Source organism: Podarcis liolepis, assembly GCF_965112155.1.
Source record: "Podarcis liolepis genome assembly, chromosome: 6".
NCBI lineage: Eukaryota > Metazoa > Chordata > Lepidosauria > Squamata > Lacertidae > Podarcis > Podarcis liolepis.
Window position 1 is genome coordinate 19,545,977 of NC_139559.1, and position 71,903 is coordinate 19,617,879.

Consider the following 71,903-nt stretch of genomic DNA (forward strand, 5'->3'; position numbering starts at 1 on the left):
GCTGAATAAATGCCCAATTCCCTGAGTGTTTTTGCAGCCAGGTCCCATATCTATCCCATGGTATCTGCGAGTCTTATTTCCAGGTAAGTAGGCTTACTACTATAGCCTTACAACATAATTACTAATCTCTAGGAAGCGAGCATTGCTGACTTTCATTCATTCATTGGCTAATTCGTTGCTTGGTCTGCTTATGGCTTAATCACTGCACTCCATGGGAAATGGATACTGAATACAAGACATGAGAAAGCCCTTCCTAAGTTGCAAAGTCCCCATTTGCATCTCTGTTTCTAGGGAAATTCATATAAAATGGCTTTCTCATTCAATGTAAACGCAAGAAATTGATTTTCAAACAAAACCAAGCATTGTACACTAATTTGTTATATATACACAGGTTAGTGTATATTAAGATACACTGCTTTTAATAACAGTACAGTCGTACCTTGGAAGTCGAACAGCTTAGTTCCCAAATGTTTTGGCTCTCGAACGTCGCAAACCCAGAAGTGACTGTTCCGGTTTGTGAACTATTTGGTCTGACCGGGGCTTCTGCAGCTTCCGATTGGCTGCAGGAGCTTCCTGCAGCCAATCAGAAGCTGCGCTTTGGTTTTCAAACGTTTTGGAAGTCAAAAGGACTTCTGGAACAGATTCTTTTGACTTCTAAGATATGACTGTACTTGGAATCTGCAGTGCATTCCAAATGCAATAATAGTAAGCTGGGCCAGTATTACCACCTTCATACTACAAATTGAGGGACAGTAACTTGACTAAGACAACCTAACATGTTCACATTGGGATTTGAACTAAGCATTTCACAATGTAAATCTGATCGTATACAATGCCAGATGCTTGCAAACAATTGAAATGAACAGTGCACCCAGTGAAAATGTTTCTGTCCAACCAAGCTTTTTGTTGATTAATATTCTACGGCCTTTTCAATGTGTTTGTGGGAAGGGGTGTTATTGTTTTGTTTTTATTCTAACTATTTATTTCTCCTTTTATCCTGTATTTTTATCTTGTAAACTGCCCAGAGATCTTCGAATGAAGGACAGAATAATAAATAAGTACATAAGTCCAACACACAATACACCATACAGCCTTGCATTGCTGTATCTTACCTTCTTCCCTAGCCACTCCTGCAAGAGTGGTTCCCATCATAGTGGGATGCAGCAATGGATTTGTCAATGGAATGCATGGATAGCCTCTTCCCCTCCCCCTCCACTCAATCACACACTGACTTACTCTCCAAACAACTACCTAGGTGCAAAATGCTCTTGGAATGATCTCTCCGCCTTTGTGCAATAGCAGCTCGCATGTTTTTATAGCTGCCAACACAAACCCATTTAAGACAAGCCCATGCAGCCCAAACAATTACTTTATTCTTCTTTTCCCTATGTTTAATTGCTCTGTGCTCGCTTACTCCCTGAAGCTATTGACATCATTTCAGTTTATTTCCTCGGTCCAGATTTTGACAGATTGCAATGAGTTTTTGAATGCCGAGATAGATGCACGGGTACATAGTCGGAAAGGGGGGGGAGGGATTTTAGACAGAGACAACAACAATTAACAACAACATAACATAATAATGAGAATAATAGCAAAAACTGGCTGCTAATTAGCTACTGGGTGCTGGTTGAAGGTGCTGGTTTTGGAAATATAAAGTGGTATAAACATCTCTTCACTCTGGCCTTTGACACATAAGAGGTAAATTTTTAGGGCACATCCTATTTTTGTGACTGTAAGTTGTTTTAAACTATTTCCAATGTTGCATTTTAAATGGTTGCACCTTAGGGCGAAGGGCAGGCAAAACTGATAGTGTTAGTAGTAGGACTAGTAGTAATAACACAGGTTAGGACCAGGATACAGTACCTGAAATATTGTTGCACCTCTTATATACCCTAATTGATCACTTCACTCTGCAGGTGAGGTTCATGCATCACGGGGGGTTGGGCTAGATGACCCTCAGGGGTCCCTTCCAACTCTCCAATTCTATGATTCTATGCGGCGCCATCTCATTAGGCGATCAGGTGCATGCGGTGCAGGAATCGGGCCATAGTGCTGTGGAATGAGCTCTCCTTACCGGAAAAATAAGAAATCAAGATAACAAACTTTTTTATAAAAGAATGGAAATGGTTTATTGAATATTTACAAATAAACTGTTAACAGATAAGAACATTGGCAGGATTGTTGTAATAGCCTGCAGTTTGATAAGAGTATATATTTAAAGTAGATGAATAAATGAGTCAGTTAAGTTAATTTGGAATATGCAGAAAATATAAAAAATAAATTTAAGGAACCGCAGAAAGAGGGGGAAGGAAGTCGAGTTTTGAAATGGTAAAATGATTGTAAAATTATTGAAATGTATAAAATTGAAAATCATAAATAAAATAATAATAATTAAAAAAGGAATGAGCTCTCCTTGAATATTAGATATGTGCCGTCTCTACAAGCCCTCTAAGTAGATAATCTGTATCTATAACTGGAATTGGTTTTTAGGACGTTTTTCTTTTTTTGCTTTCTGCTCTCTGCCCTGGACAGGTGGGGCAGGAGATATAAACAAACAAATAAATGTTTCATTGTTCTTTGAATGTTTTCCCCCCTGGAAGCATGGAAATGAACACTAAACTTGCCCAATGCACCATTGTATTTCTGGAACTGGCTTTTATGCCGTGTGGAAGCTCAAACATAACGCAGACATTAACAGTTAGGGGGAAGTTGTGGAAACGGAATAAACCGCTGTGTGCAACACAGGTCCCCGTGCTCTCTGGGTGCTGTCAGACTCCAAAACCCATCAGCCTCAGCCAACATGGACAGTGGTAAGGGATGATGGGAATTGTAGTCCCAAACATCTGGGGAGCCACCACGTTGGGCAAGGCTGATCAAAATATTTACTGCAACTTCCAAGACACGAGTACAGAGTAAAAAGGTAAAGGTACCCCTGACTGTTAGGTCCAGTCACGGACGACTCTGGGGTTGCTGTGCTCATCTCGCTCTATAGGCTGAGGGAGCCGGTGTTTGTCCACAGACAGCTTCCGGGTCATGTGGCCAGCATGACTAAGTCACTTCTGGCAAAACCAGAGCAACACACGGAAACGCCGTTTACCTTCCCGCCGGAGTGGTACCTATTTATCTACTTGCACTTTGACTTGCTTTTGAACTGCTAGGTTGGCAGGAGCAGGGACCGAGCAACGGGAGCTCACCCTGCCGTGGGGATTCGAACCACTGACCTTCTGATCAGCAAGCCCTAGGCTCTGTGGTTTAGACCACAGCACTACCTGCATCCCTTCCAAGACACGAGTACAGAGTAGCTGCTGCTAAAGCCCAAGGGGAAATGTTTGGGTGACGCCTTCCCACAGCAAGTGTATCTTTGCTTCCATAGGGGCCAATTCCCAGGGACCAAGGTCCTTTCGTCCCCTGCAATAAAATGTTTGAGGGGGCTGGGGCCCCACAAAGTTGTTGGGCATTGTCATTCAAATGCTTTACATGTGCCATGTCTTGTGATTGATTATGCCAGACGGGGCTTGCCAGCCCTCCACTCAATATTTTATTCAAGTTGGCATCCTTGAAGGCCACTAAAGAGGTAAGAAGGTCTTCTTTTTGGCTTATCGGAACAGCGCCTACTGATTTGAACAGTCTTTTCTGCGCTACTCTAGACTGACAACATTTTGCATGGGGGACGTCTCCCTGCGGTTTTGGGATGCTGTACCTGTGAAGCTCATTCTGCTTGCCTGAAGTCTTAACGCTCTCAAATTCCTTGCCCTTGACTTGAGATTTCCCCCTAGGATTTTTAATGACTTCAAAAGAATTGGCAGTGAGCTCATGCTGCCATCTAGTGACCTAACAAAAGAAAAAGAAAAGCATTTCCCTCCAAAACATGAACACTTCCATACCTGGCATTTATTATCATTTTGTTATTTATCAGATTTGTATTCCACCCTTCATCCGAGGAACACAGGGGCTGTTTACAATATAAAGCACAGTCATGGCTTCCCTGAAAGAACTGTACAGTGGTACCTCAGGTTAAGTACTTAATTCGTTCTGGAGGTCCGTTCTTAACCTGAAACTGTTCTTAACCTGAAGCATCACTTTAGCTAATGGGGCCTCCAGCTGCCGCTGCGCCATCAGAGCACAATTTCTGTTCTCATCCTGAAGCAAAGTTCTTAACCTGAGGTACTATTTCTGGGTTAGTGGAGTCTGTAACCTGAAGCGTATGTAACCTGAAGCGTATGTAACCCGAGGTACCACTGTAGTTTGTTCTGGGTATAACTCCCAGCACTCTTTAACAAACTGCAGTTCCCACAGTTCTTTGGGGGAAGAAGAAAGGTTTGTTATGAAGAAAGGCTGCAGCTTTTGCAACTTTTTAGTTTAGAGGAAAGGCAAGTAAGAGGCAAACGTAATAGAAGTTTGTAGCATGGCATGGAGAAAGTTTTTCTCCCTCTCACATAACACTAGAACTCACAGGCATCCAATGTTGGAAGATTCAGGACAGGCAATTGGAAGTACTTCTTCATGCAGTCACACCCTCCGAAATTTTCCCAATGAAACTAGGGTCATCGCATTCCCTAATGATAATTTTACTATTTATACCCCACACATCTTACTGGGTTGCCCCAGCCACTCTGGGCAGCTCCCAACATATATCAAAACATAATGAAACATTAAACTTTTTTTAAAAATCCCTGTACTACTACTACTAATAATAATAATAATAAATAACAATAAATTTTATTTATATCCCGCCCTCCCCAGCCGAAGCCGGGCTCAGGGCGTCTAACAACAATAAAATAGTGCAACATTCTAAAAACATTTCGTTATTAAAATTAATTAAAATCAAATTGATGGCAACCATTAAGCTAAAGTTCTGTGAAGATTCCCAAAGAAGGGAGTCAGGCTGTGCCCTGACCAAAGGCTTGGTGGAACAGCTCTGTCTTGCAGGCCCTGCGGAAAGATGTCAAGTCCCGCAGGGCCCTAGTCTCTTGTGACAGAGTGTTCCACTCTAGTTGAGGCCAGCCTAACCTCTCTGTGTATACAAGATTGTGTATACACAGTCTTGTACACAATCTGTGTATAAAAGATTGCCTTCAAATGGTTCAGGGGTCAGATATCGCCATACCCTCCATCATTTCTCCAATGAAAGTAGGGACAGCCTATGGAAAAGTGGGACATTCCAGCATCACATCAGAAACTGGGATGGCTTCTCTAAATCAGGGATGTCCCTAGAAAATAGGGACACTTGGAGGGTCTGCACGGTGCATAGTTAAACTGTGGAACTCACAAGAAGCAGTCATGGCCAACAACTTAGATACTGTAGTGCTTCTGCCTTCACAGCTGCAGGGATTAATGCTTCTGAATACCAGCTGCTGGAGGCCACCAGAAGGGAGTGTCTGGTCAGTCACTGTGGGAACAGGATGATGGACTAGATGGGCCATTGGACTGATCCAGTAGGCTCTTATGTTCATCTCACTGAGCCTGCCTCTCGTCCTCTCTACATTTTGAATGCCTGGTAAGGGCTTAGAAATCAGTTAACTCTTCAGGGCTCCTATGACAGGAGATCTAGGAGCTACTGTGACCGGCTGAAGAGAGATAAAACTGTAGAAAAGTGCTTGTGTGGTAAGTGAACATTCACTAGCACTGATTTCCAGCTTTCAAATTCAGTTTGGTTAGCAAAATTCTAATCTAGTTTAATCTGTCCATGCATTCTCTTCATAAGGTCATTTACATTTTAGCGTAAAAATGTTGACATTCTTGTCTTGTTGCAAACATAACCGAGGATCTTAGCCACAAGATGGAGCTGTTGCAGAGCTTAATTTATTTTTATACCAGCATTCACTCTTAGGCGGAAAAGACTTATCTTTTCTCTTGTACGTTTCATTTTAGGGGAGGGGGGGTGAGAATCAATTTTATCTCACCCATCAACACATTCCCAGTGCAGCTATAATTGCCAAATGTCTCCTTGCTTGCACATTAAACCGAAAAGAGCTTCTCAGTGGTAGCATCCGAGTTGTGAAAAACTCTGAAGAGACTTCTCTGTCTTCCTTTTCATGCTAGGTGAAGTATGTGTGTGTGTGTGTCTGTACATACAGTATATATGCATGCCTCTAAAAGGCTGGAATGTGTGTGCTGTGAGGCTGCTATTGTACTGACTGGCTTTATTGGTGTTTGTCTTTATGCTTCATTTATGATGCAATAATAATAATAATAATAATAATAATAATAATAATAATAATAATAATAATAATAGTAATTTATTATTTATACCCCGCCCATCTGGCTGGGTTTCCCCAGCCACTCTGGGCGGCTTCCAATAAACCACTAAAATACAATAACCTATTAAACATTAAAAGCTTCCCTAAACAGGGCTGCCTTTGCATCGCATGTTAAATTTTAAAAATGTAAGCCACTCAAATAATCCTGGTTATAAAGCAGCACAGGGGATGCGGGTGGTGCTGTGGGTTAAACCACAGAGCCTAGGACTTGCTGATCAGAAGGTCAGAGGTTCGAATCCCCGCGACGGGGTGAGCTCCCGTTGCTCGGTCCCTGCTCCTGCCAACCTAGCATTTCAAAAGCACGTCAAAGTGCAAGTAGATAAATAGGTACCGCTCCAGCGGGAAGGTAAACGGTGTTTCCGTGCGCTGCTCTGGTTCACCAGAAGCGGCTTAGTCATGCTGGCCACATGACCCGGAAGCTGTACGTCAGCTCCCTTGGCCAGTAAAGCGAGATGAGCACCGCAACCCCAGAGTTGTCCGCAACTGGACCTAATGGTCAGGGGTCCCTTTACCTTTATAAAGCAGCACAGAAGTACAGATCCCCCCCCCAATAATCTGTAGCCGTATATAGTTGGACCAATGTTCCACCTCACCCAATATTCTCTACTCTGGCTGACAACAGCTTTTCAAGTATTTGGAGAGACCCCCTGGATCTAGTTCCACTACTGAGACCCTAAAATATGGTGTTGTGGATTTATTAGTATGGAATGAATTTTGTGTGATTGGTTCAACGGCACGAGACACATCATATGGGGACTTCCGGCGAGGCAAAATGGCGGGCGCCATGGCAGTGGGCAGCTCCTGAAGCCAGCCAGAGCCATCTGCACTACCAGGCTGATTCCAGGTTGCTGGGACTGCCGCCGCCACTGCCGAGAGGGTACCGGGGACGCCCGGCGCGTCAACTGGGGGAACCTCTGACCCACGACCCAAATGGAGCCGGAAGCGAGAGCGCCTGGCCATCTGGCTGACTTTCCAGCAGCGCTCCAGGGCCAAGAAAACCCTGGAGCTGATGCAGGGAGAAGGAAGAGAGGAGAAGGAGGAGGAGAAGAAAGTGAGAGGAAGAGGAAGGAGAAAACAGAGGGGAGCCCTGACCTTGCTGCGCCGCTGCTGCCGAGGAGGAGAGGTAGAAGAGCACCAGGAGGGCAAGGACACGTGCCTGAGCCTACTCCACAGCAGCTAGCGCTCCAAGAGAGCAGGCTGGGGCCCACTGGAAGTCTGTGTGACAGAGGAGACCACAGAAGAGAAGATATTCCTTCTTATTTTTTTATTTTTATTTTTTTAAAAAACTTTAAAAAAAAATAACTCCCCCCCTCTCTCTTTTTTTAAAGTGTCCTTGGATTCTTTGGGGAAAATCTGGTAACCTTACCCTAAAAGGCTGAAATGCAGGGAAATGAAACTGAGACCCCCTGGGAAAATATGAAGAACAGAGGATCTGACAAACGGGTTATTAAAAACGCGTGAGGTAAACGGTGGAAGTCTTTTTTAAAAAACAAACAAACACAACAACACTTTATTTAAGGTAAATAAGGACAAGATGAAATTATACAATTGAATATAAATATAGATGGGAAACGGCTATGTATTGTGAGTACTTATCTACTTTTAAAATTTTTTACCTATGATCTTTTTCTTTTACTTCTTTATTTTTTCTTTGTTCTTTTTTCTGACATCTTATCTTTCATTTCACTCCTTTATTGTGAATAGCATATTAGAGGTATAAATAACTGTAAATATGAAAATTCCTTCCAGTAGCACCTTAAAGACCAAGTAAGTTAGTTCTTGGTATGAGCTTTCGTGTGCATGCACACTTCTTCAGATACACAGATACTCATACCAAGAACTAACTTAGTTGGTCTTTAAGGTGCTACTGGAAGGAATTTTTTTTATTTTGACTATGGCAGACCAACACAGCTACCTATCTGTAACTGTAAATATGAAGACCAACTAAGTTAGTTCTTGGTATGAGCTTTCGTGTGCATGCACACTTCTTCAGATACATCTGAAGAATCTGAAGAAGTGTGCATGCACACGAAAGCTCATACCAAGAACTAACTTAGTTGGTCTTTAAGGTGCTACTGGAAGGAATTTTTTTATTTTGACTATGGCAGACCAACACGGCTACCTATCTGTAACTGTAAATATGAAAAGAGACGAAATAGTCTCTCTTTTTTTTTTTACTTCGTTATATGTATCTTCTTTTTCTTTTGTATTTTTTGTTGTTGTAAACATGTGTGTTTTCTAATTTGTACTTAATAAAAATCTATTTTTTTAAAAAAGAAAAGAAACTGAGACCCCCTGTCTGTGAAGCAGACGCTGTCTACTGTGTAACCTCTACAGACACAATATCTTTCTTGGGATCAGAATTTGGCTAACCCAGAAATTTCTGTGGACCTCAACTGAAGCAAGATACAGAATGGCCCCAGGAGTAATCCATCCAAGAATACTCTTTAATCGGGAGATTTTTACCTTTCCCGGTCAGCCTGCTGCTGAAAGGGCCATCAATCAGTGGTAGATTGCATGCAGAAGGTTTTAAGTGTAAACCCTCGCATTTCCTGGTAGGGAAGGGACAGACCCCTGCTTGAAAACCTGGAAAGATGCTGCCAGACCACCATTTTATCTAATTATTTAATTAAATCAGCAGCTCAGAATAAGAAGAGCAAACTTAGCAAGGCCACTGTGTGCTAGGAGTTCAGGCAGAGCTGAAATGAATTTGTACTTCAACATTCTCCCTTGCATCCTCTAGATGTTCTCTGGATGTATGAATATTTGGAGAATATTCTCCAAATGTTTTAGTTTTTAGTATCTAGCACCAAGCAGGGCATAAATATTGTTCAGCTTAAAAGGCAGACATGAAGTAAGGTACTTAGGTTGAGTAAAACCAGCTTCTGGGCAACTACCATATTTTTCGCCCTATAGGACGCACTTTCCCCCCTCCAAAAATGAAGGGAAAATGTGTGTGCGTCCTATGGGGCGAATGCAGGCTTTCGCTGAAGCCTGGAGAGCGAGAGGGGTCGGTGCGCACCGACCCCTCTCGCTCTCCAGGCTTCACGCAGCTCTCCGCAAGTCGTGGCGGGGGGGGGCTGCGCGAAGTCGCGCAGCTCTCCCACGGCTTGTGGAGAGCTGCCTGTTCTGGGGGCTGGGGTCGGAGGAAGCTCGGGCTTCCCCCGCCCCAGCCCCGCGCCTGGAGGGGAAATAAATTGTTTTTTCTTTATTCCCCCCCCCCCCCAAAAAAACCTAGATGCGTCCTATGGGCCGGTGCGCCCTATGGGCCAAAAAATACGGTAGCTTGTTGGGTACCACTAAAAAAAAAAGATAAAATTTGAAAGCATTTCTCTGCAACTTGAATTATGGAGATTCACACTGTTAGTTGCTATGGGACTTGCTATGGGACTTAATTAAAGACTTTGCCCAGTAAATCCAAGAAAAACAGAGAGAATATTAGCCAACCATTTGCTCAATAGACTCATCTTTCTCTAATTATTCAACTTATCTGTTTTCAGAAATAGGTTAATGATTACAGTCAGGTCAGTCTGATATGCACAGCTGCGTTCAGAGTGTCTGGATGTGAAGCAGGTTTCCATGTGTCCAGAGGAATGAAAAGGTCTCTTGGACTGGGTGCACACCATACCTTTAAAACACATGACTTCCCCCAAAGAATCCTGGGAACTGTAGTTTCTTAAGGGTGCTGGGAATTGTAGTTCTGTGGGAGGTAAACACACAGCTCTCAGGATTCTGTGGGGTAAACAATGTGCTTTAAACGTATGATGTGTACGCAGCCTAGTGTTTTAAGACTACATAAGCAGCAAGATTTCACGTTAAAAAAGCAGGCTTTGGAAAAGAAGATCCACCCAACTGTTTTCTGCATGTTCAAATATTTGGCAAATACTCCACAGTTGTTTTTAAATTTGTATTTGACACCTAGTGGTCTTTGGTTTCTGCATTTGTTATGCAGCCATTTATTCATTCATTCCTCAGGGTATAGGGCGGTATATAAATTCAAATCATCATCATCATCATCATCATTCATTCATTCATTTAACCATTTTTTTAAAACAAATGCTGCAAAAATGATATATAGGACTACAGAGTTCTCTCTGTAGGGCTGACTAACGGTCCCTTTATAAGTCCCTGACCACAGCCTGCACCCTAGCTCCCCTTAGGGAGCACAGGCCTTTCTCAAGCAGAAGCAAGTGAAGTGGGGGAGACCTCCTTAGGGTCCCTTCCGGAAACGAGGGTTATGTGCTCCCACTCCTTTTCTACATTTCCAAGCCTGGCATGCTGCAACTTGGAAATTACTCCAGATTGGCTTTTACCTTCTCTATTTAATAATGCATCCCGGCAGAGCTGCTTCTTCAGACGCACTGTTCCGTGGCCTGCACAAAAGAAAGCAACAAGGCTTCCCGTGTTCCACAATAGGCAGCCAAAAGAAATTGCTTTGGATGTGCTGCTGTTCTTTTCTGTCTTTTTATTGGGGTCCAGGTACTTTTACTGTCTCATCACGATCTAAAACAACCAAAGATTCTTGCGGCACTTAAAAAAAAAAAGGTACAATATTAATTGGGGCATGTTTTGTTGACTTTGACAGATTGTTCTACCCGGACACTGAGGTCCAGTGCCAAGGGCCTTCTGGCGGTTCCCTCACTGTGAGAAGCCAAGTTACGGGGAACCAGGCAGAGGGCCTTCTCGGTAGTGGCGCCTTCCCTGTGGAACGCCCTCCCACCAGATGTCAAAGAGAACAACAACTACCAGACTTTTAGAAGACACCTGAAGGCAGCCCTGTTTAGGGAAGCTTTTAATGTTTGATATATTATAGTATTTTAATATTTTTTGGAAGCCGCCCAGAGTGGCTGGGGAAGCCCAGCCAGATGGGCGGGGTACAAATAATAAATTATTATTATTATTATTATTATTATTATTATTATTATTATTATTTGGTAAATTTTGCTGCTAGAGACTAACATGGCTTGCCCTCTAGAAATCACTACAGTCTATGCCAGGGGTGGGGAACCTGTGACTCTAGAGTTGTTGTTGTTGGACAACAACTCCCATCACCCCCAGCTCTTGTGGCTGATGATCAGGGATTATGGGAGTTGTAGTCCAACAACAGCAGGTCCTCACTCCTAGTCTAGGTGATCATTTTTGTCCAGTTGTCACAAAAGCAGTGCCATTGGCCATACATTCTGATATCACACTGAGGTTGGCTGAGCAACTCTTTTTCACATCCTGTGCTAAAGTTGGCTATTGGGCAAAGAATCCAAAATCCACAGCAGGGTAATATCAACCAAAATAGTACAAAATCTGGCTCATACTTTTAATTAATATTTTGTGCAGTTTCATGTAAGCTGCTTAAAGACTTTTGCCAATTAAGAGGTATATAAATCTTGACAAATAAAAGGAAGATGAAGTTCCCTCCAAAGAATGGATAAGCAAGGCGATGGACGATGCAGAATTGGCAAAGTTAGCAGCCAGAACAGAAGAATCTAACAAGGAGAGCTTTGTGGAAGAAGCCTTTTTTGGACTATTTAAAGAAATATTATGGTTTGATGAACTCACAAGCAGTGTTTGAAATATAAGCAACAGAAGGAATTAGAGCATACAGTATTGTTGTGTTGATATATGAAATAGAGGGTATTGTGCAGCAAAGGGGGGGGGGGAATTAAAACACCCTGAAAAATGGGACGGGAAGTTGAGAAAATATAATTATATATTGAAGTATATGTCAATTTTTTGAAAATTTCAATAAGAAATTATTACCCAAAAATTGTCAAATAAATAAACTAGTAAGATTTCGACTTCTCTGGCACCCACTGGTTATCCACTTCACATTCACACTTGTATGTTCCATCGCTTCCCTCTGGTTGCTTGTGACATAATGAATGAGCAGTGTGTCATTTGGGCCTAGTCTTGTAAGATACAAATATTGGCAAATAAAGCAAGGCTTCAGGACAGTTGCATCAGTGCAACGTCATGCCTATAATACTATGCTAGTGTTGCTAACCAATCCATGACATGGTCATGGCATAACATTATGAGTCGGTGCTACTATGGTTACAATGGTTATCCTCACTAGATGTGCCATAATAGCGATAGACAAAGGCATTCTTTACGTCCCATGTACACTTACGCTTAGGATCAAACTCAAGTAAGATACGTTTCCAAGTAAATATGCATAGGACCAGGGTATAAAAAGCACAGGAACAAATGGATAATAGGGGACATTGTCAAAATAGAATGACGTCAACCCAGCTTTCTTCTCTTTCCAGAACTGGTCTACCAGATGCCTCCAGAAAGACCAGAAGAAGGGCATAAAGACCACAATATTCCTCAATTATTATTATTTTGTCCCCAAAAGTATATTGTGGCTCAGTGGTAGAGCACCTGCTTTTTGTGCAGAAGGGCTCCGGGTTCAATCCTCAGCATCTTCAGGTAGGGTGAGGAGACCCATCTGAAGTCCTGGACAGCTGAAGTATTGTTGAAAATAATGAGCTAGATCATAGATCAATGGTCCAACTCCCTACAAGGCAGCTTCCTATGTTCCCATGTCTCTGAACTTGAAGGTTTGCTAACAGCTTTGCTCTCCTAGCACACTTATTTGGGAATCAGTCCAGCTCCCAGGAGCTCAAGAGACCCTGCTTCTTGAGACCATCGCCAGACCTTGCCTCATGGGTGGGCCGGCGCTGCCATTACTTCTGAACGAGGCAACCTGGGCTTCATTTATCTATACAAGTTATTTTGTTTTTAAAGACCACCTTTTGAGGGCAAAAGCTGCCTTGATTTATATGTCGCTTTCCCAAGGCTGGTGCCAAAGCAACTTCTACAACAGCCATTCAACGATTATTTAAATGCAACCTCACGATGTTCTGGATTTTTCTGACCCATTTGCAATCTCCCTTTCTTTGCAGCAAGCTGTGTGTGTGTTTGAGTGTTTGTGCACACCTGTAACTCAGTACTGCAAAACACTTCATGCATCTGGTGAAGTGAGCTGTAGCCTACGAAAGCTGACGCCCTAATAAACTTCCATTATCCTTTTATGATGCCACCAACAAACACTCTGCTTTTGCTGCAACAGCCAGGAGCGAAAGAACACACCCTTCTGAAAAATACCTGAACATTTACGTAATTTAAACACCCTATATTGTTGTTGTTTAGTCGTTTAGTCGTGTCCGACTCTTCGTGACCACATGGACCAGAGCACGCCAGGCACTCCTGTCTTCCACTGCCTCCCTCAGTTTGGTCAAACTCGTGCTGGTAGTTTCGAGAACACTGTCCAACCATCTTGTCCTCTGTCGTCCCCTTCTCCTTGTGCCCTCCATCTTTCCCAACATCAGGGTCTTTTCCAGGGAGTCTTCTCTTCTCATGAGGTGGCCAAAGTATTGGAGCCTCAGCTTCAGGCTCTGTCCTTCCAGTGAGCACTCAGGGCTGATTTCCTTCAGAATGGAGAGGTTTGATTTTCTTACAGTCCATGGGACTCTCAAGAACCATAATTCAAAAGCATCAATTCTTCGGCGATCAGCCTTCTTTATGCTCCAGCTCTCACTTCCATACATCAAACACCCTATACTAGCCGCCCAGAGTGGCTGGGGAAAGTGAGCCAGATGGGCGGGGTATAAATAATAACTTCTTCTTCTTCTTCTTCTTCTTCTTTGATGCTACAGAAGCAGCCCCCCCCCCCAATTTGCATTGCTCCGCCCTAAAGTCCAAGGCGCAGTTCGGGATTGCAGAGAGGGGGCGAAGCCCTTTTCCTTTAGCGCGCGGCGCCAAGGCTGCCACATGGGTTGCCCCGCCCCCTCCCCCTCCGTAACGCCGCCTGCAGGCGAGGCAGAAAAGCGAGCGACCAGCGAGGAAAAAGGGGCGTTCCCTCCAGCGCCTCCCTCAAGAGGAGTGGGCGGGGACCTGAACCCGCCGTCCCCCCCCCCGAGGCGGTCGCCCCTCCCTCCCACTCGCCAGCTCGGGCGCCATTGGCCGGCTGCGGCGCGCGGAGTTCCTCTGATTGGCCGGGCCCTCCTCCTCGGAGGGGCGTGGCCCGGGCCTGTAGGCCCGCCCCGTCCCTCCGTGCCCCCTCCCTCCTGCAGGGCGAGAAAGAGGCGGCGAGTCGCGCGCGGCGGCTGGCCTTTGGGCGGGTTGCCTCGCGATGCTGCTGCCGCCGCCGCCCTCGTCGCTTCTGCCGGGAGGCGCCCCGGGCGCTGGAGCGCGAGCCATGGCGGGGCCGGAGCTCCAGGACGAGGCCGGCCTCCGCGAGCAGCAGGACGAAGGCGGGGAGCGAGGCCGCGGCGGGGCCACGGCCGAGTGCGGCCGGGGCCGGGCGGCCGGGACCAGCAGGGCGGTGTCCGAGGCGGAGGCCCCTGCGTCAGCTGTCCAAGGGGACCCCGACGGCGCCTGTCCCCGCTGGGGAGCCCAGCACGCCGGAGCCCGCGAGCTGGCCGAGCTCTACTCCCCCGGTGAGGCCGGCGTGAGCGGGGCGTGGGGGGGGGGGAGAAGGGGTTCTTTCTCTCGCCTCTGGGTTAAAACGTGGCGCGGGTGGGACTCCGGGTCTGACGCAGGTCAAGGGTTCTGTTCACACGTGACGCCCGATATCTGTCTTCTGGCGCGCGCCTGGAACCTCTGAAGCCTTCCCCGCACACGCACGCACACACCTCGCCCCTAGTGGAAAGCGTGGCCTGGTTCGCACCTGCAAGGAACATCTCCTTTACTCGTCTACTCGGGATTGTTGCGCACTTGAGGAATGGCAGCCGGGCGTGTGAAGTGACTCCCCTGGAAAGGGAGTTCGTGGGAATATTCTGCTGCTAGAGAAGGGAAATCGGCACCATGCTCTGACCAACTTTTCTTTCTGCAAGTTGTGACTAGATTTTATTGCTTAGGTAATTGGGTAGGTTAGTTGGTTGAAAATAATAATAATTATAATCGGCCTAATCAGTTAATCTCTCATTACATATATTCTACTTGATGACTCCTTGGCTCCCTTTATTAACTAAACAAAAGGATTTATCGAATCAGTCCAACAAATATTGTTCTGCAGGTCCATCCTAGAAGTGGCAATACTTGCGGATGTGAAGTGGAAGAGAAGGTTTTGATGCCAGCTGGCATGTGGGCATGCATACTTGAAATTCAGAATATTGTTAATTAACTACTATTTCTTTCAATTGATGATTTTTTCAGTGTAGTGATTTTGTAGTAAAAGTAATTGGACTGTGAACTTGTCCTGTAAAGTCAACAAACACGTATGATGCAAGTATCCTTGCCAGCTGTGATTAGCTGCAAATCTCTGTTGAGTGGCAAATGTGTGGTTGTTGCCATGTAATGTGTGAGATGACTTTCTGGAGGCATAGAGCCAGGTATGTTGCAAAAGCTCACACTGGCAAACCTGACTATTTTTTACAGTTGAATAACTACTATAAAGTAGCCATGTCCTTAACATTCTCCACTGGGAGATTATTTCCCAGGAGATTTGCTAAAAGCCTGAGGCTGTGTATCTTAACAGAAGTGATGTTGGATGTGTTTATTCATAGTGGCTTTGGGTGGTTGGGGCAGGTAATATATTTTGTGGCAAGTTTAGGCTACAAGGCCAAAAAACTATTCTTATCTATCGTTTTACAGTGAGGACAGTGGCGTGATCTTACATATTCACATGTGCTTTAGTATTCCCACTGCATATGAATTTTAAGAAAAATCTGCATTTCATCCTAATAGTTATGATTATTCGTTTTATGAAATAGTGTGTTTGAGTAGTTGCCCATTTTCTGTTTTGGGGTTAGGATGCTATGCTCATATTAGAGTGATGACTTCAGATGGTCTTTTTCTCTCCATTCTGGCTGCCTCCTTACTTTTTTCCTGATGCTTTTCAAACTTCTTTCTTCTCCAAAAGTAGTGTTACAAAGGCCCCATGGTCATTTCAGTTTTTTCCTGAAATTAGTTACTATGTTGGTAGTATATACTGTATCATATGAAGGAGCGCTTTGAACCCTTTCTTCAGTCCTGTAATGGGGGGAACCTGTGGCCCTCCATATTTTGGACTACAATTCCCATTATCCTGGCAGTTAGACTTGCTGGTAGGGGCTGATGGGAGTGGAAGTCTGTCTGGAGGGTGCCCCTTTCAGCTCTAGCATTAGTTTACTATTTTAGGTGGTGTGAGGGTAAGCAAGCAAGCAGGTAATTCTTGTTTCCAGCTTTGGGTGTGGTGAACAGAAAAATGGGCATGCAATAAAGTTTCATTTTTTATAGTTTCTAAGTTCAGTTTCCGTACTGGGCATCTGGCTGAAACCCTACTTAAAATTTACCCAGCCGTGAGGGCAGGCCCTGACTGGTTGGCCTTTACCTTGAAACCCAGAGACTGATAAGTTTGGGTAGACCATTCTGTTGGCCCAGCCAGTGTGATTTGTTCAGATATTTGTTATCTCAGCCTCATAGGTAGCTGCTACATGGCGGGTAGAACATTTTGAGCTGGAGTGGGCAGCCCTCAGCCCCATTTTGTGAGAGGAGAAAGATGTAGTGAAATAGATGCAGTGACAGAAACCCACTGCAAGTGATTGGTTCAGGACTCTGTCAAGAATGATCTGCCCTTTCCCCAGTTGCCATCTGGGTGGAGAGGGTGAGAGAAAGGTGTCCGAAACAGAAATGGGAGTGGCAGGGAGAGAGGGTTGGGTGGCCCTGTTCACTGTTGGTATGCATCCCTAACAGAGGGCATTAGGGTCAAGGTGTTGCCAGAAATCCAGTGCATGCTAGTCATTTGAAATCCATTTTGTGACCCATCATAAATATTGTTTCCTTTTTTAGTAAGTGCCATGTGATAAGTGCCGGCTGGCAGCTGGAACAGGAATCTGGAGAAAAGTCAGAGACCTTCGCAGGATTTCCTACTTCCCTTGCCCTTCATAGAACACCATTTAAGAAATAATAAGCAGCAAGCTTGGGGAACATAAGAGAAAGAGCAAGGCTTACGGATCCTGTAGTCCCAAACATTTGTATATACTTGGGAATCTGTCGGACATCTCTAGGTCTGGTATCTTTAAAACTCGCTGGTAACTTAGATATCCATGGCATTCAGAAACTTGGGTCCTCCTCCTTCAGTTCAGCACAAGACATTTTGTCTTGGCCAGCCGAACACTATGAGAATCTAAGTCCCGCCTTCGTTCAGGAAACAGCACGTACTTCCTTCGGTAACTTTCCTGCCTCATGTGACTAAGGCTTATAAGTGTGCTTTTTAGGTCACTTTCTTGCTGTACTGAAAGACAAAACCCCACCCATCCCAGGCTCCAGTGAATGAAGCCTGCAGATGCCAGCCCTTAGTGGATGCAGTTGCAGTGCAAACTGATCTCCTTGATTTAATTCTGTTTTGTCAGCCTGTCATCTTGCCACTGCTGATAGGAGCTGGCATCTCTTCAGTGTATAAGAAAGTGTTTAAGGGTTTTTGTTTTTTTTTACCTGCTTGCAGTCTTAATTGCATTTGGAAAGGCTTAGGATTCTGTGTTGGGCTTTTTGAGACAAGCATGCAAATAAGCCTGTGAGTTACTAGTCCACCCCACTTAACCTGTCTGTGTTATTCATGGCACATCAGTGTGCCACAGAAGATCCAACTACTGAAATTTACAAAAGCTTCACTGTCTTAGTCACCAGCAGGTGACTTGGTACTCTGCTTGAGTGAGTGGCTATTTACAAGTCTGCTTTAGAGCAAGCTCCTGTTCATAGCAAAATCAACTGATTAACCCCACATTTAAGTCTCCTTCATGGGCGATTCCAAACATTTTAAAAGATGTTTGGGGAGTCTGAAATCCAGTCGTCTGAGGACGTGTCTGGCTATATTGATTTTGTTCCAGAAATCTAGCACACGCAAGAGCTGGCAGTGTCCCTATTTTGCAATTGTTGTAGGAACAGCAAATATGTTCAAGGTTACAGCACAAATAGGAACCCTTTGTGTTCCTAAAGGAGTTTGCTTCCTTAATCAGAACTTTTTAAGGTTTGGAAGAGGCTTAAAATAGGAATCGGCAGCTAAAGGCTCTCCACTTTAATCAGGTCCTGAGGGGGTACTGCCTGACCCACGTTTTGCCAATCCAGAGGAAAGACGTGTGTATTATGAAGGAGATAGCATCAGTGGTAATAGGACTTACCAGTCCTTCATGCCTTAACCCATTCACAGAACAGATGTCTCAGAAATCTAGTTACTGAACAAGCTTAAAGGGAAGCTGTTGGAAAAGCTTTTCCTACGTTTCTAGATCTGAAGCCCTGCACTTCCATTGTTTCTAACTACCGTTGTTGCCTAAAAAATAAAATGTTGGACTTGGCTCAACGGATTCTCGCTTCAGATTTCTTCTTAGCCATGTGTGACCCAGCACACATCCCAATCTGAATATCTGAAACTGGAAGAGTAGCAACCTATTAAAGTGCTTGGATATTAAATACCGCACTACTCATAATGTGTAAATGAAAATAGGCAACTTGTGTGAGTAATGCTGGAAATCTAAGCCTGCAATTATGATTTAGTCCATGTGCTTATTAGGGTGTGGTGGAGGGAACTTGAGTCAGTTCATTGTACTCTGGCAGTGGACTGTCTCATTGATACACATTTGATTTCCAGTGGCATTTCTTTTCTTTTTAAGGTGATTTCTGAAGAAGTTAAGAAAAGGCAGGTTCTTTGTTATGTTTGTACATGCGTGGCTTTAAAAGGGTGCAGGGTATCCTATTTTTTTTCTAGGAGTCTAATGATTGCTACCCAAGTTCTTGCCAAAATTGAATGTAGTACAAAAAGTTCACTGAATGTAAATCTGTGGATCACTGGTGCTCACCAGAGGATGGTGCAGAAAGTAGCCTAAATTGAGAAAAGAAACCAGAGTTTTTAAAGTTCGATGCAAGCCAAACTGGGTTAACTCTGTTGGTAGAGGATGGACTCTTAATCCCAGGGTTGTGGATTTGAGCACCACATTGGGCAAAAGATTCCTGTATTGCAGAGGGTTGGACTAAATGATCCTTTTGGTCCCCTTCCAGCTCTCCAGTTCTATGATTCTATGAAACAGGAAGCTTACATTCTCCAAGAGGGTGACTTAACTTGTCCCAAGAGCCATGATCACGAGCATGGCTTTGCAGGGGCTGTAAACCACATGTAAAGTGGACTGTATGGACATTATCTCTCTCATAACAATTAAGCTAGATCTATATGTGCTGTCATGGCACTGAGCATTTCACTCCTGCTTCACTCCACTGACAGTTGCTTCGAAAGAAAAATAACTGGGTACAGTGACATTGAATTACATCTGTTTTAAATGTCACTGGGATTATGTAGGTTGGCAGCAGACATGATTCCATGTTTCCTTCGTGCAACTTGCAGTTTTACTGTGAGTATATCATTCACTTTGCTCTGACTGACTTCTATGTGGCTATGTATCAGTGTAAATAACAGCATGGATGGCATTTGGATTTAATAGACATTTCTTCTTAGCTACTCTGGGTCTCTTCCACACTTTTTTAGCAACATAGATTTTCATGCTTGGTTTTTAATTTGCAGGTGATTTCAAAATGCTCTTAGTGCACCCGCCTGTTCAGAAACTTTGGGTCGTATAAGTTATTCCTACATCTCTGATGAAAGGCACATGTCAGTTTCAGCAATTTTCCCTCTCCCTACACCCCCCTAAAATTTCTTCTATAGGTTTCAAGGACACTTGAAGGTTTGGGAGGGGTGTGTGTGTGTGGATAAGGTGGTATCATTGGAAATTTGCTTCTCTCCACATTCTGCTGAGAGATGCCTTCCATCAGAAAAGGGAGACCAGGATACCACCCCTTATGGATGTGGAGTGACAGTTCATTTGCAGTTACAGATAGGTAGCCGTGTTGGTCTGCCATAGTCAAAATAAAAAAAATCCTTCCAGTAGCACCTTAAAGACCAACTAAGTTAGTTCTTGGTATGAGCTTTCGTGTGCATGCACACTTCTTCAGATACATGTATCAGATCTGTGTATCTGAAGAATCCGTGTATTCTTCAGATCCGTGTATCTGAAGAAGTGTGCATGCACACGAAAGCTCATACCAAGAACTAACTTAGTTGGTCTTTAAGGTGCTACTGGAAGGAATTTTTTTATTTAGTTCATTTGCAGTTACACTGTTACAGTAATGGGTAAAATAACTTCCAAATTTCACATGATGGAAAATTTTCTACCGCTGTTGCAGGATAATTGCAGGTGTCTTTGGCACATTGCCAGCAGACTTTTCCCTTCGCTCAACCTAAATCATTCAAGTGAATAAAATGTATTGCAGCATTTAGTAGCTGTGACCATTTTTGCTGCTTTCAGCAGAAAAACCCTAAACTGCTTTTGGGCTAAAACACCTTAGCAGGCAGGTTTAAATATAAGAGTGTGCACTATATGTGGATTGTGGATTTTCAGTTCTCCAGTTTCCTGTGCTATTTAGCATTTGTCAGGTGGCCTATGCCAGCTGAACAGTTTACCTGTTTGCCGCTGAGGTTGAAACAGTGAGCAGCTTGTCAACACTTCAAATCTGCCTGTTCCAGTATCTGAATGTTTATTGTCATCATCATTTTTTAAATCTGTATTTTGTATTTATTAAATTTGTTCAGAGAAGATGCTGTAATACTCTTGCTTTAGAATGTGTTCTGTGTTAGATGAACGTGGCTATTTGTGGGAAGTGTTTCAGTCCTCAAAGCAGGCACCACTGTCTCTTGTGTGTGAAAATTGGTGAGCAATTTAAGCCCTGTACTTTAAGGGAATCTGCTAATCTTGGTGGATGCAATGTGTGTTCACCAGACTTGCACACTGTATGACCCGCCAAGCAGCCATGAATTGTGGTTTGCCAGGTGCTTGACAAGCCTTTTCTCAGGCAGTTGGCAAAAAAGGGAGTTTTCTCAAGCTGCTGGTGGACTGTAGTTAACTTTGTGGATCCAAAAGCCTGGCATAAATCATGAATGCACTAAATGGATTAAATTCGTTTGCACAGTTAAAAAATCCTGAAGCTCCCCTTCAGGAGTCACAAAGCTGGCAGCTGTACAAATACAAATGATAATCATTGTTATTAAGGCTTGCTACCTGCCCTTCATTCTAAATTCCCAGGATGGGTTACAGTGGCTCAAATAACAGAATTTAAAACCACATAGAACCCAATCACAATTACAACAACAGTCATACATTTATTAGCAATTTCCAGGTAAATCACCAAAATACTTTACAGCTGTCAAAGGCCAGGGTGTGTCTTCAGCATATGACAAAAGGCAAATACCGTATTTTTTGCTCCATAAGACTCACTTTTTCCCTCCTAAAAAGTAAGGGGAAATGTGTGTGCGTCTTATGGAGCGAATGCAGGCTGCGCAGCTATCACAGAAGCCCGAACAGCAAGAAGGATCGCTGCTTTCACTGTGCAGCGATCCCTCTTGCTGTTCTGGCTTCTGAGATTCAGAATAGTTTTTTTCTTGTTTTCCTCCTCCAAAAACTAGGTGCGTCTTATGGTCTGGTGCGTCTTATAGAGCGAAAAATACGGTAATTATGCTGGATGCACCTCCATAAAGGAGGGATTTGCAGTTTTCAGGCTGCCACAGAGAAAGCTGTCTCCTGGGCCACCAGTTCTTGAAACCTTTACAGTGTGTTGCTATAGATGGTGATTCACTTTAAAATTCGTTGCTGCAATCTAAGTGGCGTTTTGCTATTTGTCACTGAAGGCTCCACAGCGCTATCAACACTTGCTGTCTACCTTAATCTAGGCCCTTTACAGTTAAGTTCATTTTTGGCCATACTGTATGGACAGATTTGGATTCCACGTGGATACATGCATATGGGGTGACTTCTCGGTCCACCAATTCTGCAAAATCCTCAGCTTTGACTTGAAATGGCAGGTTGTCTTCACAAGCAGCTTGCACATGGTTTCCCTTGGGAGATGCATGAAAGCGCCATGAAGTTTCCCACATGTTAATTGTTCCTTGTGGATTTGGGCATTAAGCTCTTCTATTTAGGGTGCAGTTGCTCCTCTTCAGAATGTGGGTATTAATTAACTTGGATGCCATAGTGGCTGACTTAGAATAATACCCATGTTGTGATCATACCCACGTCTGAAAACATGCTGTCGGTTTTGTATTCTGTCTTGTTCTACCTGTGACATCTATGGGTTTGTGCAAACTGCACTGACTTCATGCACTTTCTCTTGTATCACCTAAATCAGGCATAGGCAAACTCGGCCCTCCAGATGTTTTGGGACTACAACTCCCATCATCCCTAGCTAACAGAACCAGTGGTCAGGGATGATGAGAGTTGTAGTCCCAAAACATCTAGAGGGCTGAGTTTGCCTATGCCTGACCTAAAGCTACATTTCTGGGTTTGCTTGGTTCATTTGAGACAGGGCCAGTCTTTGTGTGGGTGTGGGCATGCTATGCATACTTCACTTAGGTACATTTCATCCTTCCCTGCTTCATGTGTTTGCTTTGCATAGTGGAGGAGGGAGCTTATCCTCACCATCAAGCAGAGAGAGGGCACTGTGAACTGTGTGCTCTATGCAAATTTATGTCCATCCATGCAGTTATCTTTCCCACTGCCTTATAGGTGGACCTTGGTATGTCTGAGCACTGATACGGATCACCTGGTTAATGCTAGATGTCTAATAATAGAAGCATGCCAGTTCCATACCACAAGTCAGGGTGTAGATGATGAACTGCAGTTAATTTTTCAATGGGAGTGGAAGCTTCTGATCGTATCTTTGTGGCCATGCTGGTTGGGGAACATTTTAGCTTGGAGGGAGGGCTAGGCTTGTTGTTAGCCATAGTTAGCTTTCTATCTGACTGCAGCCTCTAAATCGTGGGCTGTAATGGTTACATTTCAAATGATCTAGATAACCTTTTAGTTTCATTCAGATGACAACACACCCTACGGGATGTAATAGCTTTGCTTCTCAAACTTAGCACAGTATGTATAGTAAGCTCAGAGAATCATTTCTTGTGTTTGTGTTGGGGAGGTGAATAATGCAAGATTGTTGTTTAGTCGTGTCCGACTCTTTGTGACCCCATGGACCAGAGCACGCCAGGCACTCCTGTCTTCCACTGCCTCCTGCAGTTTGGTCAAACTCATGCTGGTAGCCTTGAGAACACTGTCCAACCATCTTGTCCTCTGTTGTCCCCTTCTCCTTGTGCCCTCAATCTTTCCCAACATCAGAGTCTTTTCCAGGGAGTCTTCTCTTCAATTTGGCACATTAAAGAGCATGAGTCTCTTAATCTCAGGGTCGTGGGTTCGAGCCCCACATCGGGCAAAAGATTCCTGCATTTCAGTCCTCGTGGTCCCTCCCAATTCTACAATTCTATGATTTCATGTGTGTCTCTGATGAGATGCAATATTTATTTGTACAAGAAATATTGGGTGGGATTCAGCCCTGTGCAAGGACTTCTGCTTGCACAATGGGGCTTTCCTCCCTCGCCTCTCCCTGTGGCCTCCAAGAATTGGTGGGGAGGGGAGTCAGAAGAGCTACTAGAACAGTGGAGGTGGGGGAAGAGAGGGGGCAATCATTCAATCTGGCAACCTGCAATTATTGGGTAGATGTAACATTTGTAATAGCACAATGTTGAATTGCACCCATTAATTTCTAAGCAATACACTTGCAGCGCTGCCCAGTCCTATACGCAAGGGTAATGCTACCACAAGTAAGACCCTTGGGCAGAGCCATAGCTATGGGGTAGAGGGGCTTGCTGGGGTTTTTTTTGCCCTAGGTGAAGCCTCCAGAGGGGCACCATTGAGGCTCCCAGCCTGTGTGTGTGTGCAAATGTGCATGGGGTGTGTGTGCCAAACTGGGTCTTTGACCCAGGCGAAATAAAGCCTGGTTTCGCCCCTTCCTTGGAATAATCTAGTGGCATTAATTTGTGCAATCTCTTTGCAACTTTCACAAGTGTGCAAAAGCTGATCGCAGCTGAGGAGCCCATTTCAATGCAAAATAATGGAGAGAGTATGCTGCGAAAGGAATGTTGCTTATACCATTTTGCTCCTGGTAGTAGCCTATAGCGGATACGTTTGCTATTTTGCTACTGCCAGTAGCTTCCTCTTACTACTCATAGACTACAATGAACCAGTGTTAGAAACTGAGATTTGAAAACTGGGAGCTAAACCTAGATTGTGGGCACAACAATGGAATGTCTAGGCACACTTTTTTTTATAACAAGAATACAAAGCTGAAAATGAAGGAACTGCAGCTAAAATTTTACGTTCATTTTTCACATAGTCTGTTCCTTCCCCTGTCCGCCCCACTCCCATAATATTCTTAAGAGGGTCTCTGCTCCAGTCTTCAGGGAGTAGCTGGAAGTGCAGAGGCAGAAAAAGGTCTTCCTTCCACTCTGCAGTTTTAATCTGAAATCGTAGGCACAGTACTGCGCCCAGAGCTGAGAAATTGCTTGCACTAATGAACTCCCCTGCCACAAAATGCGCATAGAACAATGGGAGTTTTGAACACTGCTAGGAACTTGCCCATCCACCTGTCACTGCTTGTGCTAGGCCATTGTGGGAAATGGGATGCTGGACCAGATAGACTTTTGAACTGATCCAGCAGTGTTTTTCTTATGTTCACTATTGTAGAATTTAAAAAATAAGCTGTGTGTGTGTTCACTGTTCAATCTACCTGTTAAATAAAAAAATGCTTTTTTTTTTTGTTAAACAGGGAAGAGACTGCAGGAATGGATTAGTGTCATCCTATGTTTTTCTCTGATGTCTTTCAACTTCTACCATCTTCTCTTCTGCTTGAGACTGGAACATGCCTTCTCAATTATTTTTGGGATATGTAAGTACGAACTGATTATATAATACAGTAGGCAAATTGCAGAAGTGCACAGTGGAAACAAAGATGCCATCATAAATGCTTATAGCTTAACCCTTAGCACCCTAATTAAGGGAAGCATGTTATTATCTGCAGCATCTATTCTATTCAGGTGTGCTGTAGAATAGGTGAGGGCTTAAACTGAGTAGAGCGACACACACAAGCCGATGCCTGTTGCCTTCACTTATGATCCTCACACACTGAACACAAAGTCTGAAGTAGGATTCTAAGTGTGTTCAGCTGAACATACTTACAATATTCCCTGTGACTGAGAACCTTGATAATGCAATGTTCCCATTCACACGGAGGTTTCTAAGCTTGTTCAGTTGGGTAAATTCATCAGAATTTCATGCTAAGTGCGCAGAGGCTCAAAGTTTCTTCCTGTGGGGATGGGGATGTTGGGGACAAGGATAATATGTGTGTTCCTGCCTCCTCTCTATACTCATAAATCTTGGGCTCTTGAAGGTGGCTTATAAGTTGAGAGCAATAAGATTTGGTGTGGTGGATTTGGCTAAGTAAAATCTGCAAAAGAACTGGTTTTTGTAAACGTCTTCAAGTTGAGTACCCATATCCTTTGGGCTGTCTGGTAGAAGTGCTACCAGTCGGATGCCGTGAGGGGGTATATTTTCGTTGTATTACGAAACTGCATTTGGCTTCTCAGAAATGACAAACCAAGTACTCACCTGGTATATAGCTGAGCTTCCTGCATTTTTTCACTTGTTGCTCCTGCTTGCACAAGTCAGCTTGGCAAATAGGAGCTGTGTAATACGCAGCCTACCTTCGGGTTAACTGAGAAATCCGAAACAGAAAATGTTCCCTTAGCCATATTAATGCCACTTCAGTCATTTGAAATGCTGGTTTCATTGGAACCTTCCATTGTGAGAGTGGCTGCTGTGTGCTGACCCCAGCAAAAGAGGATTCAAGGTGACTTCACTGACTTCTGTTGAAGATGCTGTGTTGGTTGGGCTAGCAACATTTAAAGTTCTGCCCTGACTTGTGCTGTCCAGTAACTTACTACCATACCAGCACCTGGCCCAAGAAACCCTGAGGTTTGGCTAGCCCTTCCCGAGCATAGGCCTACCCTGTGGAATGTGTTGCCTATAAGCAGTTCAGTAGGAGCCACTATCACTTGCTTTTAGATGTCTTCTAAGAGCTAGGGACGCGGGTGGCGCTGTGGGTTAAACCACAGAGCCTAGGGCTTGCTGATCAGAAGGTCGGCGGTTCGAATCCCCGTGATGGGGTGAGCTCCCGTTGCTCGGTCCCTGCTCCTGCCAACCTAGCAGTTCGAAAGCACGTCAAAGTGCAAGTAGATAAATAGGTGCCACTCCAGCAGGAAGGTAAACGGCGTTTCCGTGCGCTGCTTTGGTTCGTGCTGCTGGCCACATGACCCGGAAGCTGTATGCCGGCTCCCTCGGCCAGTAATGTGAGATGAGCGCCGCAACCCCAGAGTCGGCCATGACTGGACCTAATGGTCGGTGTCCCTTTACCTTTACCTTTAAGAGCTAATACTCAGACAGGCCTTTCAAACCTGAGATGCTTTGCCAACTAGCTTTACTGATGTGTTTGACGTGTTTACAGCTGTTTTTATTGTAATACTGTGCTGTTAGGTTGTATACTGCCTTGTGATATTTTACATGAAAGTGTGGTTTATAAATACTTAAATGAATACAAAGATATCATTCTGACACCTGATACATTTGCAATAACTTTATTTGACTGGCTCCTCGGCACTTGAGTGTAAATTGTCAATATTTCCTGTTCAGGGAAATGGTTAATGAGTGGTACTTAAGGGCTCCTGTGTAGAGAGATTGAACTGTGGTTCTTAGAAGTTCTGTATCTGAGCTCTGCGTTGCAGGCCAGACAGTTCTTCCACCTTGGCTTAGTTTGGAGTATCAGGGATGTATACTTTGGTGTTGTCATTCATAAAATGTATTTGTTGACTTTCAGAGAAATATTGCTGCAATTAATGCTGCGTATGGTGGTGTGCTTTATGAGAGTGCTTGTGTGAAACCCATTCATCTTAATACAGGTCACCCAGGAGCAGCATTTTGTGGCTTGTTCTCTCTGGCTTTGGGATCTGGTTCTGGTTTGGGATTCTGTTAATGTCCTGTGTCTAAATGCAAATAGCAGCTGTGGGGGAAACTGGAGCAGCCTCAAATGTGGGGAAGCTTCACAAAAACAACCTCTCTGGAGCTGCTACTTTCACAGAGCAGCTTCAGAGAGTTAGATTTGGCAGGGACTATGACAGAGAGAAACTTCTGTTCCACCCACCCACCATCTAGAGGCTGCTTAAATTTCCTTGCAGCTGCTGATGCATTCTTTTTTAAAAATATGTTTATTGCCTTCACATATAAATTGTTCTTTTTTTTGCATTTTATTACAATTTAACCCAATCATTTGCAGTTTTCCCTTCTGGTCATTTTACATATCTGCTGAAGATAATTTTTTAAAATTCTGATTCAGTGGATTTCTTACCTGTCCAGGACGGGTTACAATAATAAAATAAACAATTATAAAACAAAATGATTGCAAACATAAAACAAGAAACTGCTTTATGCTTTATGCAGCTCATGAAGTGGCCACTGGTCGATGAAAACTCAAGTGATAATAAATTTGTTTTGCTGAAATATATTAATCAAGGATGGTGTTAAATGAAGTTATACTCAGAGTAGATCCATAAAAATTACCGTATTTGCGTGAATCTAATGCACCATTGAATCTAATGTGCATCTCAATTCCAGGGGTGTCCAAACTGTTTTCAAAGGGGCCAGATTTGATGAAGTGAACCTTTTTTTTAATTGAAGTTGAGCTTTTTATTGGATTTTACCCCAGGAAATAAACTGCCACCGACTGGCGGACCAGATTAGGCCCCCGAAACGGACTTTGGACATGCATGCCTTAAAACCATTTGCTGGTGCCATCAAATCTAATACGCACCCTAATTTTTGCGACACGATTTGACCCCAAAAGGTGTGCATTACATTTGAATAAATGCGGTAATAAACATGACTAATTTCAGTGAGTCTTCTCTGAGTAAAGCTTCCTTGAATATCATCCTTGGTTTCAGCAATGCCACTCATGGCTGCTCTTGAGTGGAAGGGTTTTTATAGCTTGTTTGGGGATGAATATGTATCAGTGCATTCAATGGGCATTGAGCAGCTGAGCAAGTGCCGCCACCACCACCACCTCTTTCTTTTCAGGGGAATTCTTTTTTTAAAAAAAAAAACAAAACAAAACTTGGCTCAGTCTTGCTTGTAGAAATATATATGAAAGATTCACCTGCTGCTTTTAGTTCGTTCATGTTAATTGATAGCAGGTACTTCTCACATCTATGGTGATAAGATCCCTAATCTGTTGTCAGTTCAGCTACTAATTGATAAGGTTGACAACTTAACTGATAATATTATTTAGATAGTAGTGAATTATTAAAATAGTGGAGTTGTGATTCAGTGTAAGCAGAGCTTCCTGGCAGCTACTGGCACTCCCTTTTTTTTAATGTTATCTGTGGTCTAGATCTAAAAAAGCAGCCAGTTGCTTACACTTGAGGAATTCCTCCAATGTCATGTGACAAGCTGAATTTCTATTTGCCAGGAGCCTTTAAACAGGGCTACTAAACAGCACAGCTGTGTGTTCTGTAGGCTTACATTCATTTACTCAGAGGGCGCTCCATAAACTATTGAGCAAATTAAAACTGCATTACGAGGTTAGTAGTTGTTCAGGACATTAGGCACCCGTTGTTAAATTAAACAGCAATAAAGGGGTTGTTGCTGCTGTTGTAGTACTGTGCTGTTGATGGAAGCCCAAGAATACTGGATTCTTGCATGAATCAAACATAGGCGTCCTGACTTGTAGGTTCTAGTCCTTAGGACTTGTTCATTCCCTTTCTAGCAACTGATATCTAACCTGCACATCTCAAAACCTCTTCCACTGAGTAGCTGTGATATTGCCACAGAGCTTTGTTGTCTTGCATTAACAGGCTGTAGAGAAGTAGATGTGGAATTATAGCCTGCAGCAGAGAGGCTCGTTGACAAGATTGTGTGCAAGAGCAACCTAATGTTTCTTCCAATTCTTATTTTGGTATCAAATGGGGAGCGCTTTTAATGCCTGTTGTTTTAAGCCCTGTGGCTTTGACTGGAAAAGAGGAACTTAGTGCAAATGTGTGCACGCTAGATTACACTTCAGTCTTATGATCTAAGGTACTGTATGTACCTTAGCAAGGCAGCTACCCCCCCCCCCGCCCCTTTAGCAAAGTTCAAGAACTGGGCCCTTGATCCGTGGGTTGTTTTGCAATAACATGCCGGCAATTTTCCAACAAGGCTGAATATGATGGGGTGAAATTTCATGCACTTTAAACTGACATTTGTCCTAATGTCAGAAATGAATTTACAGGAGGATAATAAGCAAGCTGTTGGCTTTTTAGTGAAACATGATTTAGATTTTGAAACAGATGCTTCACAGTGGTGTTGCTCCTATCACAGTTTTGCAGGGGTAGAGCTGTCTTGCTCCTCAGATAAGCTCAGGCACTAGGAATCCAAACACATGTACAGGTATGAGAATGCAAGTGTTTGATTCTCCCCATTTCACTACACTTTGTATCTGGATGAGATGTGGGCGCTGGGAGGCTGTGCACTTGCTTCTCCTTTCTCTTTTAAAAAAGCAAATAGTTTCTTGTCTGTATTTTGCTCATTGACTAGAGAAACACCGCAGATCATAGAGCTGATTTCACCAACTTGGCAACCTCCAGATATTTTGAACTAGAACTCCCATCAGCCCCAATTAGCAGAAATGAGTGATTAACTGCAGTTGTTTATTTATTTTGTAAAATTTATATACCGCTTGATTGTAAAGAAAACCTCTTAAGCAGTTTCAGAAAAGAAACTGGGAACTGTAGTTCAAAACACCTGGTGGGTGTCAGGTTTAAAATATAAAACAAAGCCAGTAATTTAAAAGCACACACTGCAGTCACTTGGCTAAAATTGCATGTCAGAATTGCAGTCCCAAAACATCTGCAGGGCACCAGGTGGGCTAACATTGCCCTAAAACATACAATAAAACTGTAACATTAACAATATTAAGAGGCAGAAGCTAAAAGCATAACACCAACCTATGTCGTTATGGAACTTAAGGTGTCTGGGGGAAATGGTAATGTAGGTGCCAGGTGTTGGGTTTTCTGTAACCAAGAATCGCCACCACCGAAATACAGTGGTGCCTCGCAAGACGAAAAGAATCCGTTCTGTGATTCTCTTCGTCTAGCGGTTTTTTCGTCTTGCGAAGCAAGCCCATTGATGGATTAGCGCTATTAGCGGCTTTTAGCGGCTTATTGGATCAGCTGATAAGCGGCTTAGCGGCTTAGAAAAAGGGGGGGGAACCCGCAGGAACTCGCAAGACATTTTCGTCTTGCGAAGCAAGTCCATAGGAGATTCGTTTTGCGAAGCACCTCCAAAACGGAAAACTCTTTCGTCTAGCGAGTTTTCCGTCTTGCGAGGCATTCGTCTTGCGGGGCACCACTGTAGCTGCCTTTATTGTTGCGTAGTGTGCTTCTGATGAGAAGGCACTTGGAGATCTGCTGAAGCTCTTATCTAAAGTCAGGCAAGCTGTTACTCAAGTGGTTCTGTCAATTTGAAAATATTTACTAGGATACTTGGGAACTTGAGTGCCAAGCAATGGATGTCAAGTGTTGCGAGTTTCAACTACTTTGAAACACCTGACCCTTGGGCATCTCCCCTCTTCTCAAGCAAGATGTCTTTTGAATGGTTTAATCAAGCATTTTAGGAGAGGACGTATTCCACTCAATATAGCTACCTGGTTTTACCTTTGGTTGAAGCGAAATGGTTGGTTTCATTCTGTCCCCCCCCCCCCCCCGGTGCATTTGATGAAGCAGCTTCCTAGCCCAAAAAAGCCTTTGTCACAATATCATCATTGATGTGCCTCAATACTATTTCATTGCTTAACACAGCTGCCTCTGCAATATAACTCTGGACCAATACTCTTGGACAGGGGTAGGCAACCTAAGGCCCGGGGACGGATGCGGCCCAATCGCCTTCGCAATCTGGCCCACATACGGGAATCAGCATGTTTTTACATGAGTAGAATGTGTCCTTTTATTCTAAATGCACCTCAGGGTTATTTGTGGGGTATAGAAATTTGTTCATATAATAATAACATTTTTTTATTTATATCCCACCCTCCCCAGCCGAAGCTGGGCTCAGGGCGGCTAACAACAATAAAATAATACAACATTCGAAATTCATTTCATTATAAAATTAATTCAAATCAAATTGATGGCAACCATTGGGCTAGAGTTCTGTGAAGATTGCCAAAGGAGGGAGTCAGGCTGTGCCCTGGCCAAAGGCCTGGTGGAACAGCTCTGTCTTGCAGGCCCTGCGGAAAGATGTCAGGTCCCGCAGGGCCCTAGTCTCTTGTGACAGAGTGTTCCACCAGATCGGAGCCACAGCCCAAAAAGCCCTGGCTCTGGTTGATATATTTCCCCAAAATATAGTCCGGCCCCCCACAAGGTCTGAGGGACAGTGGACCGGCCCACGGCTGGAAAAGGTTGCTGCCCCCTGCTCTTGGAATATGTCTCCTGTATTTGGCTTCTATAACAGAAAAACCAAAAGGAGCCGTTGCTTGAGAAGGCTGTGGCACTCTGATACTGTTATCATGGTTGCTTTGGTAGGAAAACAAATTCTCATGAGTCCTGTTATCACTATTTTTAAAGAATAGGACCTGTTACTCTGTACTAGATGCATTTTTCCATTCCTGTACCTTTTTTCAGCCCTAGTCCTTTCTGACATTTCTTTGATATTTCAAACAAAAAGCACTAGGTGCTCACATGGATCCTTTTCGGATCTGATACTTGAGTATTACTTGCGTTCCTACACTTGGAAGTGTTTCTTGCATTGCAACTTGGCTTGCCTTTTTAACATTTCCCCCTGTGCTCCTTGAACAAGATGGTGAGGGTTTATTTGTTTATTTTTGTCAGCAGATACATTGGAATAATAATAAAAAAAACACACCAGGGGTGGTATCCAACAAATTAGTTCTGTTAATGCAAGAATTACCATATGCACAACATAACTTCTTCACCCTCTTTGTGTACCATTCCCAAATCTGCTCCAGAGGCTTGGCAGAACCCTCCGAATTAGGTGGATGTGAGGTGGGAGGAGGGGCAAGTTCTGTTGCTCAGCAGGAAATCCTTGCGCCAACAAAACTGCTTCATTTAATAATAATAATAATAATAATAATAATAATAATAATAATAATAATAATATACCCACCCATCTGGCTGGGTTTCCTCAGCCACTCTTGGTGACTTACAACCTATCTAAAAACATAATAAAAACATCAATCCTTAATAACTTCCCTAAACAATTTGGATTAAGTGTAAACAATGAAATACTCCCTTTCTGGAATATAGAATTGTAGAGTTGGAAGGGACCCTGAGGATCATCTATTCCACCCACTTCGATGCAGGAATATGCAGCTGTCCCATATGAAGATTGTTTACATTGTTGCTGTTGGCTGTTTCCTCTAGGCTGTGCATGCTTTGAGTTCCATCTAACAAGATGAGTCTATTTTTATTTAATTTATTTGCATTATTCATATCCTACTCTTCTTGTTCCTGTAATCTCAGACTAATAATCAACATTAAACTTCCAATTCTACAGTTCTATGATTCTATTAAAACAATATTTCTTTTGCATAGAAAGGTAAAGGGACCCCGACTGGGGTTGCGGCACTCATCTCGCTTTATTGGTCGAGGGAGCCGGCATACCGCTTCCGGGTCATGTGGCCAGCATGACTATGCCGCTTCCGGCGAACCAGAGCAGCACACGGAAATGCCGTTTATCTTCCCGCCGGAGCGGTACCTATTTATCTACTTGCACTTTGACCTGCTTTCGAACTGCTAGGTTGGCAGGAGCAGGGACCAAGCAACAGGAGATCACGCCGTCGCAGGGGTTCAAACCACCGACCTTCTGATCAGCAAGTCCTAGGCTCTGTGGTTTAACCCACAGCGCCACCCGCATCTTTTGCATACAACAATATTAAAAGACAATCTGCTAACGACACTAGCAGCCAAGCAAGGGACATCGCTTGAGTCAAATGCTGAGATAAATAGCCATGTTTTTGCCTGGTGTTGAAAGTGAGGTGTTGCTTTTTGCCTACCCATGGCCCACGGCATGAAAATTTAGGGCAGTTTTCCCCAACCTGATGCCCTCCACATGTTTCGGATTGCAAGGCAGCAAAGCTATGCTGGCAGGGGCTGGTGGAAGTTGTAGCCCAGAACATCTGGAGAGCCCTAGGTTGCGGGAGGCTAGATTTAGGGTGTTTGAGCAGTCATAAGGCCTTTGAGAGGAGAGCCTCTAATGGCAACAGTTTGCAGACAGTCCTTCCAGCTGTGCATCACAGCCTGGCCAGAAACCGGTAGCAGGAAGGAGAAGTTAGCAATTGCATCATCCTGGAAATGGACAGCAACTAAAATTAAAGCCGTGCTGAAACTAGTTTTGGAGAGGAGTGGACAGTGATAATCAGGGAAGGGAGGGGGAGAGTATTTGTTGTGTTAGGACTGGTAGGATTGCAACAGCAGTTGGAAGGGAGTGAAGTCATATGTGCACAGGCATAAGGGGAGAATGACACACCGACTCTGGGGAACGGAAAGCACTTGTTGGATACACATGTGGGCATGGTGTACTTCAGAAGAGGCCCTGGATTTTCCACGGGGCTGTGCCAGTCCTGTTAATTTTGCTCATGAGGTGACATTGGGAAGTTCAACTCTGAATACTCCATTGTTTGTAGGCAACAGTGAATCTATTACTGAGCTTGAAGGCAGAGCATTGACGCGTTGACAAAGAATATTCTGTCTCATTATAAAAAGACTTTTTCATTCACAAAAGGGGCAGAATGAATTCTGTGGAGGTCTCAGTAGGAACTTTCAGTTCCAAATGTGGAAGCAGGGGTCCACAAATGCCCACAACATAGGAAGTTGCCTTGGGCAGAGTGAGGCCAGTGGTCCATCCAGCCCAGTGTTGCTTACACTGATTGGCAGTGACTCTCAGAGTTTCAAGACAGGAAACCTTCCCAGTCCTGCCTGGAGATTCCAGGGATTGAACTCAGAACCTTCTGCATGCAAAGCAGATGCTCTTCCACTGAGCTGTGGCCTGTTCCCTAGGTCAGCTTGACATACCAGCAAGCTTATATTTCTCCTTGCTCCCAATTTATTAAGCCCTCTAGCAACCAGAGAGCGCTGGAGGGGAGGCAGCCTTGCCCTCCCTTGTGTAGACACTCTGATATGAGAAGAATCAGCAGAACAAATTCCTGCTGTTTCTCATTTGGACTAAAGCATACCTGAGAACCTGTTTGCGGTTCATTGGGAGCAGTGTTAGAAATAAAACAGGCGCCAGGCATGTTTTGCAACTGGATCGGGTCCAATTGAGACGACATAAGAGATCTCTGGATCCCAGGTTGGCAACTGGGGAAAGCAAAATGTCACTTAGAGAGGGATCTGATATATATCTGAGTTTCTAACACTGCTTAGGAGTCTTCCTCACCAGTGGTAAAGGATCACTTCTATTAGGTCAAATGAAATGGCAATTTCTAAGTAAAAGTATGGCAGAAAAGATGGCGGTTTGGGAAGGTTTGTTGCATGAAGAAGTAAAGGTAGAAACTAATACAGTGGTACCTTGGGTTACAAACACTTCGGGTTATGTGTTTTTAGGTTGTGGACCGTGGGAAACCCGGAAGTACCGGAAAGGGTTACTTCCGGGTTTTGCCACTCGCACAGAAGCACTAAATCGCGCTATGCACAGAAGCGCCAAATTGCGTCACGCATGTGTGCAGACGCGGCGCTGCAGGTTCCGAACGCTGCGGGTTGCAGACATGCCTCCATCACGGATTACGTCCGCAACCTGATGTTCCACTGTATGTAGCCTTGTGGCTTTGTTACCAGATCTCTTCCTAGACAGAATCTGCTAGCAAACTTATGAAGCTAACACTAAAGTAGGGCCAATGCTTTGTCAAATTTAAAACATGCATTTCTGGAGAGCAGCATTGGACTCAAGAGTCTGCTCTTTCCCAGAATCTTTGCACCATATCATGCCAGACCATGACTGTGAGACTGTCTTCCTTCACAGCAAATCTGATGGAAATATGCGTCTCCTGGGAAGTTATGGCTTCTTGTCACTGTGGTGACAGCTGGTGTGTCGGCTTCTGTAAGCCTCATTCCATCCCCAGCCATGCCTCCCTCACAAGCACATATTTCAAGCCCTCTTGCCTCTGCAATCACACACCGCTCCTGGCATTACAAAAATCACAGTGCAGGCAAGTAGCAGGAACCAGGCACTAATAGTATTGTCAGCACACCAACCCAGTTAACTAACTTGCTCAGACGTTCACCCAGCTCTCACCCGGCAGGGTAACTCGAAGATTTATAGGGGCTGAGGAATGCTGGCAACCAGCCAGCCCCATCACATGCTCCCACTTTGGGGACTAGTTGTTACAACCTTCCTGAGGGGCCTCACCCAGCGATACTTGCTCACAGGATCACTACTTCATTACACAATGAACATTAAAAAAACACAGCTCATGGCAATCAAGTAGGGTGGTGCCCTTGTCCCAACTCCTGACAACCTCAAAGGAACAGCTTCCCTTAGTGGCTGCTCTTATAACATGCCATACATAGCTCCTACATAGCTCATGAAGCTGTCTTCCCCCAAGATACAGGTGTTAAGAGCCAGTTGCTCAGCAGCAAGGAGCAGAAAATAGCTGCCCAGCTATTCTGCTAGCAGCTATGACTAAAAGGCTAAATGGTCAGGGCTCACAGAAACACAGGGGTAGGGGAAGGCATATAAAAAAATTATGAAAGCTTCTTGATTAAATGTTTGATCAGTCACTTGGCCAGCATCCCAGCCTGACTTTAAAGGGCTCACTTCACTTTCTCTTTACAGTGTTTCCAACTTTTAACTCCTTCATATTCCTATTATAGGTGATCCATGCATATATTTCCTGCCAGATCACTTATGAAACCCCAAATGTAATTTCTGTGTTGCTGAATTTATGTTCTGATATTCTACTCATTGAATATTTCACATCAAAACTCAGCATATAAGGGTCAGCTACACACCCTGCTGAGAACACTAGGAAAGCTGTTGAGGCTCTTTGCCTGAGTAGTTTCAGAATACCGTACATAAATTCTGTTGAGAGCTGCTGCTAAATTGCATTAGACTTCCTCATACTTGGCCTGTGAATCATGAATCTCTGTGTGCTTATTGCTGTACTGCAGAATAAGTGCCCAATTCAGGTGAGAGTGGCTCTCATCCTTCCCTATCCAGTAGCTGGCAGCTTTTTCTTGCTTTGTAAGTGGTTAACAAGTCACATTAGTGTCCTGTTTCTTTTCCTGAAGAGAGAGGAGAGATTATTGGACAAAGCGAACATAATTTGGAGCCACATTCATATTTACTTTTGCATTTTAGGAGTATCAGAGACCTTTGAGCTTCTGTGATTAGAAATTAGGGATAAATTATAATTAAGCATGTACTCCCAAATGTATTGCTCTGCTTTCCTTTGGACCACATCAGCGAAGCCAAGGGGGAGGGTCTTGTCAACCTGGGCAACTCAGGACCTCCATATACACTGCCCAGGCTTGTGCCCCGGGTATGTCACTTTTGTGCTGCTAACACAGCAGATTGACTCCCCCCCCCCACCCAATGCACTCCATTGTCTCTTGAGACAGACGGATGCCAATAACTCCTATTAATATTAATGTGACTTAAGAGTGACTGATTTGGGTTGGACCATGGCCTTTATACCAATACACATAATACAACTAGATGCAAAATGATACAGAGAAGGTAGCATGAACTGGTAATGTGGAGTATTATTATTCTTCTGCTAGTGTTCTGCGTATCTTATGGTGCCTTAGTGTTGCTAGTGCCTTAGTGTGGCCAGGTGCATTAGAGATGGAATGCATTCTTGACAGCCTCTCCTGAAACGTTTCGTGTAGCTTATCAGGAATCGCAAACCACAAGCCACAAATTCAATCACTGTAGTACAAGTGATTGCTTACCACAAATTCCCCCCTAATGGCAAGTGCTTCCAGGCAGCAGGCCGCAAGAAAAGATTCTTCAGGTGAAGTTCACTAGGCAAAGTTTGGAGTGTTGGTGTAGAGTCCAACATCATCTGAAGGTAGAGCATGAGACTCTTAATCTCAGGGTTGTGGGTTTAAGACCCATGTTGGCCAAAAGATTCCTGCATTGCAGGGGGTTGGGTTAGATGACCCTTGAAGTTTCTTCCAACTCTACAATTTTATTAGTCTTTGACAAATCACAGCTCCTTGCCCTTGCCGACTTTGGACATGCCTGCTCTTGGCTGATTTGTGAGACTGGGTAGAGTTGGGGCAATTAGCCCTGCCCAAGGGCTTCCATAGACTGATCTGGTGTTGGGTGTCCATTGTTATTTTTAGAATCTGATGTGCTATTTGCTACTTATCTGCTTTAAATGGCCTTTGCCAACATGATGCCCTCTAGCTGTTTTTGGACTGCTTGGCAAAGGCTGTCTTAAAAGCCCTGGGCTGTAGCATCTATTTTCAAGGTTTATATAGCTGCAAGGTCTTTGATGTATAGCATCATTTATCAGGGTTGACTTCCTTACTTCCATTTCCCTCCTCCATTTCCACAATGATGTGTACAAGGCAGCTCTCAAAGCCACCAGTCATAAAATGTAAGCTTAATAAATGGTCCAGCAATGAAGGTAGCAGTGGAAAGCATGAGAGGCCAAATTAAGAAAATGCCTGGGGTAATAAAATCCTTGGTGCCTGTAGGTCTTGTGCAAGCTGGCCTGCTTCAGCACTGCTCTTCCTTGTTTACCATGCCCTTTTAACTCTCAGGAGAGTTCTCTGTTCCGCATTTGGTGGGAACAGGGTGTTTAGGCATCTCATGCTTGCATTTCTGCCTGGGAGGCTTTCACAGGAGTATTATATGCGCTCAGTTGAAATCACGCACGCTTATATTGTGATGGAGGTGAAGAGACCGATAGCCTTTATGAATGTAAATGGTTGCTTTAGAGATGTAGTACGCGCTGTGTTGAGCAAAGTGAACCCCTGCCCGGCTATGCGCTAATGTAGAAAAGAATTCCTTTCTGCAAATAGATGAGAAAAATGCGGCATGCTGCTAAAAGTGAATGACCTGTCTTCCAGATTGTTACACTTATCTGCTGTCTCGAATCCTGCTAATTCTGAACCAAATCCCGTTAACTGGGATCTAAGAGAGCTGATCTAAGTGGCCTGATTGGAAGATGAAGTTTGGCTCGCCAGCCATGATTTGAATGAGCCACGTGCTTAGATTTGCTCATGGCTCAGGGCAAATGATACGAGTTCCCTTGTTAAGAGGGTAAGATATATTGGGACCCAGTGCCTCCCTCAACACCACCTTCTTGGCCTATTGAATTGGGACCAGGCTACACCTAATGTTAATTGCATTAAAGGAATTAAAGGAATAAGTTTAAGAGTGTAAATAGCTGCCAAGCGACACCCTAAGCAGGATAGTGGCTGCTGCATTGGGAGGGTAGACTTAAGTCTTACTGGTGAAAATCCATCCACTCTCCTGCCTCTTATAGCTGGTTCTGATGGGAGCTTTCCACCTAGGACTGATAGCAGCTTTGGGAAAGGGGATTTTCACCAGGAGCATGTCAGGGGCCAAAGGGCTAATCCACACATAGTCCTGGCCAAGGGAAGCTTTCATGGCAAATATATGTATATATAATCTGCACCTCATGTGTAGTCGAGCCCTTTGTCCCAACTAATCAAAATGTGCAAAATCTATGCCCGCAAGATGAGCCTCTTTTTGGTTTCTAGGCTGCTTGTTTGCAACATGCTATTGAACACAGTAGCTTGCGAGCTCTTTGTGACTATTTCCAGAGTGCCATGATTAAACAAGCCACACCTTGCTAGTCAAATCAAAGTGCCTTGTTCGTAATCTGATTGCAATGCAGCTCTCCTTACTGCTCCTCTGCTTTGTTGCAGTCTCATTCAAGTACCCAAATCACTCTTGCATTATCATTATTTGTGAATGAAAACTGTGCAGCCTGGTTTACTAGTACTTTATATAGGCCTCAAGCAAATGTTACTGGAAGCTAAACTTTGGAACCTTGTGGGGATTCCTTTTACTTCGTGTCAGGTTGCTAACGTTGGGATCAAGAGGTGGACATAATTTAATCTTTCTCTCTTGCCCCTGCCCTACCCTGTTAGATGAGTCACTGGGGTAGAAATGCCATTAACACTTCAGCAGTGTGTGTTGTAAAGTTGCAGTGCAGTGAGCTAGTTTAGCACAGTTAAAACTGAACTGTGAATTGGGAAGCTCCTACTTCAGACCTTGTTGTTGCTATAAAGTTTCTATCAGACCCTATACTCCCTTGGCTTTCGTTCTGCCCCTGCAATGTAGTGGTACCTCAGGTTACATACACTTCAGGTTACACACGCTTCAGGTTACAGACTCCGCTAACCCAGAAATAGTGCTTTAGGATGAGAACAGAAATCGTGCTCCGGCAACGCAGTGGCAGAGGGAGGCCCCATTAGCTAAAGTGGTGCTTCAGGTTAAGAACAGTTTCAGGTTAAGAACGGACCTCCAGAACGAATTAAGTACTTAACCTGAGGTACCACTGTACAGACCCAGCTTACAGGATACCATAAGGATTACTGAGAAAGTATGCATGAAGCTTTTTGAACTTTTAGAAGTGCTTTATTATGAGCAAATGGCTCCTGTGTCAACCTAGAGGGAGGGCTTGGGTGGAATGCCACTTTGTCTTAGGTCCTGTGCTTCTCAACATCTTTAGAAATGGCTCCAATGAAGGAGGAGAGGGGATGCTTAACAGATTTGCAGATCGCGGGAAGCTGTTGGAAGGGGTGGCTAAACACCATAAAAGACAGAGTCAAGATTGAGTTGGATGGGTTAGAATGCTGGGCCACAACCAACAACATGAAATTCAACAGAAATAAATGTGAAATCTTGCATTTCACTACCAAATTTCAGTGGTGGAAATGCAGTGTGGAGAGAGACCCAACTCAGCAGCAATACATGTGAAAAGGATCTAGGTGTCTTAGCTGATCTCAAGCAGGGCATGAGCCAGCAGTGCAGCTGCTAAGAAGGTTAGTGCAATTGCAGGCTGCATTAATAGGAGCATAGTGTCCAAATCACAAGAAGTAGTAGTCCCGCTCTATTCTGTGTCAGTCAGGCTGCATTTGGAATGTGCTGTTGGTTCTGGGTGTTGCATTTTAAGGAGGATACTGTCCAACTATGGTATATCCAAAGAGAGAGTGGCTGGGATGGTGAAGAGTCTGGAAACTAAGTCCTATGAGCAACAGCTGAAAGAATGAACCTCGTTTAGCTTGGAGAGGAGAAGATTGGAGGGAGGGAGCGTGATGGCAAACTTGGATTTACCTGAAGGGCTGGCATGCAGAAGATGGAGCAGATCTTTGTTTTCTCGCTTCAGAGGGTGGGAACTAGGCTAGAAATAGGAGGGAAGCTTAGCATCAAGAGAAGCTTCCCAATGGTAAGAGTTGTTTGACAGTAGAAGAGGCTGCTTGGGGAGGTGGTCTGCCCTCTTTCATTGGATGGATTGAAGCAGAGCATCTGCCAGGGATGCTGCCATTGCATGTGCGCTACAGATCCTGTGCTGAACACGGAGTTGGACTAATGACCTCAGATTCCATGGATGTTTGTGGGCAGTGGCATGCCATAGCTTACCTTTGGTACTTGTAAAAGCATAGGTGTTTTGTGTACAAGTTGCATATGACAGAGGTGGTAGTGAATAGATGCAGCAGTGGCAGGTAAGTAGTTTTGTTGTGTTTTGGGAGTTGGTCACAGAAGTTATTTATTGTCTCGAGAGGGGGAAGTCACTATGTCAGCCTTTATGTATCTGTCAAAATAGCATTTACACATACTTAAAATTGATCTGAATGTCTCACGAATCTCTTTTCTTCTCTCTCCCCTCCTCCCTTTCTCTTTTAAAGTTGCAGGAATCATTACTGCTGATTTTGCCTCTGGTCTAGTGCACTGGGGAGCAGATACCTGGGGATCTGTCGATCTGCCAATAGTTGGAAAGGTTTGTCTTTTTATTATTGGGAAATAATAAACTTCAATAATCTTCAAGCAGTAATAAAACAAAACACTATCGCTTAAGTAGGCAGAATTTGAGTGCAGAGCTTGAGAATCCTGAGCTTCACCTTTTCAGAATTATCAACTGCAGTCATCGTATCTAAACTATTATTTGGCTGTTGGGAATATGCTTTGGGCTTGCACACTCCCTCCAACTCTCTCTCTTTCACTTCTCAGTTTGCGGTAACCACGGTTGGCCAGATTCAGATTTCATGGCAAACTTTAGTTAACTGCAAACCAAGGAAGAAGGGAATCCAGTCACGCAAAGGGAGGAGGAACCCCGTGAGCCCAAAACACATTCCTAAAGTCTGGGTTTGGAATCTGTATCTGGCCAAAGTTGCAGGACCTCATGCTTTCGGACATCTTAAAGCGTAATGGCAAAGAGTTCAAATTGTCATGTGCCAACGTAAATCAAAACAACTTACTCAGATGTGCATTCTTTTGGAATAAGATTACAGGAGCACATGCAGAATGTCTTCTGACCGGTTTGGGACTTTTTAGTGTTATTGAAAACAAGCAGATATTGCTACTGAGATCTGCAGTACACAGCTTGTGCTTTCTCCCCCACCCCTAAGCTACCAATCTGCTTTTGGTACTAACAGTTCATCCTCACTTCACTCTTTGCTGTCTTAATGCTGACTAAGGCAAGTGTCTTCTCTGTTGATCAGACTAATGAAAGACGGCATTTGCTTTCTCCTTCCCTGCTCCCCACTTTATCCCATCTTAATAAGCTTGGTGTACTTAACAGCAAAAAGGACCTGTAACCCTAGGTTAAACTGGTCCTAGGTTGAGTGAGCCAGGATATATTGAATAGCCATCCCTGTGACATGCCCTGTTGTTAACTTTGAGATTACAGTGTGTGTGGTGCTAAGCCAGCTCCCACTTCACTAACAATTTATCTCCTAGCCACTTGCTTGCATGGTGATCACACTGTACCTATAAATACAGACACTAACATTTGAATTCAGGCCAGTAACAGTTCTTAAGAGCTATCTGTAACCTGTGAGTCTCTGCATTCAAATCTCACCTCTGCCATGAGTTCACAGCGCGTTTGGAGTTAAAACAGCCAGCAGAAATTGCACCTTAACACTACTGTATCCCTGCCAGAAGAGCACACTCTACCCTGGATTTAATCTGGGACTCAAAGTTTGGGAAAGTAAGAAAGCTCTATTACAGGAAATGCATTCTTGACAGGAAAGATGCTAGTTCTGTCTATCTCAGGTGGAGAGGCCTCGAGCCATTCTTGGTGTTATATCGCAACAAGCGAAACACAAAAGAGGTCTCCTCTACCAAGGTGAGGGTGAAGAAGCAAGTAGGAAATGAGATCAGCAACCTATGAATATGAGAAGCACTTGGGGGAAGGTCAGCACAAACTAGGTCAGAAAGGACAGTCTAGGAAACTGGGAGATTCCTCTCTATTCTTTCCTATGCAGACACATCAGCCTCTAGTTCAAGCTGTGTTGCATCCCAGCACTTCCAACGTAGCCTCAGGCAAGCCCACCATATTTCAGTATGGGGAGAGAATAACCTCTGTTCTCCTAACCCAAGTCACTGTGGCCTAGAACTTGAAAATAAGCTAGTTGTCTGCTTGTGGCAAGAGAGAATTCTCTGCAGGTGACAGGCCAGGTTGGTAGGTCTCTTTTTGAGACCAAAATTAACTACGTAGGTAATTTGTGGGCAGGGGTATCTAGTAAAAATTTGTGCAGGCTATGGACTTCAAAGACTGACAGACATCTCCCCTCACCCTCTGTATTTACTTTTTAAGGCTTTTATCAGGCCTTTCAGAGAACATCACATTGACCCAACAGCAATTACAAGACATGACTTCATAGAGACCAATGGAGATAACTGCATGTTGACGGTAGTTCCATTGGCAAACATGGCCTACAAACTGGTTTCTTTATCACCAGGTAAGTGACTATAAATCCATGAGTAAACTGGACTTGCAGCTTCCACGGTGTACAGTGAATAGGTCTTTGACCTCCGAAGAGACAGGCAGAATGTAGCTGTTTATATGGGAACAGCTGAGAAGGCTGAATGTGTTTGTGAGACAGACTGTCTTTCAGCCCCTGCAAGGACCCCGAAAGTGGTTTAATATTTGTGGGTGGAGCAGTATAGTGTCTGAGCAAGAAATAATAGTTGCAGGTTAGTAAAGGAGTAGAGTGGCATGAGAACTAACTTGCCACCATTTCAAATATTTTTCTAGAATATTTAAACCATAAGTTGCAAGGTTTATATCAACCTAGTCTTACCCTGATGTTTGAAGATAGGAACCACTTCACCTAGTGTGTACTGTGGTAGAAGCAAAGGTAATCTGTAAGGTGCATCCATGTTAAGAGATGCATCTGGTGAGTGAATCAAGCCAAATACTAAAAGTGGTGGCCCAAAGCATCCCTCTAGTTGCTAGCAAGTCTTACACTAGTAAAGGGAGAATGGGAAAGATAACTAACTACCTTGAGATATTGTGATCGTTTTCGCTTTGGAAGCGAAACAAAGCCTATTTGGAGCCACCCTGAGGATGTAGCTTGTAATTAAACATCCAACAGAATTCTTTTATTTTATGAGTAGCTTAACATGGATGGAGAAAGGGTGCTTCCAGAATGGGGCTTGATATTGTTAACGGGTTGATCAGTTAGCACAAATGGGTTGTGGGCAATAGTGTTTTGCTTTTGTTTTTAGTTTATTGGGGTTTCCCTGGGAAGCTTAACCCCAGATTAAATGGGGGTTGGAATATGGGCCGATACTCTGACACCAGAGATGTTGTGCAGACACTGAAAAAATTGCATGCATTGGGAGCACCCATCCCACCACGAACCGCCCATCTGGAAGCACCCCAAGAGAATGTTTCTGGCGTAGTTAAGTAGAACTTAAGTGCCTATCAGTTTGAACGTGAAGGTCAGTTCACGCTTGGCATGGCAAATGTACCCTGATGTTCACAGTGCCGAATGCTTCAAAGTGGGATGGAAAAACAATATAGTCTTGAGTGGTAAACAACACATGTCCTTATCAATAATCGGCTTGTTGAATCAGACAGAGTTCCCTCTGATGAAGCATTCTGGTGTTGTACAATGAACTGCTTAAATGTAACCATCGTTTAGAAACAGTTCTGGGGTTTTTTTGGGGGGGGGGGAGGAGGGAGACCTATGTGTCTAGGCACCTTCTGTTGCCAGCTTATTTCAGTGAGAGTCATGTAGATCCTACCCCCTCTTTTCTCCCCCCCTTTCTAGAAGCATTACACCAATCGTGCCCTTGGGAGTGTTACGTCTTTGCCCTGGCTATATTTGGAACCTTGACAAACCAGATTCACAAGTGGTCTCACACCTACTTTGGTCTTCCTCGCTGGGTTATCTTCCTGCAAGACTGGCACGTTATCCTGCCACGAAAACACCACCGGATCCATCACGTGTCTCCTCATGAAACTTATTTCTGTATTACTACAGGTAAATAGAAGTGAAGCTTCTCTTTCATTGATGAGCAGACGTCAGGCTTATGGGTTCTATTTTTTCTGCTTTTTAAAAAAAGAACTAAAACTGAAACCCACCAGCTGGAGCCAAGTGCAACATGTGGAAAAATGTTAAGAGTCAAGGAACAGGGCAAATGTGCTCAGCCCCCAGGTATTGGTGACCATTACTAAAATCAAGCACATAGGCTTGTCAGCACAGTTACTCCTGCTCCCCCCCCCCCACACATGGTACACTGTGCCTTCCACCACCTAAGGCTGTTGCACCTGCTATGACTCCTTTTGGACAGGTATAGCTTGCAATGCAGTTACCCAAACTCTTGGCGGTCGCCTGTAATGCATCGCCTGTGCAGCTGCCATCTGAAGCTTCAGCTACGCCAGCAACCAGAGCTGCTGACTGGGACCAGTCAGTGGGGATATATCTTACACGTGCATTAGCAACTTGCTATTCCAACACGAGCCTGCTTGTACATTTAGATCTTTTTTGAGTCTCCTCTTCTGGGTGTCGACACCATTTTGGAATGAGGCAGGCAGCGACTGCGGAGAGAACTGTCATTGCTGTGAGCTCCCCTTCTTCAGGGATGTTCACCTGCCATGGTGAGGAGGCGCTTTTGCCCACTGGAAGTGCATATGCTCTCTGCATTCAAAAACTCCCGGAGCCCAGCAAGAGCCAGTGTAATGTAAACAGTGCTAAGCTAGATGGACCCAGTGGTTTGACTCAGTATATACATCAGCTTCCCGTTGCACCAAATGGGGACCCTTTCCCCCCCAGGCTCTTCATTTCTGGTTGTTTTAACACTGCAATTCTATTCCATTCTTAAAAAATTGTTATGTATGATCTGGTAAGCAACCCTGGAATATATTATATTGAAGTAAATACAGTGGTACCTCGGGATGCGAACGGGATCCGTTCCGGAGCCCCATTCGCATCCTGAACATAACATAAGACATGATAGCGCGTCTGCGGGGGTCGCGTTTCGCCGCTTCCGCGCATGCGTGTGACATCATTTTGACCGTCTGTGCATGCACGAGTGGCGAAACCCGGAAGTAACATGCTCCGTTACTTCTGGGTCACTGCGGAGCGCAACCCGAATGCGCTCAACCTGAAGCGTATTTATCCCGAGGTATGACTGTACAGTGGTACCTCAGGTTACATATGCTTCAGGTTACATACACTTCAGGTTACAGACTCCGCTAACCCAGAAATAGTGCTTCAGGATAAGAACAGAAATCGGGCTCCGGTGGCGCAGCAGCAGCAGGAGGCCCCATTAGCTAAAGTGGTTCTTCAGGTTAAGAACAGTTTCAGGCTAAGAACAGACCTCCGGAACGAATTAAATACTTAACCTGAGGTAAAGGTACCCCTGCCCGTACGGGCCAGTCGTGTCCGACTCTAGGGTTGTGCGCCCATCTCACTTAAGAGGCTGGGGGCCAGCGCTGTCCGGAGACACTTCCGGGTCACGTGGCCAGCGTGACGAAGCTGCTCTGGCGAGCCAGCACCAGCGCAGCACACGGAAACGCCGTTTACCTTCCCGCTACGCCGTTTACCTTCCCGCTCTGTATCACTGTATATAAAAATGTTTGTGAGCAGAAAGTGCTTCTTTGAGTACACACAACTGTGGGGCTAATGTTTTCATCCAGCGGTAGCTCTCTAGCGCCTTGCCTGGGTCTGGAGGGTCAACTTTTTAATGTGTGCAGGGAGCTGGTGCTGGAATGAGGGAGGTAGCACAGAGCAGAGCGCTACCCATGAAAGTTTGGAATCTCTACATTTATTAAATTACATCCGTGTTACAGTCCTAATTACTGTTTACAGCAATACTTTTACACTTAAGACATTCATAATCTGGGACTTGCAAATCAAACCACAATGGTTTACCATTGGAGCCAACATTCCGCCCCCCCCCGCCCATTCCTTTGAAAATTTTGACATGAAATAAATGGTATTGGGTATCATTGTTTCGACACTTGATCTTCCTATGTTTGACAACAACACATGATTCCAGGGTTTATATCTGATAGCTAGCATTCAGTGATATTCAACACCTGATGTTCAATGGACTGTTATATTTGATGGCTTGTGGCATTTGGTATTTTGACAGCTAACACTCATTCCAGCCCAGTCTAAATTACTCTTAATTTTGTCATACTAAAATTTGTTTTGTGGCCAGATTCCGATTTGAGATGTTGAGCGACTCCAGAGCTCTGTCCCCTCAACTAACTGCAAAGTTTATCTTTCCACATTTCCTGTCCTTCACTTTCCCTGCAAGGGGAGAGCAGCAGAGTGTATCAGTAACACCTCTTTCCCCTTGACACAGCTACCGCAATATGTTCCCTATTTTAAAGGGGATCAGTTGCTGCTTTGGCATCACCTCTTCAAAATTGGTCTTGGCATTCCAGTTTTCATTGGTGTGTAGCAACTAATTACAAATGCATGCTAGTTGAACAGGAGCTCTGTGTAAAAGTTGAATAAGCTGGTTGGCGTATGGAAAACCTGTACTAAATCAAACTTGGTTGACAGTTTGCATGGTTTGAAAGTAGCCCTTAAAAATGCGGTTAATGAGACTTGTGCTGTGTTGAACACTTTTAGTTTCAAAAATAAAGCTCCCATATAGGTGGAAAGCTTTAGAGTGCAATTGTTTATACCAGGGGTCTGCAACCCGCGGCTCCGGAGCCGCATGTGGCTCTTTTACACCTTTGCCGCGGCTCCGGGGCGGATACTAGCGAGGGGAGGAGGCGCATTGTGCGCCCCGACACTCCCCACTGTGGCGGGCGCTGTACTGGCTGTGACGTCGCATGGGGGCGGTGCGTGCGTTAGTCACGCACCGTCCCAACGTCACCTTCCCGCCCGCTGTCAGATTGTGGCTCCGGAGATATATTTGTTTTAAATGTCACAATGGTTTTGCGGCTCCCAGGTTTTTTTTCTTCGGAAACGGGTCCAAGTGGCTCTTTTTGTCTTAAAGGTGGCAGACCCCTGGTTTATACACTTACCTGAAGCCAATCCTATTGAAGTTAATGGGATTGACATCAGGTGACCTGCTTCTACCTGAACCTCCATAAGATGGGGGTACACACTACTCCTGTTGAATGACCCAGATAATCATTTGCCTTGCATTTTACTTTTTTATTAGACTATCTTAAACTATCTTCAATTATCTACAACTGTACTTCTTCATTTACAACTGTATTCTCCCTTTCTATCGTTTTCCAGGCTGGCTCAACTACCCGCTGGAGAAAATCAGATTTTGGAGGTTCCTCGAGATTATCATTCAAGGACTGACCGGAGAAAAACCGAGAGCAGATGACATGAAATGGGCCCAGAAAATAAAATAAACTCTTGCCAGGCTTCTGCAGTCCTTATACTTGTTGCCAATATTTTTAAAAGAAAAAAGCCATCAGCCAAATTAAAGACTTGTAAAGAAATAATGGACTAAAGCACAATGCTTTTAAAAAGTGCTAACAGACTGCAGTTAAAGGACTCACTCTTCAAAATAATACTTGAAAATGCAAATGGCTAATTCCCATTTGTACGGAGCACCTTCTGTTAGCCACATCTGCTGATGTTGACCATTTTCGTCCTTGAGTCTCAAAAGCCATTAGTTGGAGAAGACAATGCACCATTTTCTAGTAAGATATGTCATTGGCACAGTAAAATGTGTTGTATCAACATGAATTACCACTTTGAAAACAGGGTTAAGACCAATGTGGAATAATGAAGATAAGCAGGCGAGCACTGCGTTTTTAAGGAGCAGGTTCAAACTGCATGGAAAAAAAACAACAGCCAGAGGGGAAGGGAAGTTTATGAAATTGTCACCACTTCAATACATTTAATGTTTGGTACACCTTCCAGTTGCTTCATCTTGCTATCATGTCCAGTCTTAGTCTATGTGGTGTGCAACAGAACATTTGGGAGTCTCGTTCTGCTAGTGGATAAGGATCCTTATTGTCGTCTGTCTCCTGAAATAAACAAGTGTTTTTACTTCCTTGATATCTGAGCAGACTGTTGCTGTATAAGCCTGCAACTGACTTGGTAGCAACCTGGGAAGAAGAGCAGAACGTGTTCTGCGCAAGTGTCCAAACATAAAAGACGCTTGTGTTAGGTCGTTTAGCGTTCAGCAGTTGGGATTCCTTTCAGTATGATTCCTCTTCCAATAATCATTGTTCAAAGTAGCTCTAGGAAATTGGGCACATGATTTATATGTTAGAAAGGGATAGGTTAATGGTGTGTATTTTTTAAAGGTGCTTGCTCATTCATGTAAATATTATAAAGCCTTAATCTTTTTGGTGTAACATGGATTAATATTTTAATGTGGTCTGAATGTATATAATATATTTATAACAAAGCAGTTCGATTATACTAATTGCATTTGTTCAGTCTCCTTGCAATTTTTATTTTTATTGTGGTTTGAGGGTGTAACCTCATCTCTAGCAGGCAAATACAAATCACAGAGCAATTTAATATATCATGCTGATCCTGACAAAACCCATGAAGCTGTGAGTGGATTTCTTGATTTGTACAGAATACTGTTGAAAAGTCAGTGTTCTAGAAAATAAATCCATCAGGGTAGATCTGTGGAACTCCGTGCCTCTACAGAACAATTAGAAATGTAGATATTTGTGCTGCAGTGGGTTGATTTAACTCAAGTTTTCCATTGAATACTTATTTCTTAATATAAATCTGATGGCCAAACACGGTTAACTTACAGATAAAATAGAGGTATTGCTTATGGTTTCATTCTTGTAACCAAGCCTTTCCATCCCTTTGTGGCACTGTGTACATTTTTTGTGCTTTATTTTTATTTTACCTATATCACCCTTTGGCCTTCAGGACTTCCCAGTGTTCTCATCAACCTCAACCAACATGACAGATTGTCATGGCCATTGGGAGTTGTAGGCCAGTATCATCTGGAGGGCTTGGGACAGTTTACCACTTCTGAACCATCTTGCTCTTACTAACAGGTTCGACGATATCTTTCGTTCTCTCTTTAGAAATGGTGTGACCTTCTAAATATTTGTCTATTGGGCTCCTTTATGAACCACACTTTTAAGTTAGAAAATCCCAAAGCAGTTCACAAAGCAAACTCCCTTCAACCTTAAAACAGTGAGTTCATAGAATCATAGAGCTGCAAGGGGCCACGAGGGTCATCTAGTCCAACCCCCTAAATTGCCCAGTGTGGGACTCGAATCCACAACCCTGAGATTAAGAATCTCAGGCTCTACCAACTGAGCTAAGTTAAAACAATACCATGGACTTTTACATTTACAAAAACTTGTCACAATAATCAACACACCTTCCAGGCAAATAAAATAACCCAACGAAAGGGAAGGCATTATTTACCATTGCCATCAGCTGATAATGCCAGATGGGTCTCGTAAGATGACTGATTCAACAGCCCGGATTGGAATGATCTAACAACTTGGGAGTCGCTGCGTCATTAAACTTGAGAAAAAATATATATACACAAATAAAGCTGTATTTGACGGACGAAAGGATATATGATTTTTGACATGACTGAGAATCTTTTTTTAAAAAAAATAATTTTTATTAACCGACCAATCAAATCAAATCAAATCAAATCACATAAATTCCGAATTACAAAGCCAAATTTTAAATTTTTGTTGAGGGGACCCATATTTCAGGTTCCGAAGGGGGATTCCGATCATCATCTTGCTGCTGCGTTAATATCCAGAAATCTGTCCAAATAATGTTCATAATTCTATTCAGTCTTATCTTGCTGTTTCCAAGGGACGGAGAACTTTAAAGTGTTAAGATCGGGATGTGGAAAATATGAAAACAACGAGAGGAGGTAGGATTGAAGATTTGGAGATATGCTTCAGAGGTCCAGACTACGGGGAGCCCGGAAAAATTAATAATTACAATTTGGACTACAATTTGGTCTTTTCTTTTTAAATCAGATTATGATGTGGCTATATTGATTGGCTATCTTTATTGGAAAATCAATAAAAATTATTTAATAATAAAAAGATGGCTGTCAACACTTGTCCTGTATGTTCTGGACAGTTCAGGGATTGAAGTATCTGCTTTGCATTCAGAAGCAGGCAGGGCTGGGAGACCTCAACCTAAAACTGAGGAGAACCACGGTCAGTCGGTGACGGTGTAGACAGTACTGAGTTAAATGGACCAGTGGTCTGATTCAGTATAAAGCAGCTGTTGATGTTCAATTACTGGATGGGTGTGTGACCATTATGGAATTGTAGAATTGGAAGGTTTCCCGAGGCTCATCTGGTCCAACTCCCTGCAATGGAGGAATCTCAACTAAAGCGTCCATGGCAGATGACCATCCAACCTCTGCTTGGAAACCTCCAAGGAAGGAGAGTCCACTACCATCCAAGGGAGACAGTTCCACTGGCGAACAGTTCTTGCTGTCAGAAAGTTCTTTGTGATGTTAAGTCGGAATCTCCATTCTGGTAACTTAGAAGCCGTTGAATGTTTGGGTCCTACCCTCCAGGGCAAGAGAAAAGAAACTTGCTCCATCACCTAGGTGATTGCTCTTTAGATATTTGAAGATGGCAATCGTATCTCCTCTCAATCTCTGCTTATTCAGGCTAAATATACCCGCCTGGGGATAAGCTGTGCCCTGCAGCCCATTAAAAGATAACTGAGCTACCTGTTTATAAGTCTCTGTCCATTTGCATTTTTTTGTAGGAATCATGTTTGTTTATTAAATTCATAAACTTTTCACCATGAGGTGTAAGTCCCAAGGTGATTGTTAACAACAAAAACAGGACAACAATAGAAAGGGAATACAGGAAGCAGCAAAAATATAGATAACCGAATGCAGATGTAACTAGAGCTTCAAAAAGCCTGTGAGAACAGAAATGTTAAATTAAGCAACAGAAACACAATGAAAATGTAACCATCCATGCCTCTGGGGTGAGGGAATTCCAGAGTAGGGCAACTAAGTCTGGAGGGCCAAAAGGTGATAGTTCCCCCCCCCCCTCTTTCTTTAAACATGCAAATGAATATGGTGCCACAAAGAGTTGTAAGGTCACGTTATAAGAATTTCACATCCCCACACAGAGTGGTACCTGCCAGTAGGACAAGGAGTGTCCCCTCTGCCAATCTCAGAACCTTGGCTGGCTGGTGCAAGGAAAGGCACCTTTTAGGTCCCAAGTTGATGAGGCTTTTCGTATGTCAAAACACCTTAAATCGAGCCCTGTAGCATAGAAGCAGCCAGTGATCCTACAAAGTGAGTGCAATGTGGCACAGCATCAAAAGTCCCAGACATGGACCCTGACAACAGCATTCTGCATCAGCTGCAGTTTCTGGGCTGTCTTCCAGGGTAGCCCCATGTGGACTGCATTTCAGTACTCAAGACAGGAGGTTCCTGTTGCATGCAAAAGTGGACAAGCTATCATGATTAAAGACAGCCATAACTTGGGAACCAGTTATGGACCTGAAAATAGGCTCTCTTTGCTGCTGAAGCCATGTGGACTTCTAGTGACAAGGATGGATCTGGGAGCAGCCCCCCCCCCAAAAAAGACCCCTTTCCTCTAACTCTGTAAAATGAATAAAACACCTTACCACCATAATGAGAACATTCATTATAAATGACAGTATAAATGTGGAGGTAGGCATTCTATTTTGTCAAAAGGAGAGTGGGAATGCAGTATCCCTTTTAGAAATCGTTTAATGAATATCAGTTTGATTTATATCAAACTTGCTGTCTGGTTTTCATTCTCTAACTCTCTTTCGAGGGGATAAATGGCTTTTAAAGTGGCTCGCTTTTCTTGTTGGTCGTTTAACACAATCTCGTCGTTCTTAACATCGGAGATCTGGGACTGCGGGCGGTACAGCTGCAACTTTGGCATCAGTCATGCTATAGATACATTTTGTCATTGTCTCTTACCGTTCCTTAGGTGAACAGGGACTCCTGCCGGCCACAGTTGGATATTGCAACGACTACATTAAAGGTTAAGTATCCAACTAGGTGCAAAAGGATTTGGAAAGAGTAGGGTTTTCTCTTTCTCTTTGAATTCTTCTTTTTTCTTTCTCCTCCTGCACACACTCACTATATCATAAATGGCCTCATAAAGTCTCCTTAGTTTATTTTTTTTATTTTTGTTTATGCGTTTTTACAATTTATATATACATCATACAGTTTCATCATTTATCCCTTTTGTTCAGACTTACCAGTCCATCTCTTTATGGCATTCTAGGTAGTCTCTTGTCGGCTGCATATTCTATTATTCCAGTCTTTTTCGTCTCAAATATTCCTTTATTTAGTGCTATCTGCTGCTCAGGTTATATTGACAGTTGCACCCTCTAAGATACTCTCCAAAACACTTCCACTCATCTCTTATCTGTGACTCATCCTTATTTCTTAATTTCACAGCCATAGTTGCTAATTCTGTGTATTCTATCATTTTATTCTGCCAATTTTTTTTCCTGGGTACCTCTTTTTTTTCTTTCCATTTCTTCGCATATACAACTCTAGCTGTGGCGGTCACGTATAAAAAGAGATTGAGTGCCTTTTTTTGGCTCTTTAGTTCCAAAAGTGGTTTGCAGTGCAAATAATGTTTGAAAAATAGAAGCCCAATCGTATCCAACTAAGTCACACTCAGAATGGAACCTCCCCCCACCAAAAAAAAGGGAGGAGGCAGGCGGGGGGGGGGGCGGAACAGAGCAGGTTCTTTAAAAATTGTTGTACCTAAGACATTTTGGTATTAAATTCCTTCATCAGGGCAAGACATCTTAGCAGCAGCTCGCAAGGATAAAACTGCTGCAGTGTGCTCCTTTGATAATATTTGCTGACTAATATGGCTAAAATTAAGTAATGGCTCTGATCCAAGTATCATTTTGTCAGGTACTAACCAGAGTCTCTTGCTGCATGTAAGTAGCTATGCAGCTTTTGGGATCATGCCCATGATGTGAAAAAAACATTTAATATGTAGTGGGGGAGAAATAATTTCTGTGTGAAGTGTTTCTAAACTAACGCTGCCTTCAACACTTCCCACATTTGGGTATTTTAAACCATTCACCTTCACTTTGGTCTGTCAATATTTTCATATACACCAACCATTTTAGATACAGATCTTCCAGATGAAGATCTTCATGCATATGTTTTCAAGGTGGAAATCATCAAGACGCTCTTACCTTGCAGGTGCTTGGCCCTACTACATGCATATCAAGGTGTGTGTTTAGGGTCAGGGTGTCACTGTGTGTAGGCCATGGAATCCTATTGCCTCTGGATTAGAGTTTAGGAAAACATGGCAGAAAGAAGTAGACTCTGAGCCCAGTGCATTGGAAAGTTTGCTTGTCCAAAGCCCCATTGGAATCAGCAGAGCAGTGCAACAGCATGCTTGTTTAAAGATGTTTGGCAGGGGAGCTTCTCCTGGGATTGTACCCTCCATCATCTTAGTTTACTGTCAGCGAAGTTGGAAAGAAAGGCCTGGGACCTTCTGTCCTTAACTGCATACCTTTCCATGCTAGTGCATGGGCAGAACACCTGACTGTATAGCAGGGTGCATTCCAGCCATGGAGAAGTCAGAGGTTTCTACACATTCATGTCTCCATTCAGGCAAGAAGCATTATCGCAGTCCAAGAACACATTCCAACTAGGCGAAAGCAGTTGAAGAGGCCATGGAGTAGTGGCAGTGACAGGTGAGGCTTGGAGCAAGTCCTGAGGTCTGGATACAGAGGCCTGAATAATGCATACATCAAGTTTTTAAAATGAACTGGAACGGTGTGTTTCAAATTCAAGGAAATTAGCTCCTTTGACAAATACAGAAACCTGAACAGTACACGCTTTATGACAGGTGAGGTTTAACTCTGAAGCAGTCACATTTTTCTCACTGTCTCACCATCACATCAAGCTTGACAGGCAATGGGGTTTAGCGGTTAGAGTAAATGTTGAATATAGACCAGGAAGACCCAAGTCTTTTTCCTGAATAGCACAGTTGCTTGTTTGCTGAGCACTTAAATAACCAAACAAGATATATTTACATAGGTACAATCTATATCACTGGAGTAAATGGAAAGCCCTCTACAAAGTTTTAATTTGATTATATTACCTGACTTGCACCTTTGATTTATTCTTAGGCAGCGGCTTGAGAGTGCAACCCAGTGCATACTGAACCTGGGAGTAAGTCTAATAATTGAATACAGTGAATCCTATTTCTGAGTAAATATGCGTAGAATTCCACTATTAAACTCTCAATTTATCCAGGACTTGAGAAAGTTTGAGGCTGACTGTTTGGGGCCCTGACTGACTCTGCAGGGATCTGACTGAGGCTGCTAAACAGACCCTTAGGCTGGGGTGTTATTTAGGTGCATATATGTTGTTGCTTTTATTCATTTTTTGCATCAATTTTAGAGCTTCTTATGTTTTCATTGGAAATTGTTTAGCTAGGATATGGGTACTTTTTGCTGTTTTATTGTGTACAACAACTTTTGTTATGTTTGTAATTATGTAAGCCTCCTTGAGCATGGCTTGAATTATAGAAAGGTGGTATATAAAGAAAATGTATGTGTGTGGATAAAGGTAAAGGGACCCCTGACCATTAGGTCCAGTCGTGACCGACTCTGGGGTTGTGGCGCTCATCTCGCTTTATTGGCCGAGGGAGCCGGCATACAGCTTCTGGGTCATGTGGCCAGCATGACTAAGCCACTTCTGGCGAACCAGAGCAGCGCATGGAAATGTCGTTTACCTTACCGGCGGAGCGGTACCTATTTATCTACTTGCACTTGACGTGTTTTCGAACTGCTAGGTTGGCAGGAGCAGGGAGCGAGCAACGGGAGCTCACCCCGTCACAGGGATTTGAACCGCTGACCTTCTGATCGGCAAGTCCTAGGCTCTGTGGTTTAACCCACAGCGCCACCCGCATCCCACCGCCACCTGTGTCCCGTGTGTGGATAGAGAAAAGCTTTTCTCTCTCTCTCAGAAGACTAGAAATGAAGCTCAATGAAGATTCAGGAGAGAAACACAGTGCATAGCGAAAACTATGAATTTTGCTCACACATTTGTTTTTTAAAGGACAGCATGAGCGGTTTTGTGTTACAGCAGGAGACCCTGAGGATCTGGGCCTGACATATCTCAGGAAGTCTTTCTTCTCCATAGGAATCTATCTACCTACCTTTAACCCAGAGGTGGAAAGGATGTGGCCTTTTTTTTTTTGCAAAAATATACCATTTGCCCGATAACAAATGTTGGAAATGTAAAGAGATTGAAGGTACATTCTTTCACCTTTGGTGGACGTGCCCAAGGATCAAGGCCTTCTGGGAAATGATATATAATGAACTGAAAAAGGTATTTAGATATACTTTCCCGAAGAAACCAGAGGCCTTCCTCCTGGGCATAGTGGACCAATCGGTGTTAAAGAAGGATAGAACCTTTTTTATGTATGCTACAGCAGCAGCAAGAATCCTGATCGCAAAGCATTGGAAGACACAAGATTTACCCACCATGGAAGACTGGCAGATGCAACTAATAGACTATATGGAGATGGCGGAAATGACTGGCAGAATCCGAGACCAGGGAGAGGAGTCGGTGGAGGAAGATTGGAGGAAATTTAAAATTTATTTGCAGAAATATTGTAAAATTTTTGAATGTTGATGACATTGAAATGAATCGCAGGGGTTCTAGCAACAAAGTAAAATGTAAGATTGGATTAATAACAGATAAACTAATAGGATATGAATTTGCTGAATCAATTGTTAAAAGGGATACAAGAACGGGAGACGTGAGGAAGTCGGGAAAATAAGTTAATTGAAGATGAGAAATTAAGAAAGAGGGAATTTTTTTGTCATTATATGTGTTTTTATCTTTTTTCTTTTTTTCTCTCTTTTCTTTTGTTGTGTTTAATGTTTGTATTTTTGTACTGTATTTTGTGACTTTGTATTCTCCTTGTTTTTGTATTTTCCTGAATTTTTTTCTATTGTTAAAACTTAATAAAATATTTATATATATAAAAAAGGGAAGGATGTGGCCTTGTAGATATTGCTGGGCTACAACACATATCAGCCCTAGACAGCAAGACCGGGATTTCAGAAGCAGGGTTTCCCAATTAAAGTCCCTTCACACAAGGATGAGGAATCTGGCCCTCCAGGTTATGTTGGACTCCAGGTATCATTGGCTTCAGTCCAAATGGTCAGTGACAGTGTTCAGGAATGATGTGGGCCACAGATTACACAGCCCTGGCTCAGAGTCCTCCCTGTACAGCAGATCAGGTGGGATGGGCAGAACAACATGCTCCCAGCCCAACCTGAGTTTGGAATTAGCAGCCTTACAGCATTTTTCTAAGTGTAATCAGTAATGAAAAGTGCAGCTGAACACCCTAGTTACTTAAAGATCTGGATTTTCACCACAAAACTCACAAACTGGCCCATGGACCCAAAATTATATTTTTTCCCCTTCCTACTTATGAATTGTGGCCAGGGATTCATTAGGATTCATTCAGGCTGGGGACTCAGGCAGCTGGCTTTAAGATAGCAAATGCTTAACTTATTGTTATTATTATTTTTTAACTGCCAGGGAGGGCAAGACTGGCGCAAGAAACAAAACAAAACAAAACCTTCGATGGCCTTGGGCTCCTAAACTTGTTGGTTGGTGGGGGTGCCATCTGCCTTGAAGAAGTAAATGGTCTTGGGCTGACCTTGTCCTGTAAATTAATGCTATTATTTTGCAAGAGAGCTAATATGTCATCTGCAGACCTGCGCCAAAGTTTTGGGGTTTTTTTGCAGTTGTTTTGCAGCGAAAACCCAGTGCTTTGCAGCGCCCCACACAAACCGAGTTATTGATCCTTCAAACATGGGGCTTGTACCTAACATGAACTACCCTCTGATGGCTTTAAAAGAGGATTGGGCATGGAGAATATGCTTTTGAACACCAGTGGCTGTAAACCAACGGGAGGGGGAAATGCCCTTGTGGTCCAGTCCTAATCCGTGGCTCCCCCGCACCTGGTTGGCCCCTGTGAGAACAGGATGCTGGCTTAGTCGGGCCGCACGGGTTCTTTTGTTATCTTCTGACGTCCCGCCCTCCCGAGCGCCTCCTTTTCCCCGGCGAAATACGTGCACCGCAAAGACGTTTCAAAGCAAAACGAAAACCCGCGCGCTGCGGGCAGGCCAGCTGCGGCGAGACGCTGTTGGTCCCGCCCGGACCTCCCTCGGAAGGCGTGTGCGTCTGCGTGCGCTTTTGTTCTTTTGGTTCGCCGGGCCCCGCGCCCTCCCGCCCCCGGAGCCACTTACCGCCGCCGCAGCTCACTTCCCGCGTTGAGGTGACGTGGGCGGCAGGGAGGCCGGGCTCGCAGCGACAAGCGGCGCAAGATGGCGGCCACCACGGGCTCGGGTGAGCGGGGGACCCGGCAGCCGAGGCCGGCCTGGCCTGCGGGAGGAGGGCACGGGGCCTCCTCCCCCGACAGCGAGGGGTCGGGGGGGTCCTCGGGGGCGGGAGGAGGGAGGGACCCGCTTCATCCTCCCCCCTCAACCAGGCGGGAGCCACCCGGGGCTCGGCGGCTGGGTGTGTCTGGGGCCCGAGGGGCGGTGGCCGGGGAGGCCGGTGTGCTGTGGGGCCGGAGCGGGGCTGAGGCACGGGGAGGCCAGGGGCCTGGGCCGGGGTGGCGCTGGAAGGCTGGCGGGGGCGGGAGGGGGCCGGTGGGCTCTGCAGGAAACGTGTCAGGGAGGCTGATGGGACCGCATGCGGGCAGCCAAGTAGAGCCTCCATGTTCAGAAGCACTGCACCTCCGAAGACTGCGGCGGCCCTCGCGCCCTCCCTCCTCATTTCTAACTTCCCTTGTCCGATTCCCTGGCAGGCTGCGACTAAGAAGGCAGGACCTGACGGGTTGCTCTTTTTGCTCTTATTTATTACAATTATATGCCGCCTTTGTTTTCCAAGGAGCTCAAGGTGGCCCGCGTGGTTCTCCTCCTCCTCTTTCATCCTCTCAACAACCCTGCGAGGTAGCATCCCCCGCCCTGGATGCTGTCAGACTGCAACTCCCATCACTCCTAGCTAGCAGAACCATTGCTCAGGGATGATGGGAGTTGGGTCCCCAGCTGTTGTTGGGCTACAAGTTTGAGAAACACTGGAAAAGACGGTGACTGGCCCAAGGTCACCCAGTGAGCTTCGTGGCAGAGTCAGGATTGGAACCCTGGTCTCCCAGGGTCAAGCACTCTTAAAAGCATCATGCCACACTGGCTCTTGCCGTTTTATTTGGGGTGGTCACTGAGGAATCTGGACCTGCAATGATAAGCAGCGGTTTTATTTTCTTGCTGGATTATCTCCTGCCTGCCTTCTACGTTGGAACTTAAGGCAACATGCATGGGACTCCCAGGTGGGCTCCATTCCAGATGCTGATCAGCCCCAGCCCTGATTAGGTTCAGCAAGGTGGCTGCATCCTGTGCCATCAGACTGTGCCCTGTGTTCAAGGTTGTTGGGGTTTTTTGGAGCACAGAGTATTTTTCAGTCACTACTGCTGCCTTAAAAAAAGAATTACGTATGTTGGTTTGCCAGCATGGAGGCCTCCAGGTATTTTGGACAATGACTCCCATCAGTCCCAGCTAAAATTGCCAGTGTTCACAGGTGATGGAACTTGTAGTCCTGGAGTGCACCACGTAGGCCACCCCTGCTGTACATTGATCTTCATTTATTGTAAAATGCATGGAAGTCCTTATAGGAAGAAAAAATGGATATAAATATGTTAATCTATTTGTTTAGTACAGGATGGGGTGTGACTTCTAGGACACTACTTAGAGAAGAGGCAGGCTAGACAGGAAGACAGATAGATGTCTTGCAAGGAAGCTGCTGTCTAATTATTACTGTCTCAAAATAAAAAAATTCCTTCCAGTAGCACCTTAAAGACCAACTAAGTTAGTTCTTGGTATGAGCTTTCGTGTGCATGCACACTTCTTCAGATCTGAAGAAGTGTGCATGCACACGAAAGCTCATACCAAGAACTAACTTAGTTGGTCTTTAAGGTGCTACTGGAAGGAATTTTTTTATTTTGACTATGGCAGACCAACATGGCTACCTATCTACTACTATTACTGTCTCATTCATCCTCCAGAATGCTTCTCTTGCTACACAATAGCCCCAAGAGGTTGACTAGTGTAGCATAGTAACAGCTAGTAGCCCCTGTTAGCATGACAAATGGTTGAGACTTATGGGAATTGTACTTCAAAATATCTGGAGGGCAGCATAGTTCAGGAAACCATGAACCAGGAAGTCTCTGATTCAAATCATGCCTCTGCTATAAGCTCACTAGTAAGGAATTGTTAGGTAAGCTGGAGGTTTTTCCATCCCTGAGCCCAGTCCCCACACCTATCATGGCAATACTGGACCACCTAACCAGGCCACCCTAAGGACTGCTGCCATTGTAAAGTGAAGCGTTTTGGATACTAAAACATTATATGCATAATAAGTATTTACCAGGTTAGTCTACAAATGATGATCAGAAAGCATCGTAGCTGAACAGGGTTTTGAACCTCACTCTCCATGTTCAAGCTCAGCATTGTAACTGCTACTGTCCATAAAACTGAGATCAGTTTTCAGGAGGTAGTAGAATCAATGATAGTAACCTTTGGTGTTGGTAACAAGAGGATGAGGCATAAGTCAGAATGGTTGTATACTACTTCTTGTAGTATACAATTTTTCTAGATTTCTTACCTGTAAAGAAATGGATGGGCTTCTAGGAAAATCAGTGCAGTATATAGTGAGAAAGCTACCGTAGTTAGATCTGGGAAAAATGAGTTCAAGCTCCACCTTTGCTGTGGACAAACTGCATGGCTTTTAGCAAACCATGAAGTTCCGTGGCCACATCCTTGTCCTGTAAAATGGGAGCAATTGTGATGCACCTGCCATGATTGCTGCAGTGTGGACAAAGTAATTAGAGGGGAGTTACTCTCTTAATACCAGAATTCATAAGAAGAGCCTTCTGGATCAGGCCAGTGTCCAGCACCACTGTTCTCACAGTGGCCAACGAGATGTCTGTGGAAAGACTAAAAGAAGGATCTGAGTGCAACTGTATTCTCCCAATTGTGATTCTCAGCAGCTGGCATTCAGAGGCACACTCGGAAGTAGTTCAATGAAACTGATTGGTAAGAGATTCAGGATAGACAAAGTCAGGGCAGAATTACAGGAATGCTCTTTCACGTGTGAATTGTATCCATCTCTTGAGTGAGAGTGATCTTTTATTTTTGTTGTTTAGTCGTGTCCAACTCTTTGTGACCCCATGGACCAGAGCACGCCAGGCACTCCTGTCTTCCACTGCCTCCCGCAGTTTGATCAAACTCATGTTGGTGATCTTGTATTTTAACCTCTATTTAAAAGCAACTTGGCTTGGTAGCTAATAAAATGACAATTGGGTGCTCACCTTTAAAGCCCTAAATGGATTTGGCCCTGTGTACACGAAGGAGTCTCTCCACCCCCAACGTTCAGCCCAGATACTGAGGATTAGCTCCAAGGGTCTTCTGGCAGTTCCCGCAATGCAAGACCAGGCAGAGGACCTTCTTGGTAGTCCCGCCCAGTCTATGGAACACCCTCCCATCAGATGTCAAAGAGTTAAACAATTATGTGACATTTCAGACACCTGAAGGCAGTCCTGTTTCAGGAAGCTTTTAATGTTTGGTGTTTTGTTTTGTCGCTTTATATTTTGTTGGAAGCAGCCCAGAGGGCCTTGGGTAACCCAGTCAGATGGGTGGAGTATGAATTATTATTATTATTATTAATAATAATAATTTTACTGATGAAGAAATTTTATTCTCAGGGTTTACCATTGATCTTCTCAAATTCTTTTCTGGCTGTTGCTTCAAATTTGGCTCTGATCAAGATGTTTTAAGGCAAAAATTGGCAAAAGAAATAGCATACTAGGCTTCTATGGTCAGGTGATTATTTAATACTCAAAATCCTTCTTTCCAGAGCTTAGGATAGAATATATATCTAGGGGCTATAACTCTATATAGGGGCTTTGTTACTCTATCCTTACAGCAGCTTTGTGAGGTGGGTGAGCCTGAGTCAGTGTGACTGGCCAAAAATGGCCTAGTAGGCTTCACATCTCCCTAGTCTGATGCTGTAAGCAATATACCACTCTGTTATCACTCCTACTTCCGGGCAAAGTTCTGTTGAGCAAAAATATGTTTCCTGAACTTGTTGGACAAAAACGCCTACTCTCAGTTTTAAAGTGGTTTTTTTTTGGTTTTTTTTACAATAACAACAACGATGTTGGAAAAAGTAAAAATACAAAATCGTAAAAACACAAAAATTGTGAACCAGAGAAATGATTAAAGTTTGCTTCACTCCTCATAACTGATACTTTCTGCCTTGCCTGTGCAGAATAGAGCTATAACATTGGTTTTGTTTTCATGTTCTGCCTTGAAACTTTAGCATAGAGACCTGTTTAAATACATTACCACACAGGAAATAATCTTGAATGAGGAATTGAAAAGCTACCTCTGCTGCTTTTAGAACCAGTTTTCATTTTAGAAGTTTGAGGCGGAAGTATGGTTAACAGTATTTTGCAAAATGTCAGTTAATTACTTAAACTTGCTTGAGGCTCACATTTTTACAGAGATGTTTTTCATTCCTCCTATAAATGAGTTCTGTTTCAGCTACCAGATTTGAAGTGCTGGCACCCCAGTTCTCAGCACTTGCACTAGCTTGGTGTACTATCACTGCAGTGCCAGCCTAATGCCATGTTTTGTGCCATTGCACTACAACAGTGGGTGGTACATTCTCTGTTTGCTCTTGCAGGAAGTTCTAGCACTGGGCTGTTTGTATAAAATGTGATGCTGACATGGGGACCTCATGTCCTTTCATCCTGTCAAGCCTGCAGTCTCTTAATCCTTTGCAGCTGCTGACTTTGCAGTTTAGACTTGGTTGGAAGAAGAACAAGGCAAATGACTTTTATTTTCCTGGATGGCTTTGAGAGCATTCACTGAGAGATGCCACTCTCCTATTTCTCAAAGAAACAGACTTACAGTTTGGGTGAGTGGCTTCCACATAACATTAGGCAGGCACCTTCATTGTACAGTTTTAGGCAACTGCCAAAAGCTTTTATTTATTTATTTCAGCAAGCCTTTCTGGCCACATAATTCAGTCATGTGTATTTGTTTTTAAATTCTGTCAATACTGTCTGTGTTTTACTGAGAATTAATTTAACTGTGTTATGTACACTGTGAGGTTCATTGAGTAAGTGGTTTATAAAATGCCTTAAATAGCAGGATAGCTGGGTAATAATTTAGAATGTACTCGGCCCATGCACATTCAGATAATATTGCTAGACAGCTGATGGCTGGGCTCTTGTGCCTGCCTGTCAGTCTCTACCGCAAGATTGACCTTGTACAGTTAAAAGTAATGAGATGTATCTTCCAATTTTGATCATGGAAGGACACACATGTGTATTGGCAGTTATTGCTTAAATTTAAAAAATAAATAATGGGGTTTGGTCATATCTTGAAGGTAGAAGGTGTGGCCTACAGATGTTGAACTCCAACTCCCACCAGCCCTTGTCAGCATGTTTGAAAAAATTATTCTGATGTATGTTGAATTTAGCATTGTGTGTGATAGATAGATAGATTTGTGTGTGTGTGTGTGTGTGTGTGAGAGAGAGAGAGAGATTGATTTTGAGACAATCTTTTTTGAAGTAAGCAACTAATAAATAATAATAACAACAACAGCAACATATTGAGGGTACCATCTTGGCTACCCTTGGCCTGCAGCGTGGGTTTGGGCAGTTCTTAATACATTTTGGGGCAGAGTGTCACTCTACAAAACTTCTGACAGTGATTCAGGTTAGGGTGGGACTGTGCTTTTGTCCATTGTCATGCTTAATTTCTTCTTGTGCTTTCCTCTCATTACTTTTGTATTGCATGAAGATTCAGCACAGGTGTAACAACGTGTAAAGAAATGCAACCGCCTTGTGACTGTTTTTGCGGCTGGCAAACATGTGCTCCTCTAGTAGCAGTGAGCAATATATGGTATATGGACAAATGAGGCTGTTGGGCAAATGGCCCACCACACCACTGGCTGTTCTGACCGGCAGAAACTCTCCAGGGTTCCAAACAGAGTGGGAAGGGGGGCTTTTCTAGTCTTACTACTTGAAATCAACCGGAAATGCCTGTATCTTGGGCACCTGTGATGATGAGTTGGCAGCCTTCCTTTCTATCTATGAAGCTGTAGTGGTGTCTACCGATTGTCTACCAATAATCCTTGCCAGCTGCCCAGTGCCAAAGTTTGGAGGAAGGCTAGGGATTGTTTGACGGCTGTGTAGCCAGGGCGCTCAAAGAACCTTGGCTGTGCAGGGCCAAAATAACAATACGCCCCACCTGTAGGCTTTTCACACTCCAGAGCAGGAAGGGTGGGCAGGGAGAGCATTGTCCAGTGGTGTATTCAGGCTCTGGTAGCCAACAGTCTACTCTTTCCACCTAGAGATACCAGGAGGGCTTGATGGGAGCAGAGGGTCCTGTAGCTGCTGAGTACATTATTTGGCTTTCCTAAGAAGGTGAGCAAAAAAAGACAGATCCCTGGTTAAAGGTGGGTTCCTAAGCTTGGAAAGGCTAAATGCCTAAAAGCTCTAGAGAATTGTGTGGAAAATCTTGGTCTGCTTGTTTGGGAAAAAATGAACACGTAATATCCAGAAACCCATGCTGTGGTCCAGAAAGGGAGATATTTCTTACAGTTTAATAGAAAGGTTAGTAATTTATCGCCTATCTGAACAGTGGGTGAAAGGAAAGTCGATGCTGTATTCTATGTTTATGTGAGTTTGAGCAAAGGCTGTAGAGGCGATGTTTCTTTGGGTGAAAAGTAAGTCCCATTTCAAATGCATACATCAGGGATTTCTTTTTGTTTTCAAACTGACAGGGAGCATCTTTTCTAGCAGGTAAATTAGAAGTTAGCATTATGTGTTCAAAGAAAATCAAAATGCATTGTCCAAAATGTCAAATAGATTTATGTTTTAGGTTCATTCAGAATAGGCTGTGAAAAGTAGAAACAACAGGATTCATTGAGAATTCAGCATACGAAAAATCTTGAAAGGGTTGTTTTAAACTTAGGACAGTTCCAAACCAGTTCTCTACTTTGTGAGTAGGATGAAACCATAATAAGGGCAAAATGTCTGTGGGTCACCATTCTGCCAAATGTTTAACATTCCCTTCTCTTCCTGCTTCCGATTCAGATGGAGTTGGCTCTTGATCAGTAGCAAGGGGTAGCATTGGGTGCACCCCAGGATCTATCAACTATCAAAATTATGAAAACTTAAGATTTGTGACTATATGGAATTATAGATAAAAGTAGGTTAATTTAAAATAGATTAGCTGTAACATATGTTCCAAAATGTTATTTTTACAAAGCTGTGTAATATCCATAGAAACCTGTTTTTTTATAAAAAAAAAAATGAGTTCTGATCTCTTTAGAAGTAATGAATTTTATTACGAAATCACAAGAATCAGCACTGTGATCTCGTGGATGTTATTTTGTTTGTGGTAATGCTGCCTGGCCGTTTCTATTAATGGCATGGAATGGTGTTCATAGATTACAGTGAGTAATATCTACCCATGAACTCTGAATAACCTCTGACATAAGATTGTAAGAACTGACTTTCTAGTTTAGACCAAAGGCCCAGCTGGGTAACGAATTGTGGCCCGTGAGCTGCCCTGGGAAGTTTTTCAGCAGTGCAGGGTGGAAATAGCTGCCCCTTATTGAGCCCTAGCAGAAGTGCAAGGCCTTTGAATATAAAGCTATTATGGCAAATGTCTTCTGATAAGTGTACCTTACATGAATTTGTCTGATCCGTTTTATGGCTTCTGTTAAGACAAAATATCCTCTTAAATATTTTTTGTTGTTGCATGTGCTGTTATTCCCCCAGTGGGGAAGGAAAGTTGCAGCTCAGTGACAGTTGCATTATGTTCTAAGAACAGGAGAATGAGACATGGACTGCAGAATCTCTGTGTCTCTTACAATGCCTAGGTGTTTCCTTAGGTGCATAAAAGAGCATAGATGTTTTAAGTGACAAGGAGAGATTGGTAGCAAAAGCAGGTGATAATTCTCGGGAAATATTGTAACAATGAACGGTAGAAGATGCTGTGAATCAAAGGATCTGATAAATGTTAATTTCGACAAAGGGGTGGGAAATCATTTGAGTTTTAAACCCCAGTTTAAAGCATAATGAGATCCCAATAGGATGGAGCAGTTTACATTTCATTGCCACATGAAATTCTGCCTGGTTAATATGACAGATTAATATTTTAATTAAGCTTTGGACAGGAAGCAATAGAATGTGAAACACTTAAGTGCTTTTCTGGGTTAATATTGAATCTAATCCTGTATCTCAGACTGGCATGATGCCACAGAGATGCAAGGTGCAAGCTTGAGAACTTGTTTTCTCTTCCTGCTGAACTATTCCAGTAAAACAATTGTGTAAACCTGATAAATCTGCCATCAGTCAAAATAGGATGGGTAAACTAGCTCAGCCCTTAGGCCGTTTAGGTGGCTACCTTCTGGTGCAGAGGCAGACGTTTTCTCTGTCATGTTTATGTCTGTGCCCTTCCCATTACATGTTTGGTCATGTTCATGGCAAAAAAAGTTGTGTGTTGCTTGTTGCCATGCTTTGGGTGAAGTGGCAGCTTTCTTGTGCTTGCGACCTCCAAAATATAGTTGGGAGGAATCTCCCAGAATCTCCCACAGAGCCCCAGAGCTGCTTTCTGAGACTCAGCACAACGGGGAAGAATGCTGACCTCTGCCCCATCTTGAAGGTGGGGAAAGAAACGGGAACCCGGCCCAGCCAGACTGCAGGGGCTTGAAGAAATTTGGAATGCCTCCAAAACATAGCATGACATCTTGGGAGGCGGGCATGGCTGATGTCACGAACAAATACTTGCTGGTTACCTTGCCAGGTGCCTCCTCAAATAAACTAGTTGCAGTGCCGAGCTGCAGGGGAGAGAGAGGACATCTTAAAATTTTGAGGTTTTTAGTGATGTTTCCATAGAAATGTGTTCATTTGACAATTGTTTTTAATATTCAGTTGGAAGCTGTCCAGAGTGGCTGGGGAAACCCAGCCAGATGGGCGAGGTAAAAATAATAAATTATTATTATATATTGTTATTATTGTACAGCAGTGATCTGGAATGCCCCCTCTAGATCATCAATTCAGATTTGGCAGACAGATCGTATGCTAATATTGTAGAATTTAAATCATAGAAATCAGAATTTTTACTAAGGGTGGCTTTTTAAACAGTGAAATTATTGTTGCCTGATTTGAGTTAATGTATATCTTGAAGCTGCTATCAACCTCTCTGTTTTTTTTTGTTTTTTTACTACTGTAGGTGTCATTGTTCCCCTTAGGATGCAAAGTAACAACTGAGTAAATGATCAGTTCTGCTGCTTGGCACAAAAGTGATAATAGGAGAGAGCAGGATATTCAGGAAACCTGTCACTGTGTAAATTATCTTATCAAGCATTCATTTTATTCCTTGACTTTCGAAGGTTCTAGGATGGCTGTAGCAGAAAAGCTTTGCCAAAGTAAAATCTATTGCGGGTGATAGTTATTCCTAAACAGTGCACTTTATCTTCTTTCCAAAGGTAGAAGTCTGTGCAGCTAACTAAATCCATAAAATAATACAAATGCAAGATTAAAACAATCATAACATACTATTGTGTCATATCATCATAAGCATATGAAGGGGTAACATAATATGTGCTTAATAATAGGTGATGAACACCCATAATAGTGACAGGTCTGTGCTGTTGTCTAAAATGTCCCTTGAGTAGCCACTCATATTAATGATTGGTTAATACTGGTTTTAAATGTTTTTATGTTGTACACTGTCCTGATACTCTACAACAAATGGTATACAAATACTTAAATAAATGAATAATTTTTCTAGTGTTTTCTTCTACTGCCTAAAAGGTCAACTCTGGCAGGTCTTCCCTATAGACTAAGCGCTTATCCACATTTGATCATTATTTAGCAGTTAATCCACACACACACACACACACACACACACACACCAATTCAGATGAGACCAAAGTTGTCCACCTCTACAGATAATTTGAATTTGTATTTGAGGAGCAACTTGGGTCTTTCCTGTTCATATCAGTAGGCATTTCCTTTTGTGTTTGTCCTTGTTTCCTAATTTGTTGATTACCGGTACATTATGCCAATTAAATACAGTGGTAACCTTGGGTTAAGAACTTAATTTGTTCTGGAGGTCTGTTCTTAACCTGGAACTGTTCTTAACCTGAAGCACCACTTTAGCTAATGGGGCCTCCTGCTGCTGCTGCGCCGCTGCTGCACGATTTCTGTTCTCATCCTGAAGCAAAGTTCTTAAACCGAAGTCATGTTTCTGGGTTAGTGGAGTCTGCAATCTGAAGCGTATGTAATCCGAGGTACCACTGTACAGACAAAGTATGCATCCAGATAGCTGTGTGCAAGAGGAGCACATTTCTTGGAAGAAGGTGTCTTCTCAACTGTGATATATTCTCATGCAAGCATTATTAGTCATTGAACCTATTTTAAATTGTACCTAGAAGTGAATAAGTGGGCACTTGCTCTCAGGAAGTACCTTTTTTTTTTTTTTACTAACTAGAGTATTCAAAAAGTCCTGTATAAAGCATGTTGCACAGTAATAGACACTAGAGTTACAAAAGGTAGAAAAGATGTTTCTTGCTCTTACAGAAAAGAGAGCAGTTGGTATATCAGATGTAATTAAAGTTATAAGCAAAATAACATGTACAGCGGTACCTTGGGTTACATACGCTTCAGGTTACATACGCTTCAGGTTACAGACTCGGCTAACCCAGAAATATTACCTCGGGGTAAGAACTTTGCTTCAGGATGAGAACAGAAATCGTGCAGCAGCGGCGGCAGCAGGCCCCATTAGCTAAAGTGGTGCTTCAGGTTAAGAACAGTTCCAGGTTAAGAACAGACCTCCAGAACGAATTAAGTTCTTAACCCAAGGTACCACTGTATAGGAAACAGTTTCAGTCAAACGCTTTGACTTTGCCCGATACTGTGAAACTGGAGAGTTCATATTTGTCATGGTTTCACTGAAGAAAAAAATGTAGTATGTTCACTTAGATGGTTTATAGTATCTGCTAAACAGATCTGAATTGTTTTCTGCTTAGTTCATGTTGCTTATAAACAGTTTATATTGCATTTCCCCCCTGCATCAGACTTATTAAATAATATAAGCTAAATATTTGTTTCTTAGCTTTCTCATCCTTCATGGAATGTAACTGAAATGTGTTCCAGTGAGTTTTTCCATCACAGTTGGATAGCTATTGTTCTCTTGAGAAAAACCTTTTGGCTGCTAATTTGGAATATACTAGTATACTTAATTCATTGTATTTTGAGTTGTTGGGCAAGGGGGTTTGCCTCTATAAGGTTCTGCTGTACTTCTATTATATTTTTACTTGGATCAGACCCTTAGTGGAAAAGCAACTCATGCACTGAACTGGGAAACCCAGCCAGATGGGTGGGATACAAATAAATTAGTAGTAGTAGTAGTAGTACCGTATTTTTCGCTCTATTAGACGCACCAGTTCATAAGACGTGCCTAGTTTTTGGAGGAGGAAAACAAGAAGATAAAAATTCTGAATCCCAGAAGCCAAAACAGCAAGAGGGATCTGGCTTCTGGTATAGCCTCTTGCTGTTCTGGCTTCTGGAATAGCCGCGTGAAGCCTCTTCAGGGCACCAGGATGAAGGCTCCCCCTGCCCTCAAGAGGCTTCGCGCAGCTAAGCCTCTCCCAGGCAGCGGGAGGAAGGCTCCCCCAAGAGCCCCTCTCCCTTTAAAGAGCGTGCGGGGCGTGTGTGCGGCTCTTTAAAGGGAGCGTTGAGCAGAGCCTCCCGCCTGCATTTGCTTGATAAGATGCATACACATTTCCCCTTACTTTTTAGGAGGGGAAAAGTGTGTCTTATAGAGCAAAAAATACAGTAGATTGACTAGCAGTAATCTGCTGGAGTAGCATGCGTCCCCCCAAGCCTTGCATTAAAAATAAATGTTTGTTAGACACAAGCTAAGACACTGGTGCAGACAGTAAAGCAGCTGATACTGTTGATTATGTGAAGCAAGACGGTGAACCAAATGGGTAATTGGCCTGATGGAGAGAGGCTGCTTGTTCCTTTGACACGTGTGCAGGATGGGTGAAAACTGGGATTTCTGCATAGTTCTTTTCTTTCCTTATGTTTAGTTTCCCACACCTTTAGTCAGTCAATGGATACCATTCTTTGAACTTGGGTCCTGTTTCACAGGGGTGCTACAGCACAGCTTAGATCACTAGGAACTACTTCTTCATTTCTATAAAGTTGAGAGGGCTGCATCACTACATTACCCGTAGAACAGATTTTTTTTGTTGCAGTTTTAACTTGGTGGGTTTTTAAACCCATTACTCCATCACTGTCGCCCCCCCCCCCAGCCTTCCTTCTGATTGTCTCTGCCACCTGTTGTTGAAATCATAAAAACCAGCACACAAGACTTTCATTGATCATAATTGACACAGTAAGGATGCAGGTAAACCATGCAGTGTGGCTGGCTGGCTGCCACTTTCTGCAGAAACTTGCCAACTCCACAGTGCGTATTTGCATTCAGGGAAAGGCAAATCAAAGCAGATATTCTGATGGGCATTCTCTCTGTCACACCTCTTCAGCTCTACTCTCTTCCCAAAGAAATGAGAAAGGGCCACAGATAATTGTTAGCTGTGATTATTTTTCTCGGGGACCTGAAGTTGGCTAGCAGATTTGCTTGCATTGTGCCGGCCCAGAGTAGTATATAACTCTTGGGCATGCCATAATAGCCTCTTAAGTCTGGTAGCATAATGTGGTGGTTCTGCCACTTCATTGCGGATTCTCTTTCCTCCAGGCTCCTCTTCGGTATTGTTCTAAGATTTTGTAATTTCTCCGTAAAGCCCAAACGGGATACCTTCTGCAGAAACTAACCTTAGATGCATGTTGTTGTTTTCTTAAAATGTTGTATATTGTTGAAATTGGTGTGCATTAGTATTATCTTACTTGTAACTTTACTAACTGCACCATTTCTCACTTTTGGGGCTGCAGTCCTATGCCCATATCCTTGGGAGAAGCCCCATTGAATTCAGCAGGACTTACTTCTGAGTAAACATTCATAGGATTGCATTGTTAATTAATACAGTGTTCAGCATATTGGTGAAAAGCATCAGCTACCTTATTTTATTACCGTAAGTTCTCATCTCAAAACTGCATCCTGATTTGTTTTTAGGTGTAAAAGTTCCTCGTAATTTTCGACTGTTGGAAGAACTTGAAGAAGGTCAGAAAGGAGTTGGAGATGGGACAGTTAGCTGGGGTCTTGAAGATGATGAAGATATGACACTTACAAGATGGACAGGCATGATTATTGGGCCTCCAAGAGTAAGCATAAATTTAAACACAATATCCTATAAATCCCTGCTTTTTCTATGTCTGTTTCTGCCAGTGTGTGACAGGGTTCACTGGTTTTTCTGCTTGTGGCTTTTGTCATATAGGTAGTAGACAGTATGGACCACGTCATGCTAAATACTTGGAGTAAGATTTTTTTTTCCAAATTTGGGAATAAATTAACCTAGGTTCAGTATTTCTGTCTTTATCCATGCTAAATGTTGTGAGAATATATGAACCATTTTTAGATTGCAGCAGCAGCAAAACACAGTTTGGCTTTTTAAAAACATTATGGGATGTTGCTGTGATTTTCTGTGCCTGGTAGACAATTTGTATTCATTCCCTGGAGTCCTGCATACCCCTTGAAAGACAGTTTGCAGACCAGTAAAATATCAGACTTTTCGTACACCATTTCTAGAAAATAGCATGTTTATCTTAAAGGGGTAATGTCACACAGTGCCCCCCCCCCAATGTTCAATAACAGCCATCAATGGGAGGTTTCCTGTGTAGGTGGTGTTAACCATGTTCTATGATGCCTCTCTTTCTTTCCTTTAAAAAAGCACTTTATTCTGACATACCCTCACTCATGGGAACATTAACTTGCTGTCATGTAGATGCATGCATACAGACGCATCTCTGAGCTGTACTTAGGTGTACTTAATCATACCATGCACACACAACCATCCACAGGACACAAGTTTTAAAATACAGTACATTCATGGGGACATGCCTTGGAAACGTGCTCTTTTCACCTCCATTCTCAGGCAGGTAAAATAATGCAGTCTCCTCTTCTGCCTGCTTTCTTCTCTTCTTCTTTTCCTTTGGTTGGATACTTGCAAGTCTTTCCCCCCTCTTAATTATTTCTTTTCTTTTTTGACATTCTCTGCTTTCCTTTTAGCTACAGACAGTGTAGCTAGGAGAACGAGAAAGTGTGAAGATAGT

General features: G+C 43.5%; 2 protein-coding genes across 4 annotated transcripts in view; both read left to right on the forward strand.

Moving 5' to 3' along the window:
* Positions 1 to 14,376: 14,376 nt before the first annotated feature.
* On the forward strand, positions 14,377 to 48,973 carry LOC310709074 (plasmanylethanolamine desaturase 1-like). The gene is made up of 6 exons (XM_083508244.1): positions 14,377 to 14,698; positions 24,873 to 24,992; positions 41,029 to 41,120; positions 42,939 to 43,083; positions 44,401 to 44,613; positions 47,839 to 48,973. Exons 1-6 carry the CDS (start codon positions 14,392 to 14,394, stop codon positions 47,958 to 47,960), a joined length of 999 nt encoding a protein of 332 aa, XP_083364370.1. The 5' UTR covers positions 14,377 to 14,391; the 3' UTR covers positions 47,961 to 48,973.
* An 8,698-nt stretch (positions 48,974 to 57,671) lies between these two features.
* LOC310709108 (ubiquitin-conjugating enzyme E2 variant 1) overlaps positions 57,672 to 71,903 on the forward strand; it is an 18,658-nt gene continuing 4,426 nt past the window's right edge. Inside the window, exons 1-3 of one of the 3 annotated variants that reach the window (XM_083508309.1) lie at positions 57,796 to 57,934; positions 62,299 to 62,563; positions 70,807 to 70,955. In XM_083508309.1, coding sequence (XP_083364435.1) covers positions 62,521 to 62,563; positions 70,807 to 70,955 — 192 coding nt within the window. In that variant the 5' untranslated portion in view covers positions 57,796 to 57,934; positions 62,299 to 62,520. Of the gene's footprint in view, positions 57,935 to 62,298; positions 62,564 to 64,751; positions 64,867 to 70,806; positions 70,956 to 71,903 lie in introns of all 3 variants that reach the window. The other 2 variants (XM_083508311.1, XM_083508310.1) reach the window with 2 other exon arrangements.

Bases quoted from the DNA above. Each gene is read 5' to 3' on its own strand.
- LOC310709074 (XM_083508244.1), top strand. From the start codon at position 14,392: ATGCTGCTGCCGCCGCCGCCCTCGTCGCTTCTGCCGGGAGGCGCCCCG. The intron at 14,699-24,872 runs GTGAGGCCGGCG...TTTGTTAAACAG, and splicing joins GGCCGAGCTCTACTCCCCCG to GGAAGAGACTGCAGGAATGG. The intron at 24,993-41,028 runs GTAAGTACGAAC...TCTCTTTTAAAG, and splicing joins CTCAATTATTTTTGGGATAT to TTGCAGGAATCATTACTGCT.